Here is a 72,089-nt window from a genome sequence, read left to right on the forward strand (position 1 = left end):
GGGCATGGCAGGGGAAGGATACTGAAAAAACCCCATTCCCTCCCGATCAGCTGGGACTGGGGAAGCAAAGAATAGATGGTGGCAGGGCCAGTCAGAGGTGGTATTTACTGGTTCTCCGAACTACTCCAAAGTTCCACTACCTGTTCTCCAGAACTGGTCAGAACCTGCAGAATACCACCTCTGCTACACTCCCTCCAACTCTCCGGGACTGATTTATTTCCTGGATTTAATTATCAAACATGTATGCCACCCAAACTTCATGACTCATGTTGGCTTGCAGCCTATTAAAATGCACTAAAATATGCAGGAAAAATAAAACATTAAAATAAAACATTAAATTAACGATTAAAGCAATGATTATATATGCGACAATAAAAAATAGAGTCCCCTAAAATAGATACACATTCCCAAACATATTTGGCATAAATTCGCCTAATGGGGCCAGGGTCAGAAGAAGCCCCAGGCAATTAATCTTAATTGAATCAGGAAATTATCTGAGCATGTACAGTATGCACACTAATAGTATGCACAACAATAGTGTGCACACAAACACACATGTTGCTAGATGTGCTTCTAAAATAGAGTACAACGCAATCCACCTGCAATCCACCTACATGAATTCTAATATTGCTCTCACCAAGAGTTTTTTTTTCAAACAGCCATTATGTTGTATTTTTTTCTGCTTGGCTATGTGTTTAATTTTCATTTCTCTACTCCCACATCAACCTTTCCAATTTATACTGATAGCAAGCACACATTAAGAGTTGGTTTTTGCTGCTGTGCAGCTCAGGCAGGGCTGGAAAAATTCAGGGGATGGGGGGGGGGGGAGAAAGTTGGTTACAAGTCACAATGCACAAGATGGAGCATTCAAGACAGCCAAATTTTGTTTCACACTTGGGCTAATTTGAACCCAGAGTATTGTTAGGTCAAAATGTCTTTACTCAAAAATTCTTCCAAACAAAGTAGTTTAATAATAATAATAATAATAACAACAACAACAACAACAACAACTCCGCCGTTGCCGGTCCCAAGCCCGGATGAGAAAGGAGGAGGGTTGGGGTCAGGTTGGCATCTGGTCCCGTAAAAAAAAAAACCGCAAACCCATACAATATGGTGAAAAAAACAAATAAGAATTCCATACCGCATCGGTCGTCGCGCGGGTTAACAAGGGCCGCGGCGGATGTTGGGGTCCCTGGACATCCGTCGACAAGTGGGCTACAAGTGGACCAGCCAACAAAATGACAAAAATATAGTGCAGATGAAAACCGTGCCATAATGGCCTGTTACTACAACTCAGAGCCAGAAAAAAGAGGCTATTTAAAGCGAATGTATGAATTATGGAAACAACAATATCCAGATTCAAATGTTAGTGAACAATGACTAGCAGATCAAAGGCGATTTATTATACGGAATAAAGTGTTTAGTGAAGTTGAACATGAGGAAATTCAGGCAAATTGCAAAACCCAAAAAACAATATCACAAGCGGAAATAACTGATATTCAAGACACAACTAAAGACATTATAGTAGAACTCCCAGAAGAAGCTCTCGGGGAGGAAATAACATCACCACTACTAGAACCAGTTATCACTGAACCAACTGATGAACTAACTCAAAAACAAAAAGAATTGAAGGATAGGATCATGGAGCATTTTCTGCTTAATGAGGAAAGGCAACGTTTACCATCACTAAAAACTGTGCCTAAGAAAATTTTGGCCCCTATCATGAAAATGGTTAATGCAGTGTTTTCAACAATTGAACCGGGATCCATCTTGGAAACAAACCAGTTAATGTACAGCGCAGCTGTAATAGTTACTAATGAACTAGGCATTAAAATTAAACTATCTAGTCACACAACAGAAAAAGCATCAAAGCCAAAGTGGAAAATCCGTTTAGAACAAAAAATCAAAAAATTAAGGGCAGATGCTAGTAACTTAAAGAACATGTATGAGCAACGGCTTAAAAACAACAAAATCATAGATCGCCTAATCAGAAGATATAGATTGGATACAAGAAACATCAATGAAGCTGTAGAGATTGTAAAACAGCAGATAACAGCAACAGCTAGAAAAATTGAAAGATATGAGGCATGAATCATCCAATATAAACAAAATCAGCAATTTCGATCAGACCAACGGTGTTTTTATCAAAGTCTTAATGTGAATGGTGACACCAAAAGTGAAAAACCAGAAAAACAGGCCACAGTTGAATTCTGGAAAGAATTGTGGGAAAATGCAAAGGACTACAACAAGGAAGCAAAGTGGATACATGACTTTGAGAATAGCATTGGCAACAAACAAATGCAAGTATTAGAAATAACAACTGAGATGGTCAAAAATCGAGTTAAAAAGGTAAAGAATTGGACATCACCTGGAAAGGACCAATTACATGGTTTCTGGCTCAAATATCTGACCAGTTTACATGCAATATTGGCCAGGCAACTGAATGAAATTTTACAAAAGGGCCAAATTGATGAATGGTTGACAACCATACTTGATTCAGAAAGATGCAACTAAAGGAACAACACCTGAAAACTACAGACCAATAACATGCTTGCCAACAACCTTCAAATTACTCACAGGCATTATTGCAGATAACATGATGGATTATTTGGAAACAAACAACATCTTGCCAGTAGAGCAAAAAGGCAACAAAAGAAGGAGCAGGGCAGGGGTGGGTTTCAAAATTGTTCGAACCTACTCTGTGGGCGTGTCCTCCTTTGTGGGAGTGGCTTGCTGCCCATGTGACCGGATGGGAGTGGCCTGCCACCCATGTGACCTGGTGGGAGTGGCCAAGACGATGTTATTACTAGATATTACTAATTACTAGATATTATTAATATTACTAGATCATTATTAATGCATAGATAATTGTGGGACATTACACACCCACCCACACCCACAAACTATGACAGTGCTAGGAAAACACCAAAAAAATAAAAATCCCCCCCCCAAAAAAGACTGCCAATGAAACCAGGTTTTTTTTCCTAAGCCTAAGAACAGGAAAGACAAAGTCACTGGAATAAAAACCATCAAGGCAATGTGGAAAATTATAAAGGACAGGCACTCACAGAACCATCAACCACCTCAGAATTACCTAAACAAGTAAGGTGACCAGATTTTCAGATTGGTAAAGAGGGACACCATTGACCGGGGGGGGGGGAGCTAGGCCGCGGCAGTTACTGCCAGCCCGCGACCTCGCTAGGGACGTCTGGTCACCTTAATTATATACATCCTCTCTCTCTCTATCCATCCATCCATCTGTCTGTCTATCTGCCTGCCTATCTAGTTATGGTATCCCTCTCCCTCTTTCCCCCTCTCTTTCTCCATCCATCTATCTGCTTGCCTACCTATCTCTCTCTCTTTCTCTCTATCCATCCGTCTATCTGCCTTCCTATCTGTCTATCTAGTTATGGTCTCTCTCTCTCTCTCCCTCTCCCTCCCTCATCTCATTATCATCTATCTCAGTGTTTCTCCACCTTTTTATAAAAATAATTTTTTTTATTTATTTTTTGTTACATAGACAACACATACCCACAACAATAAAAACAAAACAAAACAAAAAGAAAAAAACCCATCATCACATATAGCATGTCGTTTGGTTACAAGTGTTTTAACATTTATCATTCTTATACATTTATTATTTCATTTAATAGGTTATAATATACAGTTTGGGTTGCTTTGTTTACCATCCCTTCCTCCTGTTATAACACCACCTTATTTTCCCTTTCTTTTCTCCCTTCCTCCCTTCTCTACTTTCTTCCTTCCTGCTCTCCTTCCCCTTCCTTCTTCCCTTACCTTTCTCCTACTCCTGCTCTTCCTCTTCCCCTTTCTACCCTCTCTCCCCCTCTTTCTCTCCTTTCCATCCTCCTCTCCTTACCTCTTTCTTCTTTCCCCCATCTTCCTTTCATTCTCTCCTCGTTTCTCCCTTTCTCCCAACTCCCTTTCTGGGAGTTGAAGTCCACACACTTTCAAGTCTCCAAGGTGGAGAAAGACTGATCTATCTAATTAATATAATTATTTCTCCCTCTCTTTTTCACTCTCTTTCCAGCGCACACACGCAAATGCATAGGGCAGCCCACCTCACACACAGGTAACTCCGGGTGGCTTACGGGAAGAGGACAGCCGACCACTCACCCACGCGGGGGGGGGGGCAGGATTTCGCCAAGAAAAGTTAACTTTCCTGCGAAAGGGGCCGGCAGCCTCTCAGCTCTTCCCGGCCGGGGAGACCTCCCACCACTTCCACTCCTGCGACCCTCCTCCCGCCTCCTCGGAGCTTCAAGCAAGCTAACTGGGAAGGCCGGGGAAGAAGAAGAAGCGGCGGCGCGAGGTCAGCGGTCCTTGGGGGCGCGGCGGAAGCCCTGCCAAAGCGCCCCTTTCCCGGCTCTGCTGAGGGTGGAAGGGGAGGAGGAGGTTCCTGCAGCCGCCAAGGTGGGAAAGGTGCACTTTGACAGAGCTTCCACAGCCCTGCCAAAGCGCCCCTTTCCCGGCTCAGCTGCCGTTGCTGCTACTCAGGGCAGAAGGGGAGGAGGAGGAGAAGGAAGATAAAGCGGCGGGGTGGTTCCTGCAGCCGCCAAGGCGGGAAAGGTGTGCTTTGACAGAGCTTCCACAGCCCTGCCAAAGCACCCCTTTCCCGGCTCGGCTGCTGTTGCTGCTACTCAGGGCAGAAGGGGAGGAGGAGGAGAAGGAAGATAAAGCGGCGGGGTGGTTCCTGCAGCCGCCAAGGCGGGAAAGGTGCGCTTTGACAGAGCTTCCACAGCCCTGCCAAAGCGCCCCTTTCCCGGCTCGGCTGCTGTTGCTGCTACTCAGGGCAGAAGGGGAGGAGGAGGAGAAGGAAGATAAAGTGGTGGGGTGGTTCCTGCAGCCGCCAAGGCGGGAAAGGTGCGCTTTGACAGGGCTTCCTCTCCGGAGAGGCGTTTTTTAAAAAGAAAAACCCTGCAGGCACCCAGCGACAGGGGCTAGGAGCTAGGAACCCAGAAGTTAATTACTTCCGGGTTCACTGACGAACCAGATTGCAAGAACCGGTGCGAACCGGGAGGAACCCACCCCTGGAGCAGGGGCACAAAAGATCAGCTCCTAATTGATAAAATGATATTAGAAAATTGTAAGAACAGAAAAACGAACTTGAATATGGTCTGGATTGATTACAAAAAGGCATTTGACTCACTGCCACATAGTTGGATCATAAAATGCTTAGAAACAACTGGCATTAGCAAAAATATTACATCCTTTACTGAAAAGGCGATGAAACAGTGGAGAACTGAGTTGGCAGTAGGGAATGAGATCTACGGAATGGTTAATATCAAGCAAGGAATTTTCCAGGGTGATTCACTTTCACCTCTTCTCTTCATCATCGCAATGATCCCACTATCAGTAATCTTTAAAAAAATGAAATTAGGCTACCAAACAGCTAAAGAAGCTGAAAAAAATTCGCATTTACTATATATGGATGATTTGAAACTCTATGGAAAGTCAGAAACAGAAATCCAATCATTGACAAACACAATCCAAGTATTCAGCACCAATATTTCAATGCAGTTTGGCATGGAAAAATGCGCCACTGTATCCATAAAAAGAGGCAAAATCACTGCATGTGAGGGAATTGAAATGCCCAATGGCCAATTAATTAAATGCAAAGAAAATGAAGCCTACAAATACTTAGGCATTCTGCAGTTGGATAACATCAAGCATGGAGAAGTAAAAACTATTGTCAGGCGAGAGTACACCAACAGAGTTAGGAAAATTTTGAAATCTAAATTGAATGGTGGAACTACAATCAAGGCCATAAATACCTGGGCAATACCAGTTATAAGATACACAGCTGGTATAGTTAACTGGACACAAGCTGATTTGGACATTTTGGACTGAAAAACCAGGAAACTAATGACAATGCACTACAGTTTACATCCACGTGGTGATACTGATAGACTCTACCTGCCCCGAAAATCAGGTGGCAGAGGATTATTACAAGTGAAGCAAACAGTTGAAGAAGAAAAACATGCACTGGCTGATTATTTAAAAGAAAGTCAAGAACATCTATTAATCGAAGTAAAGAACAAAAATCTACTGAAGGCCCAACAGACAAAACAAGAATACAGAAAAGATGTGATAAAATCAAGAATGGAGAGTTGGCAGAACAAAGCACTGCATGGCCAATTTCTGGAAAAAATAAAAGATAAAGTGGACAGTGAACAAACTTGGTTATGGTTAACAACAGGTACATTAAAGAAAGAAACAGAGTCACTAATCCTGGCTGCGCAAGAACAAGCTATCCGCACAAATGCCATTAAGGCCAAAATCGAAAAATCCTCTGATGATGCCAAATGCAGACTTTGCAAAGAAGCTGATGAAACTGTTGATCACATACTCAGCTGCTGTAAAAAAATCGTGCAGACTGATTATAAATTGCGGCACAATTCAGTAGCACAAATGATCCATTGGAATTTGTGCAAAAATTTTAACATTAAAACAGCAACAAACTGGTGGGAACATCAGCCTGAAAAAGTCACCGAAAATCAGATGGTCAAGATCTTGTGGGATTTCCGTATACAAACCGACAAAATACTGGCGCATAATACACCAGACATCACACTGGTTGAGAAAAATAAGGTCACAATCATAGACATCGCAATACCAGGTGATAGCAGGGTCGCCGAGAAGGAACATGAAAAAATCACAAGATACCAGGACTTAAAAATCGAAATTCAACGACTATGGCACAAACCAGCAGTGATAATTCCAGTGGTAATTGGCACACCGGGTGCTATACCAAAAGCACTGAAATTACTTTTAAAACAGTTAAAAATTGACAAAATACCATCAGTCAAATGCAAAAAGCCGCACTGCTTGGATCTGCATGCATATTACGAAAATACGTTATGACGTCCTAGGCCCCTGGGTGGGGCCCGACTAGTAACCAATGCCAAATCTGGTGAAACAACTGGCCGCTGTGATACAATTGTATAATAATAATAATAATAATAATAATAATAATAATAATAATAATAATGCCCTTTTACAGATATCTATCTTGTTGTGTATCATTCTTTTTCTAGCTTCCATATTTTTCTAAAGAACTTGTTTGAATAACTTTGAGCCAATCACTTTTTTCAGTGGGAAAAAAAGAGTACAGGAGGAAGTGGCATATGCCCCCTTGCAAAATGTGACATTCTGTTTGACCACAGTGGTTGTATCAGGACTACGAGATTTGTAAAAAGCCCAAAAAACATTCTGCTCCCATCTAAGGATCATCCAAATGTTTGTTTGTAGGACTCTGTGTGCAGATTTTGTTTTTCAAATGGACTATCTGGGAAATAGCAGGATAGGTTTCTTTTGTTTCTATCTTGTCTGCTTAGGTCACTTAACTAAGGTGATGGAAGTTAGCTAAAAATAATCATGCAAAATGAAGGAATGTAGGACAGAGACCTACTCTCTGCTACCACCTCCCTGCTCTAAGTAAATTCCTCCAATCCTCCATTTATAGCAAAGTAGACGGTGCTTCTATCAAGTCTCTATTTAAAGGTTATAGAAGTTTAAGAGATGCCTGCCACAGAGGAAGAGAAAGCAGATAATGCTAAGTCAGTGATGGCTAACCTTTTCCGGACCAAGTACCTAAAGTGCGCCTGAATGCGTGTGAATGCGTGCAGGTGCACCGAACCTCCAAAATACAACGCGTGTGTGACCCCCCCCGGCCTGCAGTATGCCCCCTGCACTTGTGTACCTGCCCCTCCATCCGCCCCCTGCAAAGACCCAAAGACCAGCTGGCTGGCGGGAGGCAAGTGTGCAGTGTATGCATGGTAGAGCTGAATTGAAGCAACAGCTTGCGTGCCCACAGAGAGGGCGCTGCATGCCACCTCTGGCACACGTGCCATAGGTTCGCCATCAGGGTGCTAGGTTGTACTGATGGAGACATTACACAACTAAGTTTGGGTGCATGAATACTCTTGGACATAATGCCACAAAGATTACAATCTGGGCCAGTCTGACATTTTAACCGCTTATCAAGGGAAGTCGAGGAACACCTCAGTTTTCACTGTTTGTTCATCAGGCAGCATTTTTTTAACCTATTAAAGCTAACAAGGGAGAGGTTCTTCACAAACCTGATTTTGGTTTACTTGAAGAGTTGCATACTGAATATGCAACAGTGGTTTGAAAATGCTGATGCTGCAGCATTGGCTGAGAATAAGGGAGCTGTCAACCTGATCTGCCGCAATAGCTCTATTTGCAGGAGATGCTTACCAATAGTTAAAATAAAGATGGTTTACTCAACCTATCATTCAACATCTTGGGGGATCATTCAACATCTTGAACTATAAATCAGTGAATGAACTAAATGGCACAGCATGCAATCTTTATGTTCTCTAGTTTATGATTCAGAATTGAGGCTGTGAGATCCGGGCTACAAAAATCTAGAAGGCCACTAATTGGGAGCAGGAAGATGCATGGATATCCAAATCTTTGCTGGCATCCAATGTTGTCTATATTTTTTTTCAGCCCAAATCAGATGATTTTGTTCAGTGTGTCAGGCAAACAGCCACAAATGACACAATTGGTTTAGTCAAAGTTTAAGATTCAGTTAACCAAGAGTCATCAATATGTAACTTTGGCCTCCATAATTTATATAACTAAATGGTTCCAAAAAGGAATTGATGAGATTCCTTCTGTGATAGTTATGATATCTATAATTTATGGGAATTGTAGTTCAGTGTATTTGAAGAGCAATGAGTTGAAGCCAAAAATATACACCTGCTGGACCCTCTTCCAAACACCACATCCCTCCACAAAACTCCATCCCACATATTAACATAGAGTTACTTGGATGTTAACAAAGTTTTCTCTCTTGTTTGTGAAGCCAAATTTAGGTGCTCAGCTATTATATCATGCTAAGTCATGACTTATTTTAGCAAACCATAATCACTTCATTCATATACAACTCTAAGGCAAAATTATGGCTTATAATCAATAACTGCTTGCGTTTGCAAATAATGCATGCTAAGACAGAATCAAATAAACCATGCTAGAGCTTAGAGAATACATAAACGCAGAGGCTAAAAATTCCAGTCCTGTCAGGGGTCCAAATTTATGGCCAAGGATCATAGATTGCCTTAGACATAATGTAGTTTGCACTGCACATGATATATGAACAAGACTTCTGTGGATTATTCAGCCAAACATTCTTAAAACAAATGGCACTTCGTGCAATGTCTGAACTCAAGTAATCTATGCTCTTAACACAGAGGATACCTTTGTGTCTATGTGCCAGCATAAATAGGTTGCCATATGCTACACTTGATTAACCAAAACCTGCTATACTGGAGGATAGAGTGCCTATATACCTGATGGAAATCCTTGGCACATTTTTTCATCCTTCTCTAGTGTCCATTACCTGATGCCAAGAACTCTAGCTAATTGCAATTCATGTTATGCTTGTACTTTGCTTTTCTTTCTATGACTTTTTATAATTATAAAATGCCTAGTGGTGCCCCATTAGTCTCTTTTTCTATTCCCCTTTCATTCTTTCCAGTGCATAAAACTTGTTCATATTCCTGTCCTTAATATAGACTCACTATGATACTCTTTTCCTTAGGTGTTTTTTAAATTTAGTTATATTCCCCCCCCCCCCCCCGTCATCACTAAGGCCAGACAAAAGAACTGTTTGAAATATGTAGGGCTGGTCAAGCTGATCCCTCAGATCAATCTGCCCCCTAAGATTTCTGTAAAACCAGTCATTGTTGACTAATGTATCTTCCAAGAGAGAGACTTCTTAAGATCAAGAAAGAAAAGTCAGAGTCAGAAATATAGAAGCTAGAAGGGCTTAAGAAATGCAGATGATGAATAGAAATGACCAGTTTTATTTCCTCTATCAAAAAAGCTAAGGGATCAAACAAATTCTTTACATGTATAGCAGTAGTGGTGAGATTCAATTTTTGTTTTACTACCAGTTCTGTGGGTGTGGCTTGGTGGGCGTAGTGTGGTGGGCGTGGCTGGGGAAGGATACTGTAAAATCTCCATTCCCTCCAGATCAGCTGGGACCCGGGAGGCAGAGAATAAATGGGGGCAGGGCCAGTCAGAGGTGGTATTTACCAGTTCTCCAAACTACTCAAAATTTCCACCTGCTGAATACCACCTCTGCGTAGCAGGAGAATATACAGGGCTGGATCTGAAAATCAGCCAGAAGGCTGAATTTGTTCTCTGTAGGATACTCTTAGAAATCTGGAGGAAACAGTTATTTGTTGTACTATATATGCAATCAGCCTTCATTTTTCATTCAGCTGGCAACAGTAAGATAAAGACTCCCGGTTGCGTTTGACTCCTGGTGACACATTCATGTGTTTTTCTTGGCAACAGAATAGAAGTGGTTTGGTATTGACTTCTTTTGAGAGGTTCAAGGCTGGCTAGGTGTTGCAGCCTGTTGTGAATATACGCAAATTAACTTTGCATCATCATAAAACACGTTCTGTCTCCATGTACTTCTTTCTAAGGAAAGTTAGTCGAATGGGTACACACTGAACCCTCTTAAAATTAACCAGAGTGTAGGAAGTACAACTGTTTACTTGTCCCAGATTTGCCTTTCAGAAATTGCCTTAGTAGCCCATAGTGAATGCCGACTCAGACCCCCTTCAGCCAATGTATAGTTTGAATCAAATGAAGGTACGTTTTCTCTGGTTCCTTTCTCAAAATGATGGGAAGCTAAAGGTCAAAAGTGCTCCAAGTTGGGAAGATGAAATACTGGCTCACAAAGAATTGTTTTCTCTTTGGTTCCACACCCTTTCCCTTCAAGAAAACACGAGGAAGTCCTGCTTCAAGGCACTGCAATTCTCTTGAAAGCAGTACTTCATGACTGAGAAGTGAGTAGAGATTGAGGAGAAGGGCTGGTCTGAAGTTCCACAGCCTGGGTGGTATAGTCTAGTTCTCCAGGTTAGGCCTGTGGACTGGATGATCTCCATTCTTGCTACTAAGGAATTAAATAGTTCCAGTTACTACTGGATACACAAAATTCTACTGAGTTTAGTGAGAATTACTTAAAGTAGGTATTTTTTTAGGATTAAATTGTGAGTCAGGAAAAATGAAAGTAACTAAATACAAGTGGAGGTCCTGTAAATATTTAGGTACTGAACACAGGCATGGCCACCAGATAGAGGTGATAGCAGTTTTAGCCTGACAGCATCAGAAGGAGAATAGTTCACCAAGCCTGCAGTTGTACAAAACAACACATATTGTATAATTGTCATTTTACTGCTGACTCCCCAGGCTAATCTGCATCTTTCAAATGTAAGCAATGCTACCTACACAGCTGGTGGGGGGGGGGAAATCCATCCACTCAATACTTTAAAGCTGTTATTCAATTTCAAACAATTGATTGTTCTAGAGGCACAGTGGGTTGTACATTATCGAGCAGGAAAGGAGAAAAACAAGATGAAATTTAGCAAGGTTCCTCAATATGCTGCCATCCAGATGTGTTGGATTTCAACTCCTGTAAACATCAGCCATTGGGGCCTTGCTTGTGAGTTGATAGTGATGGGATAGTTGAATAGATTCAAGAAATTCCATCTTAGAAATTCAAGTATGATTCCAACTTCACGGAAATGTCTCTGCTGACTCCTTTGTGCCTATTCTTTTTTCCTTTGAAAAATTTGATGATTTTTTAAATCTCAATCTCTATTCTACCACTCAATCTCTATTTTCAACCAATTAAGCTTGATTAGTCAAGATCAGTGCTAAAATAGCTCCTAATTACTTCTGCCACCTTTTGGAGCAAAATATGAATGCTATGACACCCACACTGGAGCACAACTTATTTTAGCCTTGCTACATTTATATGCATTATATGTACATTATATGTATACAGTTATATACAGTTATATACAGGGACGCAGTGGCTCTGTGGCTAAGATGCTGAGCTTGTTGATCAGAAAGGTTAGCAGTTTGGCAGTTTGAATCCCTAGCACCACATAATGGAGTGAGCTCCCGTTACTTGTCCCAGCTTCTGCCAACCTAGCAGTTCGAAAGAATGTAAAAATGTAAGAAGGCAAAATAGGAACCATCTTTGGTGGGAAGGTAACAGCATTCAGTGCACCTTCAGTATTTAGTCATGCCTGCTTCTGGGGTGTGTGGGATGTCTTCCCATTTGGTATGTTAAGCATTAGCTAATATCTTAAGAAAAGAAAATCACTCCAGATTTGTGATGTTAAGTACACAGAACTACTGGTTCTGTATAGAAAAAACTTTGCAATGGCATAGATGTAGAAATATAATAGTAGAATGCCATACCATATCTTTACACCTGCTAAGAAAGGACACAATCAACCCAATTGCAACAGTTATGGGTACAGTACTTCCAAAAGGACTTAGACTCTGAACTTGTCAATCAGAATGGTCGGCAGTTTGGAGGTTCAAATCCCTAGTGTTGCGTAAAGAAGTGAGCTCCTGTTACTTGTCCCAGCTTCTGCCAACCTAGCAGTTCGAAAGCATGTCAAAATGCAAGTAGAAAAAATAGCAACCACCATTGGTGGGAAGGTAACAGTGTTCAATGCACCTTTGGCATTTAGTCATGCCAGCCACATGACCATGGAGACATCTTCAGACAGCGTTGGTTCTTCGGCTTTGAAATGGAGATGAGTGTTGCGTCCTCCTGACGCAGCCGGCAGCTGCGGCCAGAGCAGGAAGCAAAACTGATTGGCTCTGATGTGGCTGCCGGCCGGCGGGAGAATTGCACGCTGCTGATTGGTTCCCCGCCTGACAGCTGTCAAGTATAAATAGCTGTCAGGCGGGCATTATTCCCTGTTCGTTACTTCTTGTTCTGCACATTGTGTTAATAAAGTCTTTCTGGTTGAACCCTCTCCTCAGTGCCTGAGTACTTAAAACTGGCGACGAGGATGAGTGACACGGACCCCGTCCACGTCCCTGCCATCGCTCCGGCTTCTGTCTTTGCCGTGTTCCGTCCTGAGGCAGAATCGTGGGATGCGTTCCTCGAACGCTTTGAGGTTTTCTTACAAGCCCACGTTCTGACTGACTTGTCTGAGGGGAGGAAGAGGGGCACCTTCCTCCACTATTGCGGCCCTGAGATGTTTGCCACCGCCCAGGCTCTATCTGCGCCAACTCCAGTGCATACGATGCCCCTGGATGTTTTGATGGCCAGGCTCAAGCTTCACTATGAGCTGACGCCATCGCGCTACGCCTGCCATCAGTTCTTCAGGCGGTGCATCCAGGTTGAGGGCCAGTCCATTAGCCAGTATGTGGCTGCTTTGAGGGCTGCCGCAATCCACTGCATTCGTGGATTTGGAGGACGCCCTCCTGGAACAGTTCATTTATGGTTTCCTCAACATCAACCTCCATTGTCGCATCCTGTCCCATGCTGAGCTGACAATGAAGATCGCGGTGGACAAAGCCCGTGCCTATGAAATGGCCGGCCAGTCCACCCAAGACATCCGTCGGTTCACTCCATCGGCTTTGCCTCACTGCCTCAAGAGCCAAGGTGGCACAGTGGTTAAATGCAGCACTGCAGGCTACTTCAGCTTAGAGAGGGCTGAAAGCCCTATGAAGCGGTATATAAGTCTAACTGCTATATTGCTATATTGCTATATATACTCTGCCGTCCATTGCCAGATGGGGCCCAATGACCTCCGTGCAGAGTATGAGTCCTCTGTTGACTGCCTCAAGTCGATGTCCCTGCGGGATAATGGCATCTGCCTCAGCTGCGGTGGCCGCCACTCCAGAGCCTTCTGCTGTTTCCACGTGGCCCTTTGCCACAAGTGTGGAAAGAAGGGCCACATTGCGGCCATCTGCCGCTCAAATCCTGCCAACCCTCTCAGCCTGAGGGCTCCTCCTCTTCCTCCTGCTGGACACCAGCCTGCCTCGACTCTTTTGGCTGCCCACCTGGGGTGCTATGCCGTGTCCAACCTGGAGGGTCCGCTTCCTGACTGGGCGCCAGATTCCACTTCCTCTTCTTTTGGGGACCGGGGTAAGATGCATCTCCGTGTCTTCCTCGCTGGCCGCCCCTGCACCATGGAATTAGACACTGGCTCTGCCCTCTCGATGATGTCCTAGGACACTCTCAAAGCCTTGCTGCCATGCCTCCAGCCCAGTCAACTATCTCCCGCCGCCTGTCACCTATGGGACTACCAGGGAAATTCTATTTCCATTCTGGGTTGTGGGACCTTCCTTGTCCAGTATGGAAAGTTTAAGGGTCCATTGCTCCTACTGGTTGTCCGAAACCCTCTAGCTTCCCTCCTGGGGCTCAACTGGTTCCGAGCCTTTGGCCTCTCCATCGCTGGCATCAATTCCCTGCGCTTCGCCTCCTTCCTCAATTCCCTCCTGTCAGAATTTTCTGACGTTTTCGACAATGCCTTGGGTTGTTATAATGGCACCCCCTTCACCCTCAATTTGGACCCCATGGTGGCACCCATCCGCCTTAAGGTGAGACGGGTTCCCTTTGCTCTCCGGGCTAGGGTTGACATGGAGCTGGACAAGCTAATCGCACAGGGCATTTTGGAGCCTGTGGATCACTCCCCTTGGGAAACCCCTATTGTGTTGCCTCTTAACTCCGACGGATCCCTGAAGATCTGTGTGGACTATAAGACGACTGTCAACAAGGCGCTGCAGGCACACCCCTATACCGTGCTGGTTGTGCAACACATGTTGCACACCTTGGGCCAGGGCAAACTCTTTGCCAAGTTGGACCTGGCCCAAGCTTACCAGCAGCTGCCCGTAGATGAGGCCACCACAGTGGCCCAGACAATCGTGACACACCGTGGTGACTTTAAATGCCACCAACTACAATTCGGCATCAGTATTGCTCCCAGCATCTTCCAGGGCTTCGCATCCCTGGGGTTACGCCTTATTTTGATGATGTCCTGATTGCTGCTGCATTCAATCAGGACTCGTCAAAATGCTGCGGGCAGTGCTGACATGATTTAGAGCCGCTGGCCTTCACTTGAAGTGCTCTAAGTGTCAGTTGAGTGTCCCCTCTGTAGAGTTTTTAGGCTACCTCATAGATTCCAGAGGAATCCATCCTACTCCCGCCAAAATCGATGCCATTGTCTCTGCTCCCATGCCCTCCTTCAAGGCCCTCCAGGCATTCCTGGGCCTCCTTAACTTTTACACCGCCTTCATCTCTCACAAGGCTTCCATTGCGGAGCCCATTCACCGGCTCCTGGTTGCCTCCGCCCCTTGGATTTGGACGGACCGCGGAGCGCATGCGCTCGCAGCTGTCAAAACTCTCCTGACAGCTGCCCTCATGCTCGTCCAATATGACGAGCGCCTTCTTCTCCTCCTTGCTTGTGATGTCTCCCCTTTTGGTGTCAGGGCCACTCGTATCCCAATGGCTCTAAAGCCCCGATCGCCTTTTACTCCTGCACCTTATCCAGGACTGAGCGCAACTACAGCCAGCTGGACAAAGAGGCTCTCGCAGCCGTTGCGGGGGTAAAACGCTTTCACCACTACTTCTATGGCCGCCCCTTCACCCTGCTAACCAACCACAAGCCCCTTCTGGTCATTCTGTCTGGGGACAGGCCCACCCCTCCCATCGTCTCTCCCCGCATGGGCCGGTGGTCAGAGTTCCTGGCCTCCTACACCTACTCCTTTCTCTACCACCCCGGCAAACACATGGGTCATGCGAACACCCTCAGCCGCTGCCCGCTGCCAATTCCTGTGTCAGATCCTGCCCCGCGGCCTCCATTGTCTCGTTGACTGACAAGCTCGCCCTCCCTTTCTCCGCGACCGACATTGCCCGCGCTTCCTGATCCAGCCTCCTCCGGAGGGTCCTGGATGCTGTCCACCGGGGCTGGATGGCAGACACTTGGGTACTTGAGAGACCGCCTACTGCCAATTACTTCCACTAGGCCAATAAGATCCCATAGATTAGGCCTCCTCCAAATTCCATCAGCCGGTCAATGTCGACTGGCAACTACCCGGAGGAGAGCCTTCTCGGTGGCTGCTCCGACCCTCTGGAACGAACTCCCCGTGGAGATTCGTACCCTCACCACCCTCCAGACCTTCCGCGTAGCCCTTAAAACCTGGCTGTCCCGACAAGCCTGGGGCTAAAGACTTCAACCCCGCCCGAATAGTATGACTGTTGCACTTTTTAATGATGTATTGTCTCATGTATGTAACTTGTTTTGTCCTTCCCTCCCCATGAATTGTGAGCCGCCCTGAGTCCCCTCAGGGAAAAGGGCGGCATACAAATAAAGTAACTATAACTATATAACTATAACACTCGCACTGCTGTTTTTTCGCCACCGGGACGAACTATCCTTCCTACAAGACTGCCTCCTCTGGGGCTCCAGGGTCGTCGTCCTTGCGGCCTTCCGCCTGCAAGTTCTCCGCCGCCTCCACGAGGGCCACCCTGCCATAGTGTGAATGAAGGCCCTCGGTTGCAGCTACATCTGGTGGCCCTCTATGGATGCTGAAGCTTCCTTGCAAATGGGAATCGCAACCAGAAAGAACCAGTGGCAGCAGGATTCTAATTGTTTACATGAAGCACCAACCCGTCTTCCCATCGAAGTGGTACCTATTTATCTATATGCATGTAACATGCTTTCAGACAATGGCCCTCAGTTCACCTCCGCTCCCTTCCAATCCTACCTCGCAGACCTGGGCATTTGCCATGGGCTGGTGGGCCCCTACCACCCTGCGGGCAATGGCATGGCGGAGCGTGCCGTTCCACTCGGCCAAAGAGGCCCTTGCCCACCTCTCCCACCTTCCTTGGCCAGTCCGTCTCCGGACCTACCTCCTGGCCCAACACACCACCCCCTGCCAGGCCTCCAGCAAATGTCCGGCCAAGATACTCATGGGCCGCTGCCTCTGCACCACTCTAGACCACCTGCACCCTTCTTCGCCGCTGCCGCTTTCTCCGTCCATGGGCCCCCTCGGTCTTTTCTGGTGGGGGAGGGGGTCTTCGCATAGAACTACACTGGAGATCCTAGGTGGCTGCCTGGGGTCATAATGGAACTAACTGGGCCCTGCTCTTACAAGGTCCAGCTCGACGATGGAAGACTTTGGCGGTGCCATATAAACCAACTGTGCCGCTGTGAAATACCTCCAACGCCGCCCCAGCTGGCCTCACCATCACCACACACAGCTGGGCCCTGCCTGCCAGATGGCCACTCAGCAACACCAGCCACAGCCAAATGCGGCTCACCAGTTCCAAACTGTTTTCCCCACTCCTCTTTGCCTCTCGCTGTCGACCCGGCCGGGCACTTACCTTCAAACATTCATGCTCGGCCGGGGGCCGGGCCTTCAACTCCACTGCATCACAGCAACATACCTCCGATGATGACGACGGATACTCCCTTACCAAGGCGTTCCCAGCGCATGTGCAGAAGACTGCAGTATCTAAACAATTACGCATGCGCAATCTGGGGGAAAGGAGTGTTGCATCCTCCCGACGCAGCCAGCAGCCGCGGCCAGAGCAGGAAGCAAAACTGATTGGCTCTGATGCGGCTGCTGGTCGGTGGGAGAATTGTGCCCTGCTAATTGGTTCCCTGCCTGACAGCTGTCAAGTATAAATAGCTGTCAGGTGGGCATTGTTCCCTGTTCGTTACTTCTTGTTCTGCACATTGTGTTAATAAAGTCTTTCTGGTTGAACCCTCTCCTCAATGCCTGAGTACTTAAAAATGAGCCCTAGAGTCAGGAATGACTAGCACAAATGTACGAGGGGAACCTTTACCATTACTTACAGTTATATGGGAAGCTAACAAATGGTCTTGAATTCTCTGCAGGACTTCCTCCACTTCTGCATCCCTACTAAACCTAAAGCTGAGGCCAGATTTTACTATAACAAGTGAGAACAATAAACCAATGAAATGACTTGCCCTCAGAGATTGTTGGTGCTCCATCACTGGAGACTTTTAAGAAGAGGCTGGACAACCATTTGTCTGAAATATATAGGGTCCCCTCTTGAGCAAGGGGTTGGACTAGAAGACCTCCAAGGTACCTCCAAGACCTTCTGTTATGTAGATCTATTTGATCTGCAAATGTTAACGCTTCTTCCAATGAATTCTGGAATGTCATGGAGGTAAATTAATATCATATTCTCTATGATCAGAGTGCTTGGATTCAATCTCATCACAAATAATAACAATGAATTGATGTATAGCTCTGAGCTTCTTTATCAAGTGTTTTACTTTTGGTCTGCAACAGGGTTTCTAGTCCTCCAAGTACTGTAAGGAATTTATAGGCTGGCTATGCATTAAGGGACAGTATACAATTGTGTCTAAATGAAATGTGTAAAAATTACTATATTCTCAAGTCAAGGTCAGTTTCTGGTTAATTCATCTGTTCAGTTTCCTTGTTTATGTAATAGAAGGGTTTACCATTTTTTTCTGGCATATTTTTTTGACCTAATCTCTAATTAGATCTCTAATTTCAAGTTGTCTGCCCTCCAAGTCCTAATCAGGGTTAAATCAACTTAGTTTTTACAATTATACAAACTTTACTAGGTGCTATTACTGGATAAGGCCTGTCTTATACTTCATGGTGCTTGTCTCTCTGTCTACAAAAGATTTTGGATCCTGTTGATTAACACAATCTGAATTCAATGCTACAATATGTATGGATCTGGCCCTCTTACATATTGTAGTATTCAGCTCAGATTGTGTGAACTATTATGATACGAAATCCTTATTTGTTGCTTTACAGAATCTGTGGTATGTAAAAAGCAAATATTGCTAGGGTATGGAAGAGGTGTGTGTGGGGGGAACCCTTGCTTTACACACACACGTCAATAGAATGTAGTCCTATGTTCTATTCCAGGTGTCAACCAGGGGTGAAATCCAGCAGGTTCTGGAGAACTGGTAGTGGAAATTTTGAGTAGTTCGAAGAACCGGCAAATGCCATCTCTGGTTAGTCCCAGAGTGGGGTGAGAATGGGGATTTTGCAGTATCCTTCTCCTACCACGCCCACCAAGCTACACCCGCCAAGCCACGCCCACAGACCGGCAGTAAAAAAAAAATTGAATTTCACCACTGTGTCCAGCCTTAAGACCTGTGGACTTCAACTCCCAGAATGACTGACTGGGGAATTCTAGGAGTTGAAACCTATAAGTCTTAAAGTTGCCAAAATTGGACATCCCTGCTACTCCTTCAGCCTAAGGGGAGGTAAAAAAATGGGCCATAATTTCCTCTTGCTTTCCTTTACTGACATATTTCAAGTCCCTGTCTAGCCACCTCAGGGACAGAGTTAAAGAACATTGCTCAGCTGCCTGTGCCTTGGCAAGCAGCCAGGACCAGCCTTGGTCTGTCAGATTCTTGCAGAAAGAGGCGGTCTCTCTCTCTCTGTCTCTCCTGCCCCTGTTCACAAACTCTTCTACCTTTTAAGCAACTGTTTTTTCAGAGACAGCCTCTTGGGTGACAAAAATCAGAGGCCACCCCAGCAAAACCTCCAACTCCGAGTGCTGTCTGATGCTTTTCTCACCTCTCATTGGCCAAGAAGAGAAAACAACAAAAAATAAATGTGCTTCTAAAGTTTACACTAAACTCTCACCAGCCTCTCCCTCTCTTCTTTCATTCTTTCAACAGAGAAGAAGCCAAAGGAAGCCTAATGCTACGACGCCTGCAGGTTGTTGGAGCAACTTTGTTATCTGTTACCTTTATAAGAACCAGGAAATATTCCAAGTGGGAGAAAAGTCTGTGCCATACGGTAGTGATATACTTTTCTTTCTTTCTTTTTTTACTGAGAAAAGAAGAGGTCTGAAAACGCTCACAAGCAAAGCAGGCTGAAGGGATCACTTTTTGAAGTTTATCTTTTCCTGGATTAAGCTGAACATTTGTCCTTCTCTTTGCCATGATCCAGTGCTACGGGACGCGTCTCGGATCATTCCTTGCAATCACAATATTGTTTCTATTCAGAGAGGTAAGAAAATACGTCACTTTCAGAATGATCAATTTCAACTATGAACATTCCACTGAGCTTATTTTCCAGTATTTGCACTTGGTGGGGCATCGTCACAAGTAGCGCTTCTTTAACGGGCTGATATGAAATGTGTAGATGGCTACTTTTATATGATTGGGAATGGCTTGCCTGATAATCCCCTGATGTTTTTGCAAATTGGCTGTGGCTTTTCTTGTCAATCGCAATCAGAGTCAGTATGATTCAGTTTTTCCATAACAGTTCATTTATTTGAGCTGGTCAGCTTCTTAAATGTTATTTATCTGCTCATTTCCCTTTTGCTTGTTTCAACAGCACCCATGCAAATCTTTTATATAACTGCTAAAGATAAGTAATTAGGATGCAAACATTTTATATTTCGGGTTCACTACTACAATCTTTGCAGAGATTCCTTCCCAGAGTCCATTATAATCCAGCCATTTGTTCAGAATTTCTGAAATGCAATGCAGATGAATTCATGGTCTTCTTTTTATCCAGTAAAAAGATAAAAGATCTGTCTTTTTTCTCAGAACTACGCTTTTACTTAAAGGCTTGATCCACCTCCATGGTTGTTGACTTACTCAGATTTAACGTTCTGATTTAATTTTTAAATGTCTAAAAAGGTTTTCTTTTTCACCCTTAGAATGGATAATTCAGTTGATCTGAAAGCTTGAGTCGCAGTCAGATCTATGCCAAGAAAAAGGGTTTCGGTGTGGATGATACAAAATCTTCCTCATGTTTAGAAACATGTTTAAGATTCAATTGTAAAAGTTTCTTCTTTCTTGAAATACAGCATGAATTAGACCTCAGTTTGAAAGGAAGGCAATCTGTTGAGGATGATTTGATGCAGTTCTCTGAATTTCTGTCCTGACAAGTGAGCATAAGTATGGCAAGCAGTGGCTGCCATGCCAGCCCAGTTTGATCTGTGGCATCACCCTGCTAGCAAGAACTAAGATGCCCTTACACAGCAATACTTCATTGTTGGCATACCTATATTGGCAACAACTACTATCACCAAGTAGCAATAGCCTTGTTTTATTATAGGCTTTTCGGTTCTCTTGTGATATTATTGCCAGTCAATTCTTTCTTTGTTCCTATGTTTTGTGATACACAGAGCACAGATCAAGTTATGCAGTAAAGTGGCTTAATAGCACACCTCATGGGATGAAGGCCTATACTTGAAGAGCTCAACTCAATTTGAAACCATTAGAGCTGAGCTGATTTTTGAGACTGATGCTCATATTGCTACATTTTTGCAATGCATGCCAAACAACAGATGATTATTTAGCCTATTTGAATAAGTCATTTAAGACTTCAAGAAAAAGCCTGAAAAATTGGGTTCTTTATGCATTTTGAGAAAAGATAACAAAAATCCCCCTTTTTTTGGCGGGTGGTCATCTTTGATTGGGACTGTTGTTCCTAAGCCACATTTCCTACTCAGAAAAGAATTCATTTTGTATTCAGTGCTATTGTGTAGACATAATATTTAAATCTGGGACTGAGCTGTAGGCAAAATCTAGATTCTCCCATCCTGCATATATTTCTTAATCTAGCTTCAAACAACTAATATTTCCTAGGATCTAAAAACCAAGACCCATCTGCAGAAAGAATTTATTGATTGTATTAGGATATTTATCTTTTCATGTTCCGATTAATAGAAAATTCTTTTTGAAACAAACTTTTATCTCAAGACCATAACTCTTTCAAATCAGCAGGATATTTATTTAGAGTAATCCATGTATATAGATTTTTGAGTAAGATCAATCAGTACAAAACTAAATGAACAATAATGGAAAGTAAACATGGTTAATCCCATAGAACCATTTTATGGTATAGGATCCAAAAAGACGGAATAGTCAGATTTAATGTGGGGTTCGAACATAAGTAAGGATGTTCAAATAATATAAAATCCCATTTGAATTATTGGTTCAATCAATCAGCTTAGAATATGTGTAGAAAGAACCAAAATATTCAAAAGTGATTCAGACACATCTGATTTCATTTGACTTCTGACTCAATTTAGAAAGTTGATTTGAATTGCCTTCAGATTAAATTTCCAAATTAAAATATTTCTGTGGACCTAAACACCAGTATCTGACAATGAAAAACAGGACTCTGTAATCAAAAAATTCTTGTAGTTCCATATAACATATTGTTTTCAACAGGTGGAATAATGAAGTTACCGCTTCCCTCCATTCCATGTTGCTTTTCATTAGTGTATTCTCTCTTCGTTTTCTCTGTGAGGTTGGGATTAGAATAGCCTTCCTCAACTACTTTTCACCTCCCCATCTCCAGATATGTGGACTAAAGCTTCCAGAATCCACATGCGGACTAGGAATTCTGGGATTATAAACTCTCATCTCTGAAGGATGCCCTGGACAACGAAGATTGGAATAAAAACATTTTGGGAGACTCCAGAAGTCCTTATAAACTTATAATATATCTATACACTGTTTCAGACTAATATTTATAGTATTGTATGCACTTTAAAAATAATTTGGAAGACGTGCTTGGAACAAATAGCATCTTTCTGCTCTTTGTGAAAACAACTTGGTTTATTAAACCCAAGGTAATTCTTAAAGCAGTGCCAGCACCAGCAGCCTTTTTTCAGGCTCATGTGAACACCTAGCAAAAGTTGGGCTATTTTAATGAGTAACATAACAGCTCAAAAATTTAGTCATCTCAATCTGCCTTATTATAGCTTCCTGGTTACCTTCAAGGAAAATGCCCCAACAAGTACTTTTCAATGTTCTAATTAATTGACTTTTCAAGAACGGTTGGAACAAACAAAAGACCAGCTCAATCTGTTTGAGCAATTTTGAGCTATCCAAAATTCCAGTGATAAAAATGAATAAAGGAATATTCCTAGCCTTGTTGCTGCCCTTTAAAAAAAAACCACGGTATTACTGTCAGCATTTGTATGGTTTTATTTATATTCTACTTTATTTCTAGGCACTCAAAAAGCCTTACATGGGGATCTTTCTTTATTTTATTTCCACAAAAACAATCAGACCATAAAGCCTGAATCCAAAGTCTAAACTATCCAAACTATGTTTTCATGATTAAATGTGGGCAAGAATCTGGGTTTCCCTGATCCAGACCTAGACTGTCTTAACCTCTTGCATCAAACCGGATTGCGCCTTTGCGACCTCTCCGAGGCAGCGGATCCAGGAGAGCTCCTTGGTTTACCGAGGAACTCCGGGAGATGAAGCGCCAAAAGAGATGCCTAGAGCGCCGCTGGAGGGCCAGTAAATCTGAGTCAGACCGAGCACTGATGAGAGCCTTTATCAGAGCCTATCTCGTGGCAATACAGGCGGCGAAATGTTCGCATTTTGCCGCCCTTATTGCATCCACTGAATCGCGCCCAGCCGCCTTGTTTAGAATAACCCGCTAGATCAGCAGTTCAGCGGTTCAAATCTCACCGGCTCAGAGTTGACTCAGCCTTCCATCCTTCCGAGGTGGGTAAAATGAGGACCCAGATTGTTGGGGGCAATATGCTGACTCTCTGTAAACCGCTTAGAGAGGGCTGAAAGCCCTATGAAGCGGTATATAAGTCTACTGCTATTGCTATCCTTGTGCTCCTTGATCTCTCAGCGGCCTTCGATACCATCGACCATGGTGTCCTTCTGCGACGGTTGCGAGAGGTGGGAGTGGGAGGCACCATCCTCCAGAGGTTCTCCTCCTACCTCTCGGCAGTCGGTGTTGGTTGGAGGGCAGAGGTCGACCCCAGGGCCCCTCAATTACGAGGTGCCGCAGGGTTCGGTCCTGTACCCCCTCCTATTTAACATCTACATGAAGCCGCTGGGTGAGATCATACGCCGGCATGGGATTAAGTACCACCAATATGCGGACAATATGCAGCTGTATCTGTCCGCCCCGTGCCAACTCAGCGAAGCAGTAGAAGTGATGTGCCAGTGCCTGGAGGCTGTTAGGGTCTGGATGGGAGTAAATAAGTTGGCACTCAATCCAGACAAGACCGAGTGGCTACTGATGTTCCCTCCCAAAGATTGGCCAAATATTCCATTTCTCAGGCTGGGGGGTGAAATTATACGCCCCTCAGAGAGGGTTCGCAATTTGGGAGTCCTCCTGGATCCACAGCTGACTTTAGAACACCATTTGTCAGCTGTGACTAGGGGGACCTTTGCCCAGGTTTGCCTGGTGCACCAATTGCGACCCTACCTGGATCGGGAGGCTCTTCAGACAGTCACTCACACCCTTGTGACCTCAAGACTGGATTACTGTAACACGCTCTACATGGGGCTGCCCTTGAAGAGTGTTCGAAGACTCCAGTTGGTCCAGAACGCAGCCGCGCGAGTGATTGTGGGTGCACCCAGGTACACCCACGTCACACCTATCCTCCGCGAGCTGCACTGGTTACCCATTAGTCTCTGGATCCACTTCAAGGCGCTGGTCATTACCTATAAAGCCCTTCATGGCATCGGACCTGGGTACCTGAGAGACCGCCTCCTGCCGATTACCTCCCATAGACCGATTAGATCACACAGGTTAGGTCTTCTCCAGATTCCGTCTGCCAGCCAATGTTGGCTGGCGACCCCCCGGGGGAGAGCCTTCTCTGTCACAGCTCCAGCCCTCTGGAACGATCTCCCCGTGGAGATCTGGACCGTCTCTACCCTCCTGGCCTTCCGCAAAGCTGTTAAGTCCTGGCTGCTCCGGCAGGCCGGGGGTCTTTCGAAATATCCAGCCCCTTGGAAATTGTGACTGTTGTATATTTTAATATGTTGTTTTGTGTATTACCCCCCTCCCTTGTTTTATTGTAAGCCGCCCGGGGTCCTTCGGGAGTGGGCGGCATACAAGATCAATAAAACAAACAAACAAACAAACATAGCAGCTCGTTAGTTCCTGGGAATCTAGTGATCATGCTATCTCATTGGGATTTAGTCATTATTTATTGAGTCCCACCCAGACCTGTGATCAATACCTGCACAAGCTTGTCTAATTCTTACATGTTTGGGGTCAAACTCTAGTCTGAATGATATGTTATGAATGAAGTTCAGAGAGCAGAGACCAGACGAGGCTCACTCCATTGGAAGTATTTGCTCTATCTTTTATATTTCAGGGTGCAGAATAAAAGGCCTGGAAAACAGTAATCTATATTTAAATGGGAATTAAACAATGGTTATAGCCATTGCAAGCGGGATAAGACTAAGTTTAATTGTATCTTAGCAATACTGTTTATTTTGCCACGTTGGAATGCACTGAATTTTAGCTGTTTTCCCTTTGCACATCCCCTAAGAATTCTAGTTAAATAGGCATTAAAGGAATCAGGAATGTCCACAGTGTGAGTGGATCAAAATTACAAGATTGCAAGATTGGTGTTAAAAGCGAAGATCCCCCCGCTCTTTTTTTATACATGCACCCTTTAAGGAGCCCTGAAAACAGAAAAATATGATGGCACAAATAGATGATGACCTGGTTGGCTAAAGTTTAAAAAACATGTTGGGTGATTCAGCATAATATAGTGCAATTATGCATAGATCTGTATGTCAGGTGAACATAGCCCAAGAAAGGTGCATGGAGGCAGAATAGAACAGCTACTGGCAAACATAGCTTTTCAATCTGCATTGCTTGGGTTATTAAGATAAATTTGTATACATTTTCAAAAGTTTGTACAATGTGTTTTTCCCCTTTCAGTGGAGCAACAGGCTTCCAGTAGTTGCCTGTGGCCCCATGAAAGGATTCATGCAAAAAGGTTCATAACTAGCCCATAACCTTGAGTTGGTGAAGCTTAATGAGTGTAGGCTGTGGGATGGGGGTAAAAGTCTCTGTATGAAGTTCAAAGCTGGGGAATCTTGAAAAGAGAGGAAGGAGAGCTGTATGGTTATTCTATCTAATTGTTTTACTCAATTGCATCTATTAATCTTAAGAAATTTGAAAAGTTTACTTTTCTTGATATTTTTGTTGGCCATTCCAATGGCTTTTGTTTGTGTAGTACAGAAACAATCTTAAGTCAAACATGGCATATTGTTCCAGAAGGCAATCTGGAAATTCTCCTGTAACTTTTGGTTTGTGACTGAGCTGGGAGATGAGATTGCTACACTTTTCTCTTCCTGCCCCTCCATCCCCATCCTCAGGGAACAAGAGGCAAATTCAGCCACATGGTGGCTGAGTCAACATAGCCATAGTTTACCATAGCTTATGGAATTAACTCAGTTTTCTGGGACTGAATCATAAACCGACCAACCAGATTAGACTTGAATAACTTGTTGGGCTACAGGATGATGGTGACTTCTGTTTCATTGGACTATATAAATAGAGCTTCTTAAAGATATTAGCTTCAGTCATTTTTATTTTTTTTCCTCGACTGAAAACAAGTAAATTAATTTACCAGGAGACTGTTTCAAAGGGTCCCTGCATATTTCTCCCTGTAAAGGAAAAGCAACTGAGGGCAGGATGTGAGGAATACTTTGAGCAAGCTCACCAGCAGAGAAAAGAACTAAAATGCCATACTTCTAAGCTGATTCTCTGCTCTGAACTGAAACTACCACTATTACATTTTGAAAAAAAATCAAAAGCCATTGGTGAAGGGGAAAAAAACTACAAATGATTGATGAGCATGACATAGCATGTGCAAATAAGCTGAGGTCCATGACTAACAGCATTTTTTGTTTTCCTTTCAAGGTCCCCACTGTTTATTTTAAAGCCAAGTTGTGCCTTAAGTTAAGTGCATTTTTTTAAAACACACACCACACAGAGCAATGCACATGCATAACTCCCATTCCTCTAAGATAAGGTTCATTGACCAACAAAACTCTAGTAGTTGCTTACATTGGGAAGGATGAACGGAAAGAGTAGGAAGAACCTAAGTAGCTCCAGCCTCTAGAGGAGGATTCCTTTCTCACGGCTCATGTAAATAATTGTGTACCATTGCCTACATAACTGCTGTCTATGAACATTGGACCCATCCTGTGGACTGACCACATTTACCATCTTCAACTAATAATAAGTTAGATTGATAAGTTGCCAAAATAGATGCAGAAGAGACTGCAATCCTTCTTTGACTGGAGACATGTTCCTGCCTCCTTCATCTGCCTCAGATGGGATGTCAGAAAAATGAACATAAATAGCAGCAAAGCCAGAAACAGTCAATGGGGTTAGAAGTTCATGATAGCAAAGGGTTTAGAAGTTCATGATAGCAAGCTTGGAGAATGTTTGCATGCGGAAATATTGGAAAGAGATTTGAACTGTCGTAATTGAGTCATGTTCAACTCTTCGTGATCCCACAGACCATAGCACTCCAGGCTTTTCTGTCTTCCACTGTGTTCTGGAGTTTGCTGAAATTCTAACCATCTCATCCTCTGCCGTCCCCTTCTCCTTTTGCCTTCAATCTCTCCTAACCTCAGAGTCTTTTCTAATTAGCCCTTTCTTCTCATTTGGTGGCCAAAGTATTTGAGCTTGAGCTTCAGTATCTGTCCTTCCAAAGAGCAGTAATTCTCATGAAGAATTTCACAGCCAGTTCATGAACAGAGATTTCTGTCTCGCTGAAGCAAAGGCAGGCATGTGCTCATATTTCTTGCCAGCATATAGGATTTTGGCCAAGGTGCTAACAACTGACACGATGGCAAGGGCATAAACGCAGCCAAGTGACAAATGGCTCTCCCCTGGAATGGTTTTCTGTATGGGCAGACACTAAAGGCAGCTTAGAAGCTTTGGCTTCTGTTCCAAAGGCTGACTTGAAAACTTGGACCCATGTCAAGAAGCAACCAAGATTCCATTTTTGGTTAATATAGTATGGACAAATCTGTGGATACTCTTATATTGGTATTGTGAAGTAATTTCAATGATGTATGAAATCAAATTGATGAACATGTCTGTTTTTAATGGCAGATCAAAGCCATTCTGTTCTTCCAGGCTTCGAAAGATTCTAATTTTTGTGCCTAACAGCCCACTTTATGGTACTTTACATTTTTGGAGTCATGTATTTTTATGCTGGATTGATGTCATATTCGGTTTTTATTCTAATTTCATTATCTTTTAATGATATCATTTAAATAACATTACAATTGCCTACAACCATCTGTTAAAATAAATAGCAGTGTAATCCAGAACCTGATGAAGGACAAATCTTAATTAACAGAAAAGTGCCATATTGACAAGAAGCTTAAATGTTGATATTTTCCTGCCAACTTGTAGATTTTGACATCTTCTCAAAATGGTCAGTTTGGGACATTCCCCAAGGTCTGTTTGTAAATGGTCAATTTTCTCAATAAAAGGAAAGAAGTGAAGTCTGTCAGAAATCTGGGTTGGTCCTTTTACATTTACTCATAGATTATCTCAATTTAAGCAGTGAGCAGTGAACTGGCCAAGTTTGTACAGTATATGATACCTAATTATTCAGAGGGATGGTAAAAACAAGATAAAATTGTGAGATGCTCTAGAAGAATTTCTTTAAACTGGGTGAATTTAATTGAGTAGTCAAATGGCAATTTAATTCAAGTTTAAAGTAATGCACACTGGAGGAAAAAATTCCTATTTCACATATATATGGTCCTGAGATCATAGATGTCTGTAACAAATCAAGAAACTCTTGGGCTCATCTCAATGTGCACAACTGTAATTTTTAAAAAAAGGCAAATTCTGTGCTGTAGATCATTAGGAAAGCCAATAGAAATTAAATAGCTAACACTGCAATGTGCCTCTCTCGCTCTCTTTCTCTTTTTTCACTTTTCCAGCTTCATTATATCCAAATGTAGATGTCTCTCTCTCTGTCTCTCTGTCTGTCTGTGCCTCTCTCATACACACATCTACATTTGGATATAATGAAGCTGGAAAACTACATAGGGGGCTCAAATACCTTCCTTATGAGAAAAGGGACAAACATAGAATACTTTTGAAACGTAATGGTGACTGAGAAATATGATCAAGATGTAGAAAATCACTTAAGGCATAGAGGAAGTACGCAGAAAACTTTTCTCTGCGTCTCAAAGTGGGCCAAAGATCCTCCAAAAAAAACCCTGATTAGAATGAAATTTAGAACTGTCAGAAGAAAGTATTTCTTCACAATAGCATATAATTAATTTGTGGAAATAATTGTCACCACACATGGTAATTGCTACTTATAGTACATGAATGGTTTTAAAAGGAGGTTGGGTAAATTCATGGAAGACAGTTCTATCAATGACGGATAGTCTTGGAATTTGGTATCACTTAGTTGTGGGCAACCAGTCATCAAATACCTTTTTCAGGGGGAAAAATTAGGGGTCTCCATCTCTTATATTTAGGTATACTAGAGGCATGTAGTTGACCACTCTGAAATATAATTTTTTGACTAGAATTGACTTTGGTCTGATCCACAAGTTTGTTCGTTTGCTTTATGGAAGACTCCTTCTCTATAATGTTGTTCTTAGTGTTTGTCCCACTTGGTATGAAGCCCTTTGGTAGTGCATCCACCTAGTTCATGCAGAGAAGCTATTGATGCAGGATGCAACAATAAATTGGTATTGCTGCTCATACCATGCTATCTGAAGGATTCTTACCTATTTAACACAGCATAGTAGTTGCCTGAAGTAATGATGTTTCACTTTTATCCAGTAAAATTGGACAAATATCTTAGGAGAAAGCCATGAGTGTTAAATCAATTTATTACACTAGAACGTAGATATGTCTTAATTAACTTTTTACTAAAATGTATTTCCTTACCAGGTTACATCTCAGACACAAGTCTGTAATCCAAGTAGTGACCATTTAGCCAGGCAGACTCAAACAGCAAACAACACAGATAGAGGAGTTTGACCAATAACATCACTCATCACATCTGCAAAACCACTATTGCCACAAACCACAGATTGTATGCTATGTTATAAATAACCAGTTTCCATTCTTTCTATTAAGTGGGCCTGCTATATTTCTGTCACACCATGATTTAATCATTTTCCATGTCAACAGCACAAACAGTGAAGTATCAAAAATAAGTATAGTCCCTCAATTCAATCTGTTTGATGTTACGCTTCATTCTGTTTTAAAATAAGGGTCTCAGTTTGTATATCATGTATCCATTGATATTCAGGTTGACTTTTCAGAGTTAAGTCAGTTTAAATATATAATAGATTCTCATCCTGGAAATGCCAATGTTGGGGGTGGGTGGGTTTGTTATAATTGTTTTTCTAGATGTCTTTAGCTTGTAGACACAAATACATTTTTAATCTGGTGTTCTCTACACAGAACCTTTATGTGCTTAACCTTCTGAAATTGGTACCTGTTTAAATATACATCCTTTCATTCACTGCCCAGGAGAGCATTCATATTACCTTAGTTCAGTGTTTCTTGAACTTTTTTTATTATTGCTATCCTAAGTAGCCTTTTCCTAATTATCTCAATGAAATTTGAATATCATAGACATGCTATATCTGTTTATGTAGTTTATCTATATCTATGCTTCATATGATGACTGCTATCAAGTCTGTGCCAAATCCTACACTCATACATTTTCTCCATGTTGATATGTCTTTAATTTGGTCCTTTAATTTGGTCTTTAAGATCTTCCAAGAGTGCATTATTGCCAGGATAACTGAATCCACCAACTTGCTGCTTTTTCTCTTTCCTTCTTCCTTTCTCAGTATTGGTGCCTTTTCTGGAGAGCTAGGTCTCCTGGCATAATGTGTCCAAAATAGGATAATTTAAGACTGGTTATTTGTGCCTTGAGTGAGAAACTTTGTGTTGATTGTTTTTGATCATCCATTTGTTTGTTTTCCTGGATGTCTACACATATCAAGTTCAAAGGCATCAATACTCTTCCTATCTTGCTTTTTCAAAGTCCAGCTTTCCCTTCCATTGTGTCGTAGGGACTACTATGGTTTGCACTATTCTGATCTTTGTAGCTATATAGACCCATCACAGCATCTAAATATGTTTTCCAAGAACTTCATATCGGTTTTACCAGGTGCTTGTCTTCAATATGTTTCTTACTTGTTACTTTACTGTTGAATTTTATACAGACTTACTTTTTTTATCCAATGGAGGAAAAGAAAAACTAAATAGGATGTTTAAGTTAAAAGTTAAACATTAAAGATCTATTAACTTTCAATGTAAATTTATAACTGTGTTTGCTGGGTAACTTTAAATGTTATTTATTTAGTTATATAAATTGTAATGTATCAAATTATATATACAAATTAGGAATTTTATGTAAGTACATAATGATTATAACAATGTAATCATTTTTTTAAAAAAAAAATCATTCAAAACTATTTTCCAGCAAAAGTAAAGCAATTGAAAAAGTAAATTTATTTTTTAGGAATAATTTTTGTCAACTTTTAACATTTGCTTGATATGAGAAAGTAGCATTTAAATTAAGCAGTTTACAAAGGAAAATTACTTACCTAAGAACAATTCAATGGGATTTCTGAGCTTGATGGTTTTTATCTAAAAGTTCAGTGTTTGGTAAGATGTTAGTAAATTTAATTCTGACTTCTCCTCTTGAACATACATCAATTATGTCTCTTTCCTTTGTTAAGATATTATTTATTCAACTACTTTAAACTGTACAAGAGGTTGGAAAAGAGAAGCACTTTTGCCATTTCAAACCACCATAAACAACAATTACAAGGAAGCCCATAGAAGCCAATAGGCACTGACAGGCTATTTGCAATACAACTTCAGGATTGAGCAATCAAGTGAAAGTACTCCAATCACACATCTATTAGCTGTAGTTTTGCAGTGCTGATCTTTGTTTATCTTTGTTTTGTTTACCTTTCATGAACTCAATGTCAATGCTGCTCATTTGTTATCCAAGAAAACCCAACAAAAGGAATTAAATGCTGAGAAATAATATTTTGATGGGAAGGATTGAGCTTTGGAGGGCCACAAACCATTGTAATATTGAAGATATTTTTGCTGTCTATATTTGAACTACCTGTATATTTTTGCTGTAGTATGTTGTGGTTTAGGTAAGATTCCCAGTCTACTTTCTGGTTTATTTTGTCCCCATGGAGCAGTGGTGGGATACGACTGGTACACCCCAGTATGGCCATATCGGTGCCTGCTGGGAGCACCAGGAATCGTTCTGGTATGGTGCTCCGGAGGGCCCACCCGCACGCGCTCCTTACCTGTATTAGAGCTGATCAGGGCTTCTGCACACGCACAGAGTGTACGGCGCCTGCGTGACACTCCGCCAAGCAACTGGAGTGTCATGGATCTGTCGCAGAGCATCGCAGGTGGTAAGTTGCATGTGCACACTGTGCACATGCGTACTGCGTGTGTGCATGTGATGGACGCCCGTCCCCGTTGCACCGTACCAGTTGCACCGGGATCCGGAACCCACCATTGCCATGGAGTCATTTTATCACATTGGAATCATCTTATACAAGTAGTAAGAGTATATTTTAGCTATTCTTTTTTTTTAAAGAATTATAGCCTATTTGTCTCTGAAAGGATTCTAGGTGGCATATAACATCAGCAAAAAGAAAGCCTAAATAAATAAACCAGTAAATCAGAACATCAAAATAAAAATTAAAAAAATCGTTAAACTGCAAGGTGGCCCCCTAGAGTCAATTGGTAGGGTCTGAAAGTACATTTGGAATTAAGACTATTTTGACCTGTTTCTGAAACTGCAGCAGCTGCACATTCTTCAGGGGCAGAAAAGTCCATAAAGTGAGGGCTGTTGCAGCAAAGGTTTGTCTTCTCAGCCTCACAGTGCAGACTTTACTACGGAAGGGAAATATCAACAGGCCCCCTCTGGATAACCAGACTGGAATTTGATCAGTGCAGGCAATCCTAATTTAATATCCATTCATTCCACAACTCTTCATAGGTGCAATAGCACTTAATGAGAGACACTTATGACTGGCCCTCAGAGTTGTGACTGTCAGTGTCAGTATGGTCATATGATTGTGATTCAGGTATTCAGTAACTAGCTTGCAATTATCATGTTGCAGCATCCTGAAGTCATGTGATCGGCACTTGTCAATTTCTTACAAACAAAGTCAAAGGGGAAGCCTGTGGGAGGTCAGAAATAGTGATCACATGACTGTGGGATGCACAACTGTGTGAAATTCAACTAATGATGGGAAATGGAACTGCTAGGTCTGCTGTAATAAGCGGTGTGGTCACCATGACATATTGCTTTACAACCACTTCACTTAGCATCAGAAATCTTGTCCAAAACCATAGGTAAACAAGCAGTACCTATAAAATAACTGACGAATGTGCACAATGTTCTCGACTAGTTTCAGAGATGATTTGTCTATGTAACTTCTATTTTATGGGCAGGAAGTGTGCTTTCAAGACCTGCTTGTGAGCTTCTCAGAAACATCCAGTTCACCACAGAACAAAACAAGAAACAAGTTTGTCACCCCAGTTCTCATTGACAGTGTGCAACAGGTCCCTTGAAGAAAGGTTGGGATGAAATGACATTGCTGGTATATCAAAGAGCATCAGAGGAAAATACAGAGGGAGCCCCAGAAGTTTAATCTCTTGAGCTGCCTGACCAATGTTATTGACAATGTGTCATCTCAAATTGCATCAGACAGCAGAGAGAGGCATGCTTGAAGTGTCCACATACTGAGGACACTGGCTCATTTAAGCTTAGCCTCTCTACTTTAGCTGTCTCAAACTGTCACATTGCAACATTCTGCTTCATGTCAGATGTTAAAAGTCAGCCATTTTGCTAAGCTGCCATAGAATTTAATAGGATATGAAAAGCTTACAGTATGTGTCAAAAATTCAGCAGCTGGCAATTAACACGTCCTGCTTACTTCATTGTTCAAAGGTTGCAGGGGTAAACCTTTTCACAGTAGCAGAGTGGACAATTGAAGGTTGTGGTTGTGGGTACTCAGAACTTCATTTAACAAGCAATTGGCAGGATCCTGTCAGAGGCTAAATGTGTTTTCTTTACTTACAGGTCAAAGGAAATTTTGAGCTAACCAAAGCTAAATGGCTTGAGTATAAAGATGAATGTTTGAAGAGACTAAAAGAATCTAAAATTAGTACAGGTAAGGCAAAAATCCACCTTCCACTATCTACCACCAGGAACATGAAGATAACAGCTCTTACATGTCCACACCATGTTCCAGTGGTCTCCACATATTGAGACAGTGCACTTCAAAAGTCAATCATCTGGACTGGGTCTCCAAAGCAAAAGTAGAAAAGACAGATTTGTTGTTGTCTTCCTCTTCACCTGCATAGTAAGCGATGCCCTTGCTGAGTCCTCAACTTGCAACCAGTCCTAAAGTCCTTGACTTACGACCGGCCGCAAGTACTCGACTTACCACTGACAGCCAGCAACAGCTCAGCCACACCTGATTGGCTAAGGCATGGCTGGCTGAGCGCGGGCTGTCTAAGCAATCCTAATGGTCGCCCTGCTTGACAGCTCTAGTATAAATAGCTGTCAAGCAGGGCGAGGTGCTGAATCTCTGTACATAGTTTGTTGTTGCCGTTCTACCGAATAAATAGCTGTTCTTCTTACCTCAGCTGCCTTACACCTTTTCAATTAATAATGAATCTAACAGCCCTCTTGCTGGAAACATCGATCTTGACATCTTCTGGTGTCTTGGAATTGCTTTCCCCCTGAAAATAAGACCTCCCTGATTATAAACCTAATCGGGCTTTTGAGCACTGTGCTAAAATAAGCCTTCCCCGGAAAATAACCCCTCCCTGAAAATATTGCAACATAGCAACAGCTATGCTTGCCGCCTCCTGCACCTCAAAAATAATGATGTCCCTGAAAATAAGTCCAAGCACTTATTTTTTTTGGGGGGGGGGGGCAAAAGAAAATAAGACCCTGTCTTATTTTCAGGGAAACACGGTTGTATGAAAGCAATTGTAAAATACTGTGGTCATTGCCCCATTGCTTCCTAGCTATTTTCAGAGATGGCTTTGCTACTTTGGGTGAGCATAGATTTTTCTTTGTCTTTTCTCTTCACTGTCCAAAGTACATGTGGTGAAAAAAGAACAAGAGGTTGTGGGACTTTTATAATGGCTAGATTTGGGTGGGGAAAGCTTGTAATAGCAATATGATGAGATGGAATTAATTATAAAGGATACTCAGCTTCATGAAGGAAATAGATCCTGTTTTGGTTTGTAGAAAACATGACATGAAATAAAAATACTGAAAATAGCTTATGAAGAATAGAATCACAAAATAGTGGCCATATTATCAACAATGTCAGTAATGATATCAGTTACTATCAATGGATTGTGTCCAAAAGATGTTACACCAAAAAATATCAAAGGTAGAAGAAATTTAATACGACAAGGTAGAGATAGTATTGAAAATGGATAGGTCAAGAGAATGGTGTAGGAAATAATGTTTCACTGGCCCTATAGAAGAAATAGGCTGAAGTTTTAAAATTTAAAGGGGAACTACAAATGACAAACCAGGAGAGTGACCTTGATAATTTTTTCCTAATGGATTTCCAAAAGAGGCTAGGACAAAGAAGAAATTAAAACAAATCAAATCATATGACAATATTTTAATGAGATAAAATTTATGACTGTTAGAAGTAAAAGGTCTCTAATAATATCTCTAGTCCAGAAATCTTTTTGGCCAAGTCCTTTCAAATCCAAATCAAATCTTTTCTTGAGAAAAGCCAATGTCATTCTGAAAAATAGATATTACCCTTGAAATGCTGTTTTTCTGTGTCAACCAATCCTAAACTGTCCATCTCAAAAGTTCTGCCGCTGTGGAGAGATCACTCCATTCCAATCCTCCATCAAATATCTATTTTTCATAACAGAAACCTATTAATATCTCCATAAGTCATCTATAAAACAATATTTGCTTCTTATTAAAGAACAACTTCCTAATATCAAAGTCCTAACCACATGTAGAATAATTTCCACCCCAACAAATTTACCATGTTATCAGTCAAAACAAATCTTAGTTTTAATTCAGGATAAATATATAAAATAACTTTTCTTTTCTCTTGCAACTGCTCAGATAAATTTTTCATCCTAAGTTTTATAAACCAAGTATCTTTTTTCTGATATGGGTTTCTTGAAAGCAAATAATCTCTTGGATTTTTAAAAAAATAATAATGATGATTTTTGTTCTGTTTTGATGAACATTTCCTCTCTTCTAAAGCATTTGTAATCCATGATCAGGCCAACATTTTAGAAAAGTCAATAAACAGAGCATCTAATTTGAATTATCTCTTTCAGATTCCTATTGCATCTATTGTGATTTTGTGTAACCGCTTCTGATATCTCCATTTGTATTTCCTCCAATTCTTCTTTAAATCTTTCTAGATAATCTCTTTCCTTCTGAACAGCTAACTATCTGCTTGAAAAGTAAAAATCATGCTTTCCAGTCTGGAAATATCCTTTTCTGGTTTACTCTTATCAGTAAAATTTAAAATCTGCCTCATTATTCTTCTATTCTCGATACAAAAAGTTTGCTAGAGCTCATCCTTTCTGTAATATGTTTATCAGAATGCTCAGCAATTGCTCTACATCTCAAACAAAATTCCTTCACTCTTAATTCCAATAGAACCAAGTTGTCTAATTCTCTTTCTAACTGTCTCTTTAAGTCCTTCTTGCTTTCGAAAATTTCCACTTTGTGTCAGGTGCAAAGAATCAGGATCAAATGTTAAGTTCTAGTCAAACTTACTTATTACTCAAACCTATGCAACAGAATCTAGGCAACTAACAATCAGCACTAAACTGGGGCTGGATAAGGGAACAAAACTCAGGGGAGACTAGACTTAGCTCACTTGTGGGAACAGAACAATTCCAGGCTGATTCCTCTCTTGACCCTGCCCTCAGGTTCTGCCTCTTCTTTTGCTACACTTTGTTATTAAGATCTGTTTTACTTCTCCAGATCTTTTTTTTACAGCGTTTTAAATCCTTCTGACTTCTTAATCCATCATTTCCTTCATCTTTATAAATATTTCATTCTATCTCATTTTGAAAGCTTAGTACCAATTAACTTAGTTTCAATTAAGCTGGGAGTTTTGTTTATAAAAGAAAATATAATTATTTTAGATGGAGATTAAATGAAATGTTATTATAAAGAGGAGCAATAGCGAAGAACTGTAAAAGGAAAGTAAAATAATTGAAACTAATTTTAAATGAAGGCATTGTTTTAAGAATGGCTTGGAAGCAAGTAAAGCTTTTATTAGAGGCTATTTTATATAACATAATGCTGAATTTAAGAAGAACTGCTAGATAATAGTCCTAATAAAATGGGAAAATAAGCCAGCCTACTTACTTAAAAAACCCAGTTATCTGGAAAAAGTCTAATCTCAGAAGGAAAGAGAGGAAGAGGATAACTGGCAGCAAGGTGGATGGATTTAATCACAGTGGCTATGAGTGCAACTTTGGAAGACCTAAAAGACCAAAGTTAGGGATAGATTGTCATGGACAACATTTATCTATCTGGTTGCTAGGAGTAAAAAAGAAAAAGAAAAAAGAGCTGCTTTCATGTTTTCAACCATTACTGATTTCTCTCTTTCTTTCCTTGCATTCATCTTTATAGCCTACTGAGATATAACACAAAGTTGTGACCTGGCCAAGGTGATAATTAGCTGAAATATTATTTGTCTGACTTACCTAAATGCTGGTTGTTACTCATGTTTAAACTTTCTGACTAATCTTTTGGCCTCTTGAGATCAGTTTGAATTAATTTCTGTGGTTTACCATATTGTGCTTGCTTTTAGTATGTGGCCAAAGAAATTCTGAAAATGAAAAACAAAGCAAAAAGTCTGTGAATATATAAATAAATGGATGTGGTTTTTTAAAATGTAAAGTTCAAAATGTACTATATATAAATACAAGAAAGGATAAAGAAAAGACAAAGAGAGGAAAAACAAAGTGGGTGGATGGAAATTTATTTTATAATTATACTCCCATGCCTTTTAAATTTATTTGTCATGGTTGCAATCTGACAATTTGTATTTATATTTATTTTGGTTGGTCTTGATATTGTTAGTTTAATAAGCTGTGTCCTAAACAAAATTACTATTTCTATCTACCTGGAATCTCAGCCAACCATGTTGGTTTGCAATATGGTGCCATGTTAGTGTTAAAACAGTAACAGAATAGTTTTCTGAGAAAGAAATAAAAAGTGAGATGGCTTCATTTAAAAATTGGCTTAATATCAACAATATCTGTTTGGTTTATGAAAGAAAAATAAGTTGGCAAATGGTACTCTTAATATACTTCTTATGGTCAGCATTTAAACCTGTTTTCAGAAAGGTACTGTAGCTTGGTTACAAAGAGTAATTTTATGTTCACACTAACTAACAAATATGCAAAGTTACATATTGCTAGCGTAATTACTGTAGAGCTTAGTTTAGTGATACTGCATTCCTTGATGATCAATTTCTTGTAACATTTTGTTACCTTTCAAAAATATTCTCTTTCCTTCTTCACAGGAATATATTGTAATGGAAGTTTTGATCAGTTTGCTTGCTGGCCTCATTCACCACCAGGAAATGTCTCAGTTGCTTGTCCATCTTATTTACCATGGCTTAAAAATGGTAATACAAACTTGGAAACTGCGAAATTGTAATACACTATATAATTTTCCTTTCCTTTTGGAGTTCTATATTGGGTACACCATGACCTAAAATAAAATTATTCTGTGCTAATAGTATATGATAGCTTTTGGAAAAATAACTAAATTACAATCAGATTCTGCTATCATCAGTACAGAGTATAGCAATTATAAAAGTAGTGGTATTAAGATCTGGAACTTGATTACCTTCCTACATTTGCAACAGTCCCTGAAACTGAACATCTAAGCTTGGGAGGGGGCACCTCTTACTTCCAGATATCCTGAATTGCAGTTCCAATCATCTTTTACCACTAAGCCTGCTAGCAAAATTGGGTGCAGTTCAGCAGTCTTTGGAAATAAGCTAAAGCTAAAGGTTCCCCTTGCACATATGTGCTAGTCATTCCTGACTCTAGAGGGCAGTGCTCATCTCCATTTGAAAAAGCGAAGAGCCAGCGCTGTCTGAAGACGACTCCATGGTCATGTGGCCGGCATGACTAAATGCCAAAGGCGTATGGAACACTGTTACCTTCCCACCAATAGGGGTTGCTATTTTTTCTAGTTGCATTTTTACATGCTTTTGAACTGCGAAGTTGGCAGAATCTGGGACAAGTAACAGGAGCTCACTCCGTTATGCGGCACTAGGGATTCGAACCTCCAAACTGCCAACCTTTCTGATTGACAAGCTCAGAGTCTAAGTCCTTTTGGAAGTACTGTACCCATAACTGTTGCAATTGGATTGATTGTGTCATTTCTTAGCAGTTGTAAAGATATGGTATGGCATTCTACTATTATATTTGTACATCTATGCCAGTGCAAAGTTTTTTCTATACAGAACCAGTAGTTCTTGTGCTTAACATCACAAATCTGGAGTGATTTTCTTAGGATATTAGCTAATGCTTAACATAACTAAATGGGAAGACATCCCACACACCCCAGAAGCAGAATACAAGATTGATGTATTCACATTTTTATTTCTAGCCAAAGGGAACATAAGTAGAACTAGAAAGACTTCTGTTGGCTAAATGAAAGATCAGTTGGCTGTGTTTATATAAGCATGATCATCACAAAATGATTGCGACAGTAACTGATGGAAGCAACATAAAACAATCTAAAAATCATGGAAAATGGGGGTGGAGTGTTCATATGTCTTCAAATATAGTTGTTTTTGGTGATGATCAATCATGCTTAGGAAAGAGATATATCTGAAGGAAGAATGGATGCCTTAAATTACCCATGGATGTCACATCAAAAGACAGTAGAGATGGAGAGTTCCCTTTTGACCAGAAATCTATTTCCATAGAAAAAGACCCCAATTATGTTGAATTAATTAATGCTTTGTAACCTCAAGTGCAATTTATTTAAAGCATGACAAAGATATTAAAAGTTATTTAAAGAAACACAGTCTTATCCCATGGGTTTAGGCTTTTAAAAAGATTTAAAAATAGGGAATTGTGCAGCTTTGGCAGTGTTAATCCACTGAGAAATATTAAGCTTTCTACAGTTACCTCCCAAATAAACAGGCATTAGAAAGAGCTACCCCACAGTAAGCCAAGTCTCCTTTTTTTGGTCTTTCCATGCATGGGATGAAAGGGTGACAGCAATAAACCAGGGCTGAAAAATGAAATGCATGGCTTGACCTTTGAGCTTGTGTCTGTTTACTTTTAGGAAGCTCAAGGATCATATACAGAGTCTGCTTGGACCAAGGGATTTGGCAAAAGATTGAAAATACAACAGAGGTTTGGAGTGATCGCTCGGAATGCCTTGAGAATCATTTCAAAGTAAAAGTGAGCAGAGTCATCTTTTATGGGAGACCCATTCACTATTTAATCTTCTCTGGGAATCCTCTTTTGACCTACTGAATATAGATTAGGTGAAAATTGGCTTAATGCCAGTAACTGTGAGAGGGACCTTGGAGTCCTAGTGGACAGTCCCTTAAAAATGAGCCAAAAAAAGCCAATGCAATCCTGGGCTGCATTCACAAGAAGATAAAATCAAGATCAAGCGAAATTCTAGTATTGCTTTACAAGGCCTTAGTAAGACCACACTTGGAATATTGCATCCGGTTTTGGTTGGCACAATACAAAAAAGATGCTGAAACTCTGGAGAAGAGCTACAAAAAATGATTAGGGGGCTGGAGGCTAAAACATATAAAGAATGGTTACATTGGATATGAATGAAAAGAAGGACTGGGGGGAAGGGATGTGTTCCAATATTTGAGGGACTCCTACCAAAATGAGGGGTGGGGTGTCAAACTATTTTCCAAAGCACCAAAAGACAAGACAAGAAACAATGGTTGGAAAGAAACCAAGGACAGAATCAACCTAGAACTAAGAAGATATTTCCTAACAGTGAAAGTAATTGGAATAGCTTGCTCGATCACTGAAGGCCTTTAAAATGAGACTGGACAACCATTTGTCTGAAACAATATAGGGTCTCCTGTTCGAGCAGGGGGCTGGACAAGAAGATCTCTGAGGTCCCTTCCAACTCTATTATTCTATGTTCTGTCTTATTTGGTACTGTGATTACAGCTCACCTGTGGTGCAACTTACCTTGCATGAAAATGGGTAGCAGAAAAGAGGGTTAGCATGATTTATACTGGAGACTTAAAGGAGTCCCTCACCTTCCCTCCTTTGGGATTCCAGACTACAGAGTTTATTCAAAAGAAGTACATCAAATTAATCTGAGAGACAAGCCATAAATACATTGAGCAAGATTCCACATTTGATTTAGTTTCCTTATTGACTACACGGCCTCCTTTGAGAATTTGCATACTGGGTTTCTATACCCCAAAGAACCTTAACTTGTAATGATTTTTTGCAAGATGAGTTCAGAAGTACAGTTTTAACAATGTTATGGCTCCCAGGTATAAAATATAGAAACATTCAGGAACATGCACAATGATTAGATAGCACATATGATCTATTTTCCACAATGGTCCTATATAAAGAAGAAGGGAAGTCAATACAGAATGGAGGTTTGGCTAAAAAAACAAAATAAACAAATGTCTCTTACACAGAGGAAGAAAGAAAGGAAGGAAGGAAGAAAGGAAGGAAGGAAGGAAGGAAGGAAGGAAGGAGGGAGGGAGGGAGGGAGGGAGGGAGGGAGGGAGGGAGAGAGAGAAAGACAATATAGTGCCTTTTTATGATGGATAATTTTTCTTTTGGTAGCAACACCATAATTCTTACTTGCAGCCATTACAGGTTTTTTTGCACAGCACATTTTAATGCTTTCTCCACTACAGTTATGAATGGCAGATATAATAGAATCCTTCTAATACTTAAATAATGTCCTTGTTCCTCTGGTGAACCTGAAACTCTAGAACATATTTTCATAAAGCATAAATTATACGTGCAACTGCATTTTCAATTAATGTGTCCTTGAATGGAAAGAATGCTGAAGTTTTCTTCAATGACAGACATTCTAAAATCACATTTTTAATTGCTAGGTTTTGTGCCTTAGCCATAAAACTGCATCACATCCAGTTTTGTTAATAGGACCACACCATGTGTTAAAGTATTAAAATATTATTATATTTTGGGATTATATTTAGGTTGTTTTAACTTATATTTACAATGGTTTTGACAATCATAAATATTAATTGACTACTATTAGCTCCTGTTTTTGAGTTTCCCCTGTCCTGGCACTTTGGAGCTGTCACTGGAGAAGCAATAATCAAATATAGAATTATGTTTCAAGTACTGACTGCTAAGTGTTTCTCTAAATATGGCATAAAGTGGGCGGTTATCTCCTTGTTTGTAGCATTAGGTGATCAGATTTGTTTCTTAATATGATACCTCTGAGTATCCTAAATCCTTTTAGGAGAAAAGCCAAAGAATTAAAAAAAGATAGAGGGATAGAGAATGAAACAGAAATGGACTCAAAATGATTTACAATAAGGGTAATAAACCAGAGGTATTGTAGCTGAAATTTCTGAGTGATCTTCAAGGAAAGGGCCGAGAGAGCGAATTACAGTCACCCGAATTACCGTATTTTTCGGGAGTATAAGACGCACCGGAGTATAAGACGCATCAAGATTTTGAAGAAGCAAATTTAAAAAAAAGTTTTTGCACTCTGAAGACCTCCCCAAAATGGCCCGTCTTTCACATTTTTTGTCCAAAAAAAGAGACATGCATAGACTTTAGGAGGCTGGGGGAGTAAAAATGAGTAAAAACAGCCCATTTTTCTCTCATTTCTGCCCTTCCCAGCCCCCAGAAGCACTCTATAAGCCTCCTAAAGACTATGCACATAGATAGGTAGTTAAGAATTTTGATATATAGATGGATGGATGGATGGATGGATGGATGGATGGATGGATGGATGGATGATATCCAGGGTATGAGTGATGGTACTCACTCATGTAGTTTGACCAGGGATGCCTAAAATTTTGCAGCCAGCTGTATGTGTGAACATAGTAGTAGCTGTTTTGGGAACTAGGCACATAACTGATATTTATGAATTTATCTCCCTCAGGAAAACTTGACTGCATTAAGTATGTTGTTTCTTTGTTCTTTTCAGCCAGAAGACCTTACATTGTTTATGGTGTTTGAAAAACTTTCTACTGTGGGATATTCTATTTCTCTTGTTTCCCTTGTCTTAGCACTCTTCATTCTGCTGTTATTTAGGTCAGTATAACCATTTTCTTTTTCAGTAGAATATGGTCTGTTTAAACTATTCATTAGAATATTTTATTTATTTGATTTATGCATCACCACATATGTTAGAACAGCGAAGGAGATGATGTCAGACCTTCCCAATGGATTTCCCTTGATCACAGACTATGAAATATACAAAGAGGTAAAAAATGTCTTCCTACAACGGCCAAATTAGATATTAACAAAGGAAAAAGAGATGAGGGAACCTTCCAGGAAGAATTTGGGGAGAGTCAGAGGAATGAATTACAAAATTATAGACTTTACTCGAACAATGCAATAATGTTTTTCATATTTCTTGCCTTAGTAAAATAATTTGTTTTTGATGACTGCCAATAACATATCAAATATTGAAAATATTTGAAATATATTTTACCCTAGCATATTTACCCTGTGACCCAAAATTTTTGGCCAAAAGTATTTGCATTAGGATTAAATCATCCTTCCTCAAATAAGTCTGTGACAATCATGACTAGTTTGGAAATGTCAATCATAGAGAACCAACACTGAAATTAAAGGAATAGCTGAGGAACCACTGCATTCGATTATTTGTTTATTTAGGAGCCCTCGTGATGCAGTGGTTAGAATGCAGTACTGCAAGTTTACTCTGCTCACAGCCTGGAGTTTGATCCTGTTTGACTCAGCCTTCCATCCTTCTAACATTGATAAAATGAGGACCTAGATTGTTGAGAGCAATATGCAAATAATGCTAACTCTGTAAACCACCAAGAGAGTGTGGTAAAGCTCTATGGCATGGTATATAAGTCTAAGTGCTATTGCTACTACTATTACTGCAAACAAATATTTACTGTCAAGCCAGCCTCACATATTCTCAGGTTTGATGACCTAGAATGGAATTGTCTTACCAGCTCAGCTTAAATACAAGCGAACAACCTTACCATGAGTTCAAGAGGGAAGATTGTTAGTGAAATCCATATGTAAATGGAACAACGGGATTCCTAAATTACAATTAAAATTTTACTACCAAGAATAGGATAGTACAGATTGTAATGAGATGAAAGGAGAGGAGAGAACCCAAACTCTCTCAAATCATTTTGACTGAACAGAATTATAACTGACCATGGAAAAACATCCTGAACCTCATGTTCTTGGTTCAGTTCCGTTGCAATTTGCATTGTATGATTTTATGTTCACACATACAAGCAATGAAATGCATCAACTACTGAGCTTGAGAAAAGTAGAATAACCAGCAGAATTTTGCCTATGCTTACTTGATGCAAGAACATTATTCTTTTTTTTAAAAATGAACTTTGACTGTGCTAAATATTACAGTGATGTGTTGAGTACCCTTTCACAAAGCCATCAAACACATGTTGTGTTTGAAGTATACTACATCATATCAGTAATGAACCAAGTAATAACAGGCACATAATACAAGAGTAACATTAATAAGCTGATGCAAGATAAAGTGGTAGCAAAGTCTTTAACGAGAAGCCACTTAATGTAACAAAGTGTATAGTCTGGAGAATAGGAACGGAAAGAAAAATGAAAAGGAATTTTAATAGTTCCATATGGGGATTAGTTTGTTTTGATACCTTTGAGCCAATCTTGACTCCTGCTGCTACGTAAAAAAAAGTCCCTGCAGTTTTCTTTGCAATATTTTCAGACGTAGTTTTCTCTTGCTTTTTTCCTGGGTCTGGGATAGAGAAACTGGTCCAAGGTCATGCAGCTGCCTAAGACATGACTAAAACTTATGGTTTCCATCTTTTTTAGCCTGGTGCCTTTAATCACTATGCCAAACTGGCTCTCATATGAAAAAAATAAGAGAGTTTTGTACAGGTGGCTTAATAAAAATATGCCGTGGAATGGAGTCCTCAACTTTTCTCCAATGCTTATTTCTAACTTTGGACTTTGATCTGTTCTTCAGTGTTGCATGGCAGTTGTTGTTGATTTCATCATTTTAGAGTTTTAGTTATTCCAAAGTTTATTATATAAACATGGCTATATAATTCATGAAGACTACAGCAATCATTTCATTTTAAAGGGCCAAGTATTTGGAAGGAAACGGGCTGTCTTGTAATGATTGTTTATGATCCCTGGTTAGATAGCAGACAAATAAGGAGAATGCTTCAAAGATGCAGAAACAAGACAAACATCAGTCTTTTTCTATGCATGATCTACAGTTTAGGCACATTTTGTTGTATCTGTTTCATTGATGCTTTTCAAAATATGCCAATTCCTGGTGGATCATTTCTAGTCAACATAACTCCCCTTGAGTTCTAATTAGGTAAAGGTATTAACCTTTGTCCCAGACTATTAAATCATTTCTGAGTTTTGTTCTTTTTTACACAATTTTATTTTTGCTGACATGCGTTACTTATAGAAATCACAGCTATTTATTGCAAACATGTCATGGGTATGGAAAGCATATTCTCAGATTAAAATAGTAATAGAAGTAGCACTTAAGACTTATATACTGCTTTACAGTGATTTTCCAGCCCCCTCTAAGCGGTTTTACAGAAGCAGCCTATTGCTCCCAACAATTTGGGTCCTCATTTTGTCCACCTTGGAAGGATGGAAGGCTGAATCAACCTTGAGCCTGGTGAGATTTGAACTGCCAAATTGCAGGCAGCCGCCAGTCAGCAGAAGTAGCCTGCCATAGTGTACTCTAACCACTGCACCAATGTACAAATGATCACTCCCATAGTTGGATTTTATAATATGACGGTTACATAAGGATATTTTCATAAACATATAAAATATCCTTATTTGTTAATATTTAGTATTACATTATCTTTTAGTACTAGACCAAGCTTCAATTTCATTGTGCAATTTATTTATTTTTTGCTCTGAATTGGGCTAACCTAAAGTGAAAAGATCCAGAACTAAGGAACAAATGTAATGTTTAATGTTACTAAACTCTTGTAGACTTTTGTTGTGATGAGTGGTGAGTGGTGAGCGGTGATGACTTTGATTCTAGCCGCAACGCTTGTTACTCTGGTTTTGCTCAGTCCTGCTCAGTTTTATATATCTGCATGCATTTTTTTTTAAAAAAAACTGAATTAGAATTTTAAAATACTGCAACTTTGACATTTTGATTGCAATCATCAACATTATTACACTCTCAGCTATATTTTCCTTTGCTCTGTTCAGACTAGAAGAACATTTTCCAGTACATAAACAGTAGCAGGAACATCTTGCAAATAATAATTCTTTTGTTTTAAATCAACATTTATTCTTGCTATGCATAAGGCAACACAGGTCCTCAGGAGGTGAAGGAGATGCACAATGAAGTTACCCACTGCCTAGCAAATTATATCTGAACCATTCCTCTGTAAGGACTCTTCCAGAATACAGTACATTAATTTGTCTTAATTGACCTCTGGAATCTGGTTATGTTGCAAATAAGAGCTTTCATTTGTCAAATGCAGGAATATTAATGTGATTATATTATGTTAGGAGGTCTCAGGCAGTGCTAAAAGTCTGAGCTTTTTGAAGTGATGATTTCATTCACCACCACCACCACCCCACTTTAAAATGTCAGAACCCTCACAATCCTTCCTGTACTGGAAGCACACAAGAGAGGGACGCAATAAAGAAAGTCTGCACAAGCAGGGACGGGATTATGAACATTTGAGTAGAGGTAGTCCTTGACTTACGGCCTCAACTGAGCCCAAAATTTATGTTTTTAAGTGATACATTTGTTAAGTGAATTTTGCCCCATTTTATGACCGTTCCTGCCACACTTATTAAGTGAATCACTGCAATTTATTAAATTAGTAACACCGTGAATATGACGTCCCCACTGACCTTGCTTGTCGGAAGATCACAAAAAGTGATCCCATGACCCCGGGCCACTGCAAATGTCATAAATATGAGTCTGTTGCCAAGCATCTGAATTCTGATCACATGACCATGGGAATTCTGCAATGATCATAAGTGTGAAAAATGGTCACAAGTCACTTTTTTCAGCACTGTTGTAATTTCAAATGGTCACTAAAAGAACTGTTGTAAGTCAATGGCTACCTGTACCTGTATTATGATCTGATCACCTTATGGAGGGAACAGTGTACTAGGGGATTCTTTGTAATAGAACCTTTGAACAGAAGTTAATTTGTGCAATAACTGGGAAAAATTGATTATGTTGGGAGGAGACGCAACATCAGAAGAATAAAAGCTTCTAATTCAAATCCAGTGAAAGCTCACTGGGACTTTTGAGTGCTCCTAATGTTTGGAAATTGAAAGTTGAAAAGTTTGACACACCTGAGCTATGGCATCGTATACAGTTTCACCTGCCACACAACTAGCTAAGCTGGGTGTCAGCAACCCGTTGTTCCAGAGCCACATGCGGCTCTTTCGTCCCTCTGATGTGGCTCCCTGTTGGGTGATCCCACCATGTTTCCCACAGAAAAGAAAACACCAGGAGCCACAAAACCTGGATAGGCTGACTGGGGAGTCATGTGACTGGGTGGGAGTGAGTGGATGTTGAGTTGCCACGCCCACTCAGGTTTTGTGGCTCCCAGTGTTTTCTTTTCTATGGGAAATGGGTCCCAACGGCTCTGAGTGTTTAAGATTGCAGACCCCTGATCCAGTAACACTCATCATGGTCAGCCCACCATCATCCCCAAAGAATATAACTTCCCACTCTCATCAGGAAAAGAGCACGTACTTCTGATAAAACTATAACAAACTTTGCATATTCTTATAGATTGTGCTTCTCTTCCCCTTCAGGAAACTGCATTGCACGAGAAACTACATCCATATGAATCTCTTTGCTTCGTTTATCCTCCGAGCTGCAGGAGTTCTAATAAAAGACAGCATAACACGCAGTACATACAAGTTTCTTTCTTCAGAGTCAGAAAGGCCAGCTGATGAAAGTGGATGGATTTCTTCCTTGAGTCCAGAGGTATTGCAGCAGGCACTCTCAGTGCTCATATTAAGTGACCGAAGCAGCAAGAGTGATGTCTGTTGTTGCCCCCATCGATTTTTAAATTCAGAAACAATAAAATAGTTGCAGAGTTATATTTTCTGACTACATTCATTTGTAGCATTTGTATGATGCTCATCCCTTGTTTACTGCCTGAGATCTAATAGCTAATTTTAAGCAACAATAATTGATGCACAAAGGCAAGGTCAGGAAGCAGATTAAAATAGTTTTTGTCTGTATATATTGTTTATTGACTACTATTCTGTTAACTCTCAGAAAAACTAGCAAGAGCCATAGCACCTAGACTTATACACTTATTTACAGTACTTTACAGCCCTTTCTAGGTGGTTTTACAGAGTCAGTATATTGCCCAGGGGTGGGTTCCTGCTGCTGCTACTGCTGGTTTGCTCAGGGATGCACTGCGTGTGCGCTTCATGCGCGTGCTTGATGCACGCGCTTGATGCGCACATGCACAGTACTAAAAATGTTTCTGCACAAACAAAATGGCGCTACCTATGGTGCCACTGACAGAACCAGTTCAGGGGCATGGCAGGCCAGGTTACTACCTACTCAGCCAAACTGGTCCAAACTGGTAGAAACCCATCTCTGATATTGCCCCTTATTTTATTGACCTCAGAAGGATGGAAGCAGGGGTGGAATTCTACCGGTTTGGACCAGTTCGGGGGAACCGGTAGCTTTGAAGATCAGCTGGGTGTGAACCATTTCATTCCCACTAGCAATTGGGCCTGCCCCCCCGGGCTTTACCTACCTTTATCTTCTTTGCTGAGTTGCGTAGTAGAGTAGATTGCCATGCCTCAGCTTCCGAATTGATGCGCACTCAGCGAATCAATTATTTAACAGGTAGGATCCCATCCCTTGAGCCAGTGAGAATTGAGAATTGCTGGCAGTCGGCAGAATTAGCCTGCAATAGAGCATTCTAACCACTGCGACACCACAACACAATAAATTAAAACATGATATCCCAAAATGGGGCAGTTTAAAAGACGGAAGAAAGAAAGAGGAACAAAATTCAAACACTAAACTTCTGTATGAGTTTTCAACAGCCCTGCTTAGTATTAGCAACTCTTTTCCTCATGGACTTGAAATGTAATGTCTGACCAATTGTTTCCAGGAAAGTAGCATATATTCCTGCAGCCAATAAACTCAAGGGCAAAATAAGTTAATCCCTACTGGGATGCTGCACAGTGTTATTAATTCTTTTTGTCTCATTTTTGCAGAAACTAGCTTTATGCAAGATGGGCCCTCTTTTTATGCAATATGTTGTTGGAGCAAATTCTTACTGGCTTTTAGTGGAAGGAATTTACCTCTACAGGTTATTAGTAGCAACTGTGCTGTTTGAGAAACATCAGCTGCTGAGATACATCTTCATTGGATGGGGTAAGCTTGGATTTTTCCAAGGGGAAGATAGACTGATAGGTTTACATCTTTCAGTCAGTTTCATGATTGGTTCAGCTATTCAGCTGGGACGAGTCAAAACTAACCTTTGGTTTATTTCCTGTTAATTATCCTGTTGAAAATATTTCAGTCAGCATAGGAAGCTAAACTTGCTGTGTATTTTTACATCAAATTATTAGGTAAATGCAAGTCTTAAAGTTTGCTGCTGCCATTATTTGTTTGGAGACTTTCAAAGCACATGTAAACCAGAAGGCAAATATCTATGAACACATTTGTTGAGTGGAACAAGGAACAAACTCTAAAGAAAACAAAATTATTGAGACCATTGGCCTTTTCTTTATTTACATAACTAGTGATAATCCCCATATATTAGCTATTCTTGTTATAGTGATTTAATAATATATTAGACTGTGAAATTGGGAGAAAAATAGAAGGCCATTCTAACCAATCAAACTAGAAGAAATGCTTTTAACTCAGAACACTTGATATGGTCAGAAATCGTATTAGGCCTTGTCATACAAGAATATCCACCTCTTGTTTTTCCTTTCAGGTTCTCCAATTTTGTTTGTAGCTCCTTGGGGAATACTAAAATACCAATTGGAGCATAACGTGTAAGTTACTGCCTTAAATATTCCCTTAATCGGTTTCATTGTTTCTATTCTTGCCTTTTTTGTGCCAATAGAAAAAGAGCCTTTTGTTTATTTTCCCACAATGTTTAGATTAAAGATGATCAACCATTTGTTATGGCGGCTGCATTGCTAGGCAATAGGAAAACTTTTTTGCAGCCTCCTAAACACATTCTTATTAAGGGCATAATTTTAACTTTTAAAAATATATCAACTAGAAAGGTTAGAATGCAGCAAAAATCACTTCTATGGCCTTCTCCAGATTGAAAGAGGAGCAGAAAAAGGGACAGAATAGAAGAAACAGCACGAAAGGACAGAAATTTTCATCATGTTAAAACAGAAATCAGATTGCAAATATGTATACAAGCACTGACACAAAGATATGTTGGGCTGTGAATAATCCTAAACAAATGGCAAGACATTGAGCTTAGAGTCAATGCATGTTTATCCAGCCAAACAACAGACTACTGGGCTTTGGCCATACTTAGAGTTGGGCTGGAATACCAAATGTGATAAGATAATTCTTGTGAATGATAAAGAAGGGAAAAACGTAATCAACAGCTCTTAGGCTCTTCATTCTTAATGTTAAACCAGTCTAGACTCCCGGGATAGGCAACATTTGGTACTCCAGATATTGTGAATTTCCAACATCCCATGGAAATACAGGTGATAGTCAAAAATGTGAGGAATTTCAATTCAGTATCATCCAGAGATAGAAGATTGCCTGCTTGTGTCCTTTTCTAAGAAATTAAGAATGTAATTCTGTACTGTTCTTATCTGGAAGGAGATTCCATTGCAGTTGCAATTTGCTTATTTGTAAGTAAGCATTATGGGATCTTAAAGTTTAGAAATACCCAATAGGACAAATATTTTTTAAAAAAATATTATTATTATCATCACAACAACAGAATGCGGCCAGTTGTTTCTCTGGATTTGGCATTGGTTACTAGTTGGGCCCCACCCAGAGGCCTAGGATGTCGTAACGTATTTTCGTAATTTGCGTGCAGATCCAAGCAGTGCGGCTTTTTGCATTTGACTGATGGAGATTTTGTCAATTTTTAACTGTTTTAAATGTAATTCCAGTGCTTTTGGAATAGCACCCAGTGTGCCAATTACCACTGGAATTACCACTGCTGGTTTGTGCCATAATAGTTGAATTTCAATTTTTAAGTCCTGGTATTTTGCGATTTGTTCCTGTTCTTTCTCGTCGACCCTGCTATCACCTGGTATTGCGATGTCTATGATTGTAACCTTATTTTTCTCAACCAGTGTGATGTCTGGTATATTATGGGCCAATATTTTGTACGTTTATATGCGAAAATCCCACAAGATCTTGACCATCTGATTTTCGGTGACTTTTTCAGGCTTATGTTCCCACCAGTTCGTTGCTGTTTTAATATTATAATTTTTGCACAAATTCCAATGGATCATTTGTGCTACTGGATTGTGCAGCAATTTATTATTTAAAGTTATTATTATTATTATTATTATTATTATTATTTTATTTTATTTATTTTTTACAATTTATTATTATTGTTGTTGTTGTTGTTGTTGTTGTTGTTATTCACTCAATATATTGGCAATCTCCATTCCCATTATAAATAAGAAATAATGTTATAGTCTGCTACAACCGAAACCATCAGAGATGTTTTTTAAAGGCTAAAAAAAGGAGGGGAAAATTTGGGATTTGCATAATAACAGAATGAGAGTTGGAAGGGACTTTGGAGGTCTTCTAGTCCAACCTCTTGCTCAGATAGGAAACCTTACAACCATTTCATACTAATGATTGTCCAATGTCTTCTTGAAAACTTCCAGTGGATTATTTTTTAGAAACCAAGAAAGGTTGGTTCAATTCTTCCTTCCAAAATCCCTTGCATATCAAGTTTAGTTTTAATTTCTAAAGTGTTGCAGAACTGAGAACAGGTTTTGAGTCTAAAATGATCCAAAGATATACCTTATTTATATTATCATCCTTTGTGAAGACTAGTGATATAAAAATCTAGATGACACTTTTTATACTATGCCACAAATAATTCTCATGAAATGGAGATCAGTCCATTGTTGGGTTTTGAATATTTTGAAGAACTCCTGACTCCTCTTCTTCTTCTTGCTATTGATCCTCTGGTCCATAACACTATGTTCCTTTTCACCAGAAGAGTGATGGATGGCTATCACATTTTGAATCAGGTGTCAGAGATTCAGAATAATTTTTAACAAGTGATTCTAGTTCCGTCCTTCTACAATGAATAAATTAGTTCAATTTCAGAGGTTCTGAAGAAATCTCAAGAGGAAGGCTGGAGTGCTAAATTTTGTTTAAAATTGTGGTGGGCCATTGGAGGAAAAGTGTATTATCTATTCAATGGATTATTTTCCCAGAGAACAAAACATAAGATCTTAGGAAGGGATGAGAGATCTTGTATATAACCGCAGTTCTGCTGATTTTCCTTGAAACTTTTAACTCATATGAGTTTTGATACAATTCTATAATTCATCTTGAGTTTTAAAAACAATAATAACAAGCATGGTTTATTGTTTGTTATTACATGAAATAATAAAATGTTATTTGTTTTCTAGATGCTGGTCAACAAATGAGAACATGATAGTCTGGTGGATCATTCGAGGACCCATATTATTTTCCATTGTTGTAAGGATCACTTGTTTGCAAATCATAAGTAACATCAGGTCATCAGTTCACATACAGGCCCTCCATTTACATAGAGTTGCCTTTCCAATGTAAGAAAGACACGAAGAATTCCTATTGTCCTATCAGATTTAGGTAGCAAATATGTAGTTCAAAAGACTAGATATTTGAAAATGTTATATCTTATATCAATGTGAAGTTGTAATTACTCCTTAACAGGAGTCCAGAGTTGTCAAGCAGCAACTTAGTAGGAAGGATCTATGTCCAATAATTACTATCAACATTATAAATTAGTAAGAAACACATGTTTATTTATTGTTTTTGTGGAAATACGACATTCTTTATGTTCAATGATATTTTATATATATTTTTCTTCTGTAGCAGCCACTCAGCCGCTAGTACTAAATCTCAGCACTTTTCTCTTCTTTTTGGTTCACTACTACTCCTTTCCTTCCCTGATCTCCAATTACTATTAGTAAGCTATTTCAAAGTAACAAGCAGGACAGAGCAACAATATTGTATAGGAAATACTTGAAAGCCAAGATTCAATACATTAAAATTGTTAAAAACAGACTGAATGGTGTTTCTTGCAGTTGTCTTGCCTTTAGGAAATCCCTGATGGAAATAATTTTGTGGACAAACAAAATTTTAGAGATACCAATTGTAATGTGTGGTGTGTTTTTTCTAAGGTTAATTTCTGCATTTTCCTGAACATTCTGAAACTGTTACTTTCCAAACTTAAAGCTCAGCAGATGACTTTTCGTGACTATAAGTTCAGGTAGATATCACTTTCTTATAATTTTCTGCACCATTTAAAAGAAAACACAGGCTGGATTTGATTCACAGCCATATGGGAGTCTATATATTTGGCCAATATTGTAATGCATATCTGTTTGACGTTTCACTCACCTGATAATGTAAATGAAAATCTCCAAAGATTTATATCAATGTTCCTCATTTTTTGCAACTTTTAGATCTATAGACTTCAACTCCCAGAATTCCCCAGCCATCTACAGATCTTAAAGTTGTCAAGATTGAGAACCATTGATTTACTTTGCTAAATGCATTTGTTATTAAAGGTCCAGAAGAATCTTTGCTGTTTCTTTTAGAAGAATGTGTTGCTTTTAAAGAAGCTGAAATTGCAACAAAATGGATACTAAACTTAAAGTGAAAAGTGGGACAATAAGCTGTACCAATCATGTTGCATTTTGGATAGCAAGTTAGATGGATTCTCACGACTTTGCACAGAATGCAAGATTCAACAAACAAACAAATCCACAATTCCAAAATGTAAATCTGATATGATATGATATGATGTGTGTGTGTGTATGTATGTATATGTATACACACACACACACACACACACAATATGATTGATATATATACACATACATATATACATATACATATACATATACATATATGTTGTGGCCCAGCAGGATCCGGTTGAGCTGCTGATGGACTCAGATAGCGAGGAACCATATGAGTCTGCCATGGAAGATGTGGAGGATCCTGTGCAGGGTCAGATTCAGAGCAGGGACCAGAGAGGCTGGTTGGCCACCAGGAGGCGCCTGAGGCATGGATCAGCGGGGAAGATCAAAGGCAGTTTCTCCCTGATGCTCAATTGAGAAGGGCTGAGAAACGCAAGCAGCAACTCCGTAGGCAGACTCATAGAAGATAATTATGTTCAGGTGGTTGCAGATGGGCCCCTCCGAAGAGAGTTTATAAGTGAGGCGTTGGGAGGGGACATTTGCAGGAAACAACCGTTTGAACTAGTAGTGAAGAAAATCTGTCTGTATTCTAGCTGTGTCTGTTCGTTGGGATTATCTGCATTGCTTCATTTGAATTATCTGGGTTGCTGCCAAACGATTCTATTGAATGTGAGTTGTCTGGGCCCTCAGCCAAAGGATTTTTATCTTAGTAATTAAATAGTGGCAAACAGCCAAGCCTGTGTTCTGGTTTATTCACAGGCAGGGGGGGGGGGGTCAGAAAACACACACACACAAACACACACAAACACACACACACACACACACACACACATATATGTGCATATATATATGCTGGTCTTGTATTCGGGTCTTTTCCCAGGTAAGATTGACCAACGAAGGCCCTGTCTGTCACCTTGAAAGGGAGAAACAATTGGTTCTAAAGTTACTCAGACATTGTTCCAAGAATCATAGGGTTGCAGTCTTATTATGGAGTTATCACTAATATTAATTCCAATCTAATATTAATCCCAAATCAATGTCTCAAGGAATTGACTGTTATCATTCAATTATGTGTTTCTTGTTGAGTTTTATTTCAAGAATTTAATTCATGTTGGTGATTGTTTTTATTTTAAGGTTGGCGAGGTCAACTCTTGTATTAATACCTTTACTTGGAATTCATGAGATTATTTTTAGTTTCATCATGGATGATCATGTTGAAGGATTCTCCAGGAATGTCAAAACCTTCATCCAGCTAACCATTGGCTCTTTCCATGTAAGTTTGGGAAGTGTGATGGAAGTGGGTTAAACAAATTTAATATCAACTTTACAGAATACAGATATGGAAAAATAATAATCAAAAACCATTATCACGGCTCATTAATAAATGATGCATAATAAAAAAAATTAAAATATAATTTAATACATATTTTTAAAATAGGATTTGAGGCAAACATTAAACTTTTACTACTGAATAAACAACATCTAGTATAATCTTTAAAATACCAGCATCTCGTTAAACTATTTGTCTAGAATTCTTTGCAAACTTAACATGATTTTTCAGTATTGTCACTTCAATTATTTGTTAAGAGTTTTTTGAAACAATCTTCAAGTGACTGCCAAATTCAAATTTTCTATGTTTCCTTATAAGTCAGAGGAACAGATTTGGCTAATATGTATAATAATAATTCCTCAATTAGCAATGCCTTCAATAAACTGAATTTTTGTTACTTATCAGACAAAAAACAACAACAAAATAAACCTAGTTTGTCATTGCTACCAAAAAAGAATAAAAAACTTGTGAAGAAAAATCACATGTGCAGTATTTGGCTTAGTCTATATTTATATAACAATATTAGATTTATATCAGTCCAATATGGATAGTTCTGAAAATATAATTTTAAAACGTGCATAATAAGTGGAGGAATAGAATAAACTGATCTTTTGGAAAACATTTTAAATTTAATGCTCACCTTTCAAAATTCCACAACCACATTCTAGAATCTAGACAGATGTAATTCAACAGGCATAAATATAATGTGTCCTAAACTTTAGATTACAAGTTTTCCTGCACAGTGTAAGGTTTAAAAAGTCTGATTAGGGAGAAATGATATATTATATTGTAACCAACCATAGTGGTTTAAAATAGCAAGCCAGATGTTTCCTCCAGCAAAATGTTCAATGTAAAATTAAGCAGATTATTCAGGAAGGATACAGGTCAAAACCTTTATGATCGTTAAGAGGCAAAAACGATTCTTGAGCAAGAGGAAGATAGTTGCATTTATGTTCAATTTGCCATCATGATGGCTCATATTTCAGGTAGTTTTTGTAAAAGTTTTCTCTGATTAGATAAATTCCAAGTCAAATGGTACTTTGTCATTTGTTCCTCAAATCTAATTGACTTTCTCTTTCTCTTCCAGGGTTTTCTCGTAGCACTTTTATATTGCTTTTATAATGGCGAGGTACATCATCTTTTTCATTTCTCATTGTTCAGCCCTGCATCCCAACCCCAGTTGCTCAGAACACCCTGGCTTATAGTTCTTTGATGATCATTCAGTTATGGAAAAATTGATTAAAGAATTATTAATTTTTCCATCATATTACTTGTAATAGTTGAAAAGACCTGGCTTGACCCAGCAAGTTGGCCATCTACTTGCGAACAGATGAACTTGTGAGAAGCATGCACAATCTGTCATACTACGCAATTAGCCAATAGCCTTCCTGGGAGGGCCTCTGTTTATGGAGAGAGGGTTTGGGCTGCCCATTTCTCTAGTAGAGAAAAGCAGACGTAATCCAAGTTGAGAGAGCAGATTCAAGATTTGTTTTTCAGTGATTTTTCATGCCCCTTTTCAAAATGGTGTAAAATGGATTGTAGTGATATTGGGAGTGTTGGGAGGGAGCTTTACTATTCCCATTTCCACATTAACTGGTTAGATGCCTTTTACTTGTCATGCAGAATTACTGAATCAAAATAAAAATATGACTAGCCGATGAACTCAGATGAATATGACATTGTTTAATCTGGTGGATGTACATACATTTGAATGTAGAGGGACAGAAATCAGTCATTCAGTAGAGGTGGAGCTCTCGCCTCACAAGTAGGAGGTTGTGAATTCGATCCTAGGTAGAGGCAGATGTAGGGTCTCCTGCTTGGGAAGGTAGTTGGACTAGATGACCTTCAAGGCCTCTTCTAACTCTGTTAATATGTTAAAGGTAATCACCAATAGCCATGGTATATAATAACTATATTGTGTTGGCAATAGCATTAAGATTTATATCTAAATGCCTAACAGTACTTTACAGCCCTCTCTGAGTCAGTATATTGCCTCCAACAATCTGGGTCCTCATTTTACCAACCTCAGAAGGATGGAAGGCTGAGTGAACTTTGAGCTAGTCAAGATTGAACTGCTGGCAGTCGACAGAATTAGTCTGCAATACTGCATTCTAATCACTGCACCACCACAGTTCTTATTTAGAAGATTCCCACTTGGAAACGGCTGTTATAATCCTGTCAACTTTTTTCCTTTTCCCCCCCAGGTAAAGGCTGAATTACGCAAGCAGTGGTCTCGTTTCTTGCTAGCAGACCCCTTTGTCTATATGCCCTGCTTTCTTGGAAAGAACATCAAGCACCTAAGGAAATGTCCAAACAAGCAGCATTTGGGCAATAACGATCCCTCCCTTGAGGTGATGCAGCCTCCCAAGAAGCAGGCGGCCAAGGTGAGAACATGCTGCAATGCAGAACGAGGCCCCACAGCAAGACACAACCTCAGAGCAAGCGTTTCTGACAGCAGCGAGGAAGAAATTGCCAATGGGGAGACCATTGAAGAAGCTCTGGAGGAAAACGAGGGTTAGGACTTTAAGAGAAAAGTAAATTTGTTGGGATCTATCTTTTGCATGGAAGCCACTGGAATTAAAGATCCAATGTAAATGGCAAAATGAAAGCGGCTTTGATACATCTCCTCTCTGCCCGCCGCCCCGCCAATCCATTTTTCATTTTGTCAGTAAAAAAATTATTGGCATAGGCTAGGAGCCGCAACAGGTCATTTTTCTTAATTCTCAGGAACTGGATCTGTTATCAACACTTCATGGGATAAAGGGAACACACACACACACACACACACACACACACACAACAGAGTGACAGAACCTGCTGCTCTTTCTGAAACCTCCAGTATTAGGTCCATCAGAGTCTGACTGCTACTCTGACTGAACCAAGGATCCGATCCCAGGAGGCTGCACTTCAGGACTACAAAGACCTTTTATGATACCACTGAAACAACTAGCTAAATGCTTGTGCCTATACATCTGAAAGTGTATTTTTCAGCCTTTGCTAAAATAATAGTTAAATCAGAGCTATCATGTTTTAGGACACAGTTATTAATGCTTTGTCTTTCAATATACTTTGTAAGTCCTAATTTCTGTTATCCTTTCAATATACCTATAAAGCAAATCACTATGACTTCCATTACACAATTAGAAAATTAATTTGACTTAATCCAGAACAGAAAAATCTGAGAAGTTTGAAACAGCCGGATGAAATGAAAGATAGATAGATAGATAGATAGATAGATAGATAGATAGATAGATAGATAGATAGATGGATAGATGATAGAGAGAGAGACAGACAGACAGATAGATGATAGATAGATAGATAGATAGATAGATAGATAGATAGATAGATAGATAGATAGATAGATAGATAGATAGATAGATAGATGAGAGAGAGAGAGATGGGGAGCTGCGGGACTGCTGTATGAATATCTTATTTCTCAAATAGCCAGACAAGCTGAAATACAACTTAAAAAGGCAAGATGAATCAAGGGAGTTGGCTAGCAGTTGGAAAGGATTCATTTAGGAATGTGTATTTGTTGTTTTTGTTTTAAAGGAAGAATGACAGAAGCTCTTGCCTTTTTCATCTCTGCCTATGTTTCTTCTCCACATTGTCCTCAACTCTACTTCTTTCCAGAAGAGAGAGAATAGAGGAACTCCAAGCTCCAAAGTAGCCAGAGTCATCTGCATTCTGGATTCATGAGAAATGCTAGGTTTCTTCTTCCACCATCCTGGGTTTTGGGTTACTTTCAGTTCCTGTTTTTTTTATTTTACTGCATGCATTGGCCTGTAGCTGGGTACTGCAGTGTTTTCTCTTCTTGCCAGTTGATGGCTTTTGCTCCTTGCTCCACAGATTAGGTTTATCTAATAAGTATGGAAACATGGACATGGCATTACACATGGGTTTAGTTTAATCAGAGTTTAGATCTGAATTAAATTAACCTTAGTTTAATCATAATCATTATTCTTAATATCTCAGGTATCAGTCATAAGATTTATAGTATCTCATGTAGTCATTGTAAATCAGGACTTTTACCCTAGGGAAGTTCAAAAATGTCCTACTTATACCCATTCTCCTAATGTAAAGAGTTGGCTTTATTTTATGGGTAGCCAGTGAGTAGAGGCTGGAAAAGTGAGCACAGACTTAGATGCACAAGCAACTGAAAGCTAAAAGGGGGCAAATACCAACCATACCAACTTCAGAATCTGCAACAGTCAATAGACAGCCTACAGCTGTAATAACATTTTCCCCTTGCAGCCTTTGCTTTAATGGCAGGACCAAGGAATCCAAAGGTAGTATTTCATTACCCATAGAAAAGGGAGTATAATGAAATGAAATGAAAAAATATATATTTATTCCTAATTAACAGAAAGATGCTGTTTCTAATACAGAATAAAAAGAATAAACAGCCATATAATTAGTAGATATATCTTGATTAAAGGGAAAAAAGAGGGGATTTTAGAACTTCAGAATCTGGAAAGAAACCTAAGCATAGTAAATGTTCTAGGCACCCTGGATTTAAATGTAGAGAACAGGGCATTAAAAAAATAGATAAGAGAAGAGATGCTAAAATGATTTTTGGATAAATTAGTAGCCTGTAGAAGGAGTGAGTGAGGAAGATAAATGAAATCTCACTGAGCACAATCTGCTTACTATGACATCCATGAGTATATAAGACCAAGAACTCTTGATAGACGTTGGCTAGGTAAACTCTTGGGCTCAGCTGTAATGTATGATTTATGATTGAATCTCCTATGGCTTAGTATTAAGTATGAACTGAATGGCTGTGGCTTAATTCAAAATCCAGTGGGATATATATACCCTGCAAATGAGTTATAGATCAGATAAAAATAGTTTACAAGAAGTCTGTTTCCTTTCACCTGCAAACTTTTGTAGCTGGTTGTGGGCAGTGGTAGGATTCAATTTTTTTACTACTGGTTCTGTGGGCGTGGCCTGGATTGATGGACATGGCTTGGTGGGTGTGACAGGGGAAGGATACTATAAAATCTCCATTCTCTCCCCACTCCAGGGGAAGGTTACTGCAAAATCCCCATTCCTTCCCGATCAGCTGGGACTCAGGAGGCAGAGAATAGAAGGGGCCAGTCAGAGGTGGTATTCATCAGTTCTCTGAACTACTCAAAATTTCTGCTATGGCTCTCCAGAACTAGTCAGAACCTGCTGAATACCACCTCTGGTTGTGGGATTCTAGAACGCTTCAAAAATTTTGGGGTTTGTTTCAGGGCAGGGAGGACCTGTTTGCTTCTCTCTCTCTCTTTTAACTTTAATTGCTTTGCACCGATTTTCCTTCTGTCATGGATCTTGCTGTCGTCCCCCCCCAATCTCTTAGCACCAAGTATTAGTAAAGAAAAACATTACGTCATTGTCACAGGAGATAAACCCCAAATGGCCATCCGATTGCAAACACTAGGCATATTCCAAAGAAACTTCATTCAAACCTACTAAAATTAATGAGACTTATTTCCACGCAACTCCATTTACAAGCATGTGCGCCCCACATGCTAAAAACATTAGCTCCTCTGAGGCAGGCTTGCACACTCTGGAATTCATCTCCCTGCTGAAATGCTGAAGTCATGTTTATTCAAGGGAAGTCGGCAAAATTCCCACTCATCCCTGTTCTATATCATTATTCTGTTCAGAAGACTCCCCAGTTAATAAGCAAATATCTCCTTCTGGTCAAGGCGGAGTGAGAGGTTTGTACACAAAGTCCTTTAGCAGGGTTTCTGTTGGCCTTCTCTAAATAGGCAGGTAGTCAGAGCATCACCCATCAGACTTTTACTTGTTTATATGCATATGAAGGGCAGGAGGATTTTTAATGATCACCTCGGAGACACAAAATAGATAACAATGCCAGTGCTTTGGATCGACTTTGTTTGAGGATCTGCTGAAAATTATTTGGATTATAAAATATGTCAAAGCAAAATTGTTCTTAAACATGATTGATGAGCACTGAATTTCATGTTGCACATTGACCGCCCACCAGCCTACAGATACTAGCAATTCCCAGATGCCTTTTAATCTTTCATAAGGAGAGAGAAAGTAAGGAATATGATTATATTTTTGAAGTCATCTCCTGATTTTGTTCTCCTTTGAAGTGAAAGCAAACAGATTTCCACTCACACTCAAATGCAAAAACTGACAGAGTCAAACATCTGTGGGGATCTGCACACTGTCAGAATCTACTCACTCTCCTCTGTCTCCGACATCACTGTCTGCCACTAATATTACTGCTTGCCATTCCAGTAAGTAAACTGAAAATCAGATAAGAAATGCAGCAGATGTTTGAAGAAGCATTCCAAATTATCCAAAGGTTCAAATTCTGCCTTCTAGTCTGTGTTGGGGTTTTTTTAAAGTAGTAATTGTCTCTGTTAAATTTCCTTCTGTTATTCTCAGCTTATTTTTCTAGTTTTCTAATTCAATTTTAAATTTTACTTCTGTCTTCAAGAGTGTATTAGTTACTCCACCCAATTTTACATAGACTGCAAATTGGATGAGCATCTTTATTCAAATTGTTAATTAAAAAAATGAAACACACAGAACTGAAACTTTTGGCACATTATTTAATACCACACTACAATTCAGTGAGGAACCAATGATGATCCCTTGCTCAAACAAGCAGCATGCTTTCCAGGTCTGTGGGTTCACAGGTTTGCCACATCCCCTGTACCTTTAAAGGATCCATTGACCTATGTCATCTTCTCAGTGTCTTTCTCTTCCCCTGAATATTAAGAGTCTGATTTTCTTGTGAGGCTCTAAAAGCTACTCTTAATGGCAGCAATGCTGAATTCAACATGTCTTCTGGATTGTTTCTCTTTAGGATTTCTTCCTTACCAAAAGTGGCTTCCTTCTTCCAATTCCCATCTTTGTCTCCTTAGTTTGATTTGATAAGTCTCATTTCTCTGTCAAAGTAGGCACACTGTTCAAATCCTCTGATTTTGTTTTTCAAGCACTGCTACCAGCTTGTAGTTACTGAAAATATATGTGAACATCGTTTTAGTCATTTTTACTTTGGTTTCTTAATGTTCCACTAGTAGGAGGAATCTCTATGGAGAGACAATCATCCAAATCACGGTTGTCCCTAAGATGCTTTTCAAAAGACAACTGGACTTTCTTTGACTTTTCACGGGAAAGAAAAACAAGAGAACTCACTTGCCTTTTGAAAAGTACCTTTGGGATACTAGTAGGAGGTTTTATTTTCACATTTAGAGGACACCCTGAAAGTTTAAAAAGTAGTTTCTTTTTGCATTCCTTGTTTACTTACTCAGTGATAATCAGGAGGACCCCAAATTGCCAAACCTGGTACTTCTCTATTTGCTAATTTATTAGGAAATAAGACCCAAGTTGGGGAAGTGAGGGTGGGAATGGGGAGGATTGTAGAGCTGCCAGTCACCCTGTATGAAAATATTTTCAAAGGACTCATGGAAATTGTAAAAGTGGGTGAAATAGTATCTGCTTTCTAGGAAACGTAATAAAAAGGGATTACATGGGATTAAAAGATTTAGCTCTTCAGTTACAGGCAACAACAGATTATTTTCTTGTAGAATGTTGAAACTAAATCTAGAAGAGTAAAGAAATAGTATGGCCTAGACTCAGCACTGCTGGCCTTGCAGCTGTAATGAGAAGATTTTTTTTTTTAATGGAAGTTTCAGATCCAATTAGAATATGCAAGAATTCTGAAAGGAGATTTGATCATTTGGAAATAAAATATCTGACATAGTAGAAAGAACATACATGGCAAAATTGTCCATTTGATTAACAATCCCAGTGACAGAAGTAGGACAGGAAGGTGCACAAAGTCACTTGATTTCAGATGGACAGCATATAAATTTAATAAAAAAAATTGCAGGCATTAAATTTTAAAAAGCAACTCCAGAAAATATTTCTGAGACCTTCTCCTTTTTTGATGCCATTTTTTTTTTATTTCTATACACTTACTCCACATTACAAATTGAGGGATAGGGTGAAATTGATTAGCTGTCAATCTGGGAAAGAAAACAGAAAGTACAGACAGTCCTCAATTTACAACAATTCATTTAGTGACCATTCAAAGTTAAAATGGCACTGAAAAATGTGACTTATGACCGTTTTTCAGTTACAGCCTTTGCAGCATTCCCATGATCGTGATCAAAATTTAGATGCTTGGCTACTGACTCATAGTTATCACCATTTCAGTATCCTGGTATCATGTGATCCCCTTTTGCAACCTTCTGTTAAGCAAAGTCAATGAGGAAGCCTGATTCACTTAACAACTGGGTCACTAGCTTATCAACTGCCATGATTCACTTTAACTACTGTGGCAAGAAAGATCATAAAATGGGGCAAAACTCTCTTAACAGATGTCTCATTTAACAACAGAAATTTTGGGCTCAATTGTGATCATAAATCAAGGACTACCTGTACTTGCAGAAATAATCCACAGGATTTGCTACACATAATGAGGAGATTTCAAGAAACTAAGAGGTCTTTAAAAGAAAGCAAATACTGTAAATGCCTGATGGAAGTTTTTTTTTAATCTAAGGCCATCTTACCTGTGATCATCTAAGTAGATCATCCATCTTCAGCTTCAGGAAGTCACAGAAAATATGTTGCCTGAAAGCTAAAGATTTGGGATTTGTAAGTCTTTTAATATACATTCCATTGAATGGCAAAATAGAAGGAAAAACCCAATACAGAATGTCATCAGGAGCAGTTATGCTGTAATTAACAAAGGAGAAACCTGCATCAGTAAAAAACATACTTTCAGCTTTTAAGAAAATTTAGAACTGAAAACAAATAATTAAGACCATGAGTGAACTATGTGCAAAAAAATTCTAAAATGCCTTCCAGCAGCACGCAGGATTTCCATAATCAAATAACTCCTTATATATTCCAGTAAGGGTTCCGCTTATCAAGTTTCTGTGCATGGTAATCATGATCTTATTAAGTGGCAAATAAAATAAAATATCTGATCATAGCCAGTGAAAATGCAGTGCTATAAGCAAAGACCATTTTTACATCTTTTTGACACATGTAATCATTGCCACATTAAATAGGACTACCTTGAATAGTTTAGAAAGGGAACCAAAATGTTCTCACTGAAGTTTTTTCAGGTGAATCAGATGGCGTTTAGTATACTTTTGGCACTTTAGATATTTCATTACAAGAAGTTAAACATGAACTTTTAAGGTCACCGCTAAAAATACTAAATATAGGCTTCCTTTCAGAAATACATTTTTCAGGCAAGAAAAGTAATATCTCTAGAGCCAGACAGACATGCTGCAAACAAATCAACCAACCAACCAACCAAAAAAAAATCCAAATTATGTCAAAAGAAGGTAAATTTGGTTTTCAATGTTAAGACAAACAATGTAGTTTGAAACAATGTAGTCAATGACCTATATGATTACTTCTATTTACATAATTTCTTTATTTTTATTATAGCCAGAAAAATCATGAGCAAAATCCACTGTAGGTTTGCTGTAAACATTTTCAAAGAGCTGATTTCAGGAATATAGGAGTTATCTCAGGTTTCAACTGCAAATAAAAATGATTTTTGCTATTTTGAAAGGAGAAATGTAAGATATTTCTAATAATGCATTTAGGGAGGGAGAATGTGCCTATGTACTCAAAATAAATAGCGCAGACTAACCTTTCAATAATTTCTCCATCTAATTTTAAGTTTTCAGTTCTGACATATTTGCCATCTTTCCTCTTTGGCCAGGTGCCCCCTTTCTATTCCATTTTTTTTTCTTTTACATTAGTTATAGAATGGCTTTTACATAATTCAACTGACACCCTGTAGTACACTAAGCCCAAGCAAGCTTTTAGAAACAAGCTAATCCTTTCAACAATAGTCTTCTATATATCTTTAATGTTAAAAATAAAAAGCAATTTTGAGGCATTTCGTAAGAGCTAACAAACTTTGAAGGTTAAAATATGTCAGACTTCCCAAATCTGTCTCTAAAAGAATGAGGGCTACAGAAACTTGCTTTTTTAATGAATTAAAAAATAACAAAATTTCATGGATTATAATTCTCATAATCCCTGACTTGTCATTATACAATGTTGTCTGTTAAACATCAATAATTGTTCCAGTGCTTCTCTCCCATTTTCTTTGTTACCAGATAACTAGAGAGATCTGTCTTTGCACAGATATAGGAAATTAAAATAGGAGTGGGAAGGCTGCTAAATTGAATTATCTTCTATTTGGCATTTCTTCTCAAACCTCAATTCCTTTCCTCAAGCTTCAGAAGATTCATCAAGAAGTCATTTGAATTTAAGCCAGGCTAAATTCCACAACAGACTTGATGAAAGCTAGAACAAAGCAATAATTTTTCTGAAATCCAATCCTTAAATAATGCCTATGATCATCATATGCCTGTACTAACAGATTCAAGCTGGGGACAAAGCATTTCTGTCACCAGTTATCTAGCTGTGCCTTTCAAAAAGCTATGTTTGACCTTGTGCATCAAGAGGAGAGCCCTCATCTTCCTAGCAATATAATCTAGTAAAATTCACCCCATGAATCACTGCCTTCTGAAAAATGAGTTCTCCCTCCCTTGCTGTCAACCAGAATTTATGTGATGTGTGGGTCACTGGCTCCCAAATGCATAAGGTATTGAAATAAACAAAATGGCCATCGCATAAGAAATGCACAGTGAGGGGACCAATTGATATATCATCCTGAACACCACAATTTCCAGATTTGGAAAGGGGAATACAATTTTTCCCTCCCCAACACATCTCCCCAAATGCAGACATGTCTGAACAATTTGTTTTGAGTATTTGAAATAATAACATTGGAAATCCTTGTTCATGCCCAGGAGCATGATAATAGCCATTTGGAATCCTTATTTATCCCGAGGAAGGCATACCAAGGGGGGAAAAAGGGAAGAGGAAGATTGAAAGAAAGGCCAGCTTAGCTTCCTCTCCCCTCTCCCCAATTTCTTTTATTGAATTCTGGAAGGAGAACAGCTGCCACATTCCACATGGCTTCTCCCCTCCTTGGGATTCCAAGCATAACTGCTGGGTTGTCATGCAATTCTTTTTAAAGAAATTTATGGATGTTCCTAAGCCACCCTTCTCAGCAGGTCTGGCCAACATGATCCATGATGAGGCAAGTTAGTAGATGTAGCTTAACAATAGCTGGAGAATCTTCCATTTTCCATTTCTAAACAAAAAGAGGAATGGAGAATGGGAAAGAAACACATTGCTGTTTGTCTGTGTTGAGGCAGAGGTTGATGACTAGAACTATCCTTTGTATGCTGAACAAACCCTAAAAGGAACAATCAGCCAGAAAAAAAATCCAATTTCATTCATTTCTGATACTTCCGTGCCACTATCCTCCATAACTGCTGTGAGCAGAGTGCAACAGATATGGAACTTAAAAATATTAAAATAGTGACTATATACAGTACGTGCATGTATGTATATAATCTTAATGTTTCACTACTTTTAATACATGTATATTAAAGAGATATATCCCCCTATGCCTGAAGAGAAAAGCTTTCAATCAGTGTGTGCTATCTGCTCTAACATATGCTAGTGAAACATGGACACTAACCTCACAATCAATACAAAAGCTACTATTGGTGCAAAGAGCCACGGAAAGATACATGCTTGGCATCATAAAACAAAATAGAAAAACCTGCACACGGATTAGAGAACAAATGAAAGTATACGATATCAGCAAGAGAATAAAATAATTGAAATGGAAATGGGCTGGTCACAGAACAAGAAGAACTGATCGCAGGTGAACCAAGGCAGTCATAGAACAGATTCCACTTGGAAACATGCAGAAGAGGCCTTCATTCTTCTGCAGTGGATAGATAATGGCTACAGGTTGGCCATAAATGAAAACCTAACCACCTTGAAGTATTAAAGTCTCCCATTTTTTTTTCCAAAAATTCAGTTGGGAAGAGATGGTTCTTGTATATAAGGGCAAGTTTTTCCATAGGAGGGATACAAAAACCTTCTTGAAAAATATCTGTAAATGGAATTTCTTTGGAAATAGGACACTTCAAAAGGTGTCTTCCGATTATTACAAGATAAGCAAATTCATTTCGGAGAGAAGAGTCCTGGAGGAAACAGTTCTGGAGCCATGCGGTTCTTAAAGGTGATAACCAGATTTTCATTATCTTTGTCTGCCTCTCCTCTGCAGCACAAACACTTTAATTTGGATTCCTGAACTAAGCAGAGGACCTTCTATGGTCCTCCAGCCAACCAAATCTTTATTACACACTTGAAGGGCATAATGAATAGCTTGGAGGAAGTAGAAATGCATGGCTCTGTCATTCATTCAGGGGCCATTTAGAGAAGTGACATTAGGTCACCTCTAATCCTGCAGACCACAATTCAGATGTATTTATTATCATATTAGTGATGACTTGCTTTATTTCAGAAGGGGCCACATTTTAATTCTGCATTTCATTTGAAGGGAGGCAAACTTTGAAGATAATGGATAGCATCTAGCAAAGGGGAATAACTGGAATTGGGTTCTGTTTTGCATTTTACAGCTGTCAATTGTATTTTCAGAGTTTTTACTTTTAAAAGGTGTTCATAGGTAAGGTAAAGGTAAAGGTTCCCCCTCACATGCGTGCTAGTCGTTCCCGACTCTAGGGGGCAGTGTTCATCTCCATTTCAAAGCTAAAGAGCCAGTGCTGTCCAAAGGCTTTTCCATGGTCATGTGGCTGGCATGACTAAATGCCGAGGCGCATGGAGTGCTGTTACCTTCCCACCAAAGTGGTCCCTATTTTTCTACTGTCTTTTTTACATGCTTTCAAACTGCTAGGTTGGCAGAAGCTGGGACAAGTAACAGGAGCTCACTTTGTTATGCAGCGCTAGGGATTTGAACCGCTGAACTGCCAACCTTCTGATCGACAAGCTCAGCATCTTAGCCACTGAGCCACTGCATCCCTCGAGCCACTGCATCCCTGATGATCTCACAGGTACTCCTCACTTAACGTCCCTTTGTTCAGTGACTGTCCACAGTTACTTATGGGCTTGCCACTAGTCCTTGAAATTTTAACCATTACAGGGCCCTCTGATCATGTGATAAAAGTTCAAGTCAGCAACATTTATAACAGCCCCTCCCCCCAACCCCCCTCCCCCAATTGATTTTCATCATCTTTGTCTGCCTCTCCTCTGCTGGGCTCACCATTCTGGCTACACACAGTAAGTTGCTGAGGCTCTGTGGCTTCTTGCACCCCGTCCCCCACATGGCAGCATGGTCGTTAAGTGAACTCAGCTTTCCCTGTTGACTCTGCTTTTCAGAAGTTTCCTGGGAAAGTCATAAGTGGCAATTATGTGATGCAGGGATACTGCTACTATTATAAATGCATGCTGATTGCTACACCAGGAGCCCCGGTGAGATAGTAGTTAGAATGCAGTATTGCAGGCTAACTCTGCCCACTGGAGTTTGATCCTGACTGGTTGAAGGTTGACTCAGTCTTCCATCCTTTCGGGGTCGATAAAATCAGGATTCAGATTGTTGGGGGCAATATGCTGACTCTATAAACCTCTTTGAGAGGGTGGTAAAGCACCAAGAAGCAGTGTATAAGTCTAAGTGCTATTGCTAAGTGCTATTGATCATGTGACCTTGGGATGCTATTATGATCATAAGTGCAAGGACCAGTTGCAAGTCACTCTTTTCAGCACTGCTGTAACTTCAAATGGGTATTAAATGAACAGTTGTACATTGAGCACTATCTATATGCGTTTATTCTATCACTAATTGCTGGGCTCCAAGCAGGGGTAAGCCAAGTATGTTGTTTTAAAGTTTTATCCCTCAAATGTTTACTTTTGCTGAGACCAGTGGTGGGATCCAGGCAGTTCGCACCACTTTGGGAGAACTAGTTGATAACTTTCTGAGCAGTTTGGTGAACTGGTTGTTGGAAGAAATCATTAGGGCAGAGAACCGATTGTTAAATTATTCAAATCTCACCACTGGCTGAGACCATGAGGACTGTAGAGAGCAAAAAGATTGCAGCATATACCAATGTCTCCCAACTTTAAGATTTATGACTTTAGAGAGAACCTGCCTGCAAGATAAAACCTCAGGAAAATGTATCCTGACAACTTCCCCTAAGGCAAACCATGCCAGTGTTCTCCAAGTTATTCCAAAACAACTTGAAAATAGATTAACTATGCTGTAGCATATGTTTTTGCAGGTAACAGCCTACCTGCCCAGAGGGGGGGGGGGAATGGTGTAAATTACAAAGAGAACCCGTGTCATATGACACTATTCCAAAACATCCCATTAATAAATAAAACCAAGTCATATTTTGTGCATCGAGAAAAAATCAATTGTTGCACAGTAAGACTGTAGTCCAGCAATCCTAAATTGAATACGTTGCTTGTAGTATTTGTGTAAAGTTGGTTCATATTACTCAATTCATGCACAGAACCAGAAGATGCCATAAAGCATCTCTAAGTCTTTGGGGTGAAGTGTGCTGTAAGTTAAACTAAGAAGTGCTTTGAAGAAAAGTGTATCTCTAGAGAAGACAAATCTGTATTACCTTGGATCCAGGCTACATAGAGCTTTTAAAATTATAATAACAATTAGTGTTGTGAATATAAACCCCAGCAACTCCTATAAAATTAGTGTAGTATCAGTATGCAGCTCTCAATATGAACTGCTACAAGTTACCTGAGTTGAAGCTTCTGAGTTCAACTTTATGACTGCATCTCTTAGCGATGGAAAGTCTGATCTCAGTTGCTGTTGTTAAGTTGAGGACTACCTGTATTTTTCAAGAATAGCCATCTCATTTGAGAGTACTGGAGTATTTTGATTCTAAGTAACAGGAAGAGACACTTGCTGAAGTTTCCTAATTAAAAAAATAATAATCTACAATTGGCACACCAGTAACCATATGTGTAAGTAGGAGTCCTAAATTAAGGACTTAATCCTTCAAGGGGAATACAATGCCATCCAGAGTTAATTTAGGGACTACCAGAGAATCTGCTGACACAACTCTGACTTATGGTGATTTGGTTACAATCTATTTTATCACATCCAGATTCTTTACTGGTGAGGACACAACATCCACATTTTTTGAATAGTACAAGATGGAAATGTATAACTAAGTAGCATCTACACTCCAAACCAATGAATGAGCTCTCTGTTAGACGTATATAAATGTTAAATAATATGTGAAACAATACTGTGCTTTGTAGCATCCTGTAGTGGAGTGGCAATAAACTCAACCATTCTCAAACCACCTAGAGCAGCCCACTTAGGAAAGAGCAGAAGTATTGAAAAATAGTGGCCCATAACTCCTATCCTTGCAGGTTTTCAAGAAAAATACCCTTGTTGATGATATCCAACACCATTGTGTGGACTGGGTGAGAGGGAGTTGTCTTACTAATACTGGATAGAAAAATGCCCTCCTTAAGTAGAGGCAAACCACCACTGTCTTCTTCACGATTCCTCTCTCAAAAAGGAATCCTTTCCTGAACCTTCCCACCCACAGCTGCCTGAAGGAGCCAAATGGGGTAATGATTACGGATGGTCAAGATTGTGCTGCAGAAAACTCCATTTAATCAGTTTCTATGTATAAGCAGGAGTCCTAATTACTCCTTTTGATACTGCCCATGTGAAATCAAGATCTGAACGATTGTGAATGTTTTATTAGTGAAATATTTAGCAAGTGTGTCATAGCAACCTAAAGGAATGTCTTCCAGCCCACGTTCCCCAAAGAGGTACAGGTCATTTATAATACAATGTCATTCTACTGATGTAATAAGGATGGAGAAGTAATCATGCCTTGCCACCATTACTATTACGGTGGCTTGTGCCTAGGGTATATAGAAGAGGATGCTCATATACACTGCCTAGAAGTCCTGCAGAAAGAGCAGGACATATTTAAGAAATAAAATAAATTATATCATAAACCAGTATTATGAAGGCAACTGGGAAATGAGAAGACAAACCAGATGACCAATCTGAGGCCTGACCAGGGTCAGTAACATCATTTGCTTCTATATAGATTACAAAAAAAATCAACCTATAAAAGAATTTTATAAATCAACCACAATGATTAGACAAGATCTGTCATTGAAATCCAAATACTTTGTTTTGCACTAATGTAAATTGGTAAATTGGCTCCCTTTGTGCTTTACCATCATCTCTACAAATGGTCAATAAAATAGTATTGCAATTACTTCTCTAAGATATCAGTTTCAATAAGGTTCCATCCAACTATGTTACTGTTAAGGTTAAGGTGTGACATTGCAAAATGTGTTGTGGAAAGAGTGTTTGTAAGTTAAAAAAAACAATTCAGAACTTAATTTAATGGACTGTACAGTTTATTTTACATGAGATGAGACAAAGCTTTTCAAGTGCATAATACAAATTTGCTAAAATAGGAAGAAAATACTAAGTTTATGGAAATGTTTATACATAAAACAATTTTTATAGCAAATACTTTCAACATTTAAAGGATAGATCTTTAGCTGGGGTAAATCAGTGCAACTCCATTGACATTAACACACAGGAGACATACCTGAACCAACAAAGTTTCCCTTGAATCTTAACAAGCATTTACCTCTTCAGCCATAGTATTTTAATGATACAATTGCATGGGACAAAAAGCCATATAACAGTGTTCACAATGATTAAAGACTCATTGCTATTATTAATACAGAGGGCTTACAGTAGAATTAGGTTTTTATATGTAGTTCGCCAAAAATCAGCAGTAAAGTATTATGAAACTCAAAGCCATTACCGCTGGCAAAAGACATAGTTTATTGTAAAAAATTAGAAAGTGTTTAGTAAAAGGGTAGAGAATAAAAATACCAGATAGGCAACACCATTTTATTTTATTTTGTTATAAAAATCCGCCTTGGAGGAGAGCTGATGGCTGGCCAAATCTATCCTCCCAAGCTAATATATCTGAAAAACAATTATTTTGGATAATGAAAATGTATACATTATCCAAATTTGTTTATACCTATAGCTTGTGTTAAATCTAAAACATTTGGAAATACACATATGAGTAAAACAAACTGCTCTGATATCAGGGATATA

At 39.6% G+C, this 72,089-nt stretch overlaps 1 protein-coding gene across 1 annotated transcript; it reads left to right on the plus strand.

Annotated features, from left to right (window-relative positions):
* The first annotated feature begins 19,286 nt into the window (after positions 1-19,286).
* Positions 19,287-57,734, plus strand: GLP2R (glucagon like peptide 2 receptor). The gene is made up of 14 exons (XM_032209127.1): positions 19,287-19,551; positions 19,676-19,845; positions 33,716-33,806; positions 38,187-38,291; positions 39,974-40,092; positions 42,824-42,930; positions 47,650-47,824; positions 49,084-49,243; positions 49,812-49,872; positions 52,462-52,531; positions 53,218-53,306; positions 54,874-55,012; positions 56,157-56,198; positions 57,274-57,734. Exons 2-14 carry the CDS (start codon positions 19,777-19,779, stop codon positions 57,586-57,588), a joined length of 1,542 nt encoding a protein of 513 aa, XP_032065018.1. The 5' UTR covers positions 19,287-19,551; positions 19,676-19,776; the 3' UTR covers positions 57,589-57,734.
* The last annotated feature ends 14,355 nt before the right edge of the window (positions 57,735-72,089 follow it).

This window comes from Thamnophis elegans, chromosome 2 (assembly GCF_009769535.1).
Source record: "Thamnophis elegans isolate rThaEle1 chromosome 2, rThaEle1.pri, whole genome shotgun sequence".
In the NCBI taxonomy this organism is placed as follows: Eukaryota; Metazoa; Chordata; class Lepidosauria; order Squamata; family Colubridae; genus Thamnophis; species Thamnophis elegans.

Coding starts and splice junctions, on each gene's coding strand:
- GLP2R (XM_032209127.1), top strand. CDS start 19,777: ATGATCCAGTGCTACGGGACGCGTCTCGGATCATTCCTTGCAATCACA. Junction 42,931..47,649: donor TTCATTCTGCTGTTATTTAG/GTCAGTATAACC, acceptor CTTCCCCTTCAG/GAAACTGCATTGCACGAGAA. Junction 56,199..57,273: donor ATTGCTTTTATAATGGCGAG/GTACATCATCTT, acceptor TTTCCCCCCCAG/GTAAAGGCTGAATTACGCAA.